Source organism: Gossypium hirsutum, chromosome A02 (assembly GCF_007990345.1).
Source record: "Gossypium hirsutum isolate 1008001.06 chromosome A02, Gossypium_hirsutum_v2.1, whole genome shotgun sequence".
In the NCBI taxonomy this organism is placed as follows: Eukaryota; Viridiplantae; Streptophyta; class Magnoliopsida; order Malvales; family Malvaceae; genus Gossypium; species Gossypium hirsutum.
This window is the reverse complement of record NC_053425.1, coordinates 25,961,698-26,033,114: the sequence shown is the minus strand read 5'-3', so window position 1 is coordinate 26,033,114 and position 71,417 is coordinate 25,961,698. Positions and strand designations below refer to the sequence as shown.

General features: G+C 33.0%; 6 protein-coding genes and 1 long non-coding RNA gene across 16 annotated transcripts; 4 read left to right on the top strand and 3 right to left on the bottom strand.

Moving 5' to 3' along the window:
* Nucleotides 1-11,421: 11,421 nt before the first annotated feature.
* On the top strand, nt 11,422-12,386 carry LOC121210885 (uncharacterized protein At2g29880-like). The gene is made up of 2 exons (XM_041082763.1): nt 11,422-11,659; nt 11,736-12,386. The coding sequence occupies exons 1-2, from the start codon at nt 11,468-11,470 to the stop codon at nt 12,345-12,347; spliced, it is 804 nt and encodes a 267-aa protein (XP_040938697.1). The 5' UTR covers nt 11,422-11,467; the 3' UTR covers nt 12,348-12,386.
* A 1,287-nt stretch (nt 12,387-13,673) lies between these two features.
* LOC121210879 (lysine--tRNA ligase, cytoplasmic) lies at nt 13,674-19,485 on the top strand. 3 transcript variants are annotated; one of them, XM_041082755.1, is made up of 6 exons: nt 13,674-13,924; nt 14,049-14,127; nt 14,998-15,066; nt 15,182-15,347; nt 15,449-15,542; nt 19,051-19,485. In XM_041082755.1, exons 1-6 carry the CDS (start codon nt 13,839-13,841, stop codon nt 19,118-19,120), a joined length of 564 nt encoding a protein of 187 aa, XP_040938689.1. In that variant the 5' UTR covers nt 13,674-13,838; the 3' UTR covers nt 19,121-19,485. The 3 variants fall into 3 exon arrangements, with proteins under 3 accessions (XP_040938689.1, XP_040938687.1, XP_040938694.1); XM_041082753.1 differs by having other exon boundaries at nt 17,783-19,485; XM_041082760.1 differs by lacking the exon at nt 19,051-19,485 and adding an exon at nt 16,386-16,763.
* Nucleotides 18,950-20,725, bottom strand: LOC107951332 (uncharacterized). Its single transcript, XR_001698399.2, has 4 exons — nt 20,611-20,725; nt 19,682-19,726; nt 19,505-19,579; nt 18,950-19,250 (listed from the first exon to the last, which is right to left on the bottom strand). It is a non-coding gene; the product is annotated as an uncharacterized lncRNA (long non-coding RNA).
* Nucleotides 20,726-21,327: 602 nt separating this feature from the next.
* Nucleotides 21,328-24,261, top strand: LOC121210878 (uncharacterized protein At2g29880-like). Its single transcript, XM_041082740.1, has 2 exons — nt 21,328-23,533; nt 23,611-24,261. Exons 1-2 carry the CDS (start codon nt 23,441-23,443, stop codon nt 24,220-24,222), a joined length of 705 nt encoding a protein of 234 aa, XP_040938674.1. The 5' UTR covers nt 21,328-23,440; the 3' UTR covers nt 24,223-24,261.
* A 1,177-nt stretch (nt 24,262-25,438) lies between these two features.
* Nucleotides 25,439-37,396, top strand: LOC107951328 (lysine--tRNA ligase, cytoplasmic). 2 transcript variants are annotated; one of them, XM_016886336.2, is made up of 17 exons: nt 25,439-25,802; nt 25,927-26,005; nt 26,876-26,944; nt 27,060-27,225; nt 27,327-27,420; nt 33,220-33,305; nt 33,795-33,904; nt 33,981-34,043; nt 34,408-34,533; nt 34,624-34,906; nt 34,995-35,091; nt 35,190-35,346; nt 35,969-36,112; nt 36,214-36,282; nt 36,374-36,517; nt 36,809-36,860; nt 37,118-37,396. In XM_016886336.2, the coding sequence occupies exons 1-17, from the start codon at nt 25,717-25,719 to the stop codon at nt 37,129-37,131; spliced, it is 1,839 nt and encodes a 612-aa protein (XP_016741825.1). In that variant the 5' UTR covers nt 25,439-25,716; the 3' UTR covers nt 37,132-37,396. The 2 variants fall into 2 exon arrangements, with proteins under 2 accessions (XP_016741825.1, XP_040938660.1); XM_041082726.1 differs by having other exon boundaries at nt 37,115-37,396.
* Nucleotides 37,397-39,761: 2,365 nt separating this feature from the next.
* Nucleotides 39,762-40,253, bottom strand: LOC121210875 (ribulose bisphosphate carboxylase large chain-like). Its single transcript, XM_041082736.1, has one exon. It carries the CDS (start codon nt 40,236-40,238, stop codon nt 39,816-39,818), a length of 423 nt encoding a protein of 140 aa, XP_040938670.1. The 5' UTR covers nt 40,239-40,253; the 3' UTR covers nt 39,762-39,815.
* Nucleotides 40,254-42,679: 2,426 nt separating this feature from the next.
* On the bottom strand, nt 42,680-66,481 carry LOC107950998 (DNA polymerase I). Of its 7 annotated transcripts, none has more exons than XR_005906146.1 (17): nt 66,260-66,481; nt 65,535-65,787; nt 64,814-65,045; nt 64,339-64,418; nt 63,803-63,841; nt 62,594-62,612; nt 60,323-60,376; nt 58,663-58,790; nt 58,507-58,575; nt 53,558-53,643; nt 52,469-52,578; nt 50,732-50,782; nt 44,341-44,399; nt 43,931-44,080; nt 43,615-43,754; nt 43,412-43,456; nt 43,235-43,309 (listed from the first exon to the last, which is right to left on the bottom strand). XR_005906146.1 is itself a non-coding variant. In XM_016885865.2 (16 exons), exons 2-16 carry the CDS (start codon nt 65,691-65,693, stop codon nt 42,861-42,863), a joined length of 1,326 nt encoding a protein of 441 aa, XP_016741354.2. In that variant the 5' UTR covers nt 65,694-65,787; nt 66,260-66,481; the 3' UTR covers nt 42,680-42,860. The 7 variants fall into 7 exon arrangements, 4 of the variants coding, with proteins under 4 accessions (XP_016741354.2, XP_040938667.1, XP_016741355.2 ...); XR_005906150.1 differs by having other exon boundaries at nt 50,741-50,782; XM_016885865.2 differs by lacking the exons at nt 43,615-43,754; nt 43,931-44,080 and adding an exon at nt 42,680-42,980.
* Nucleotides 66,482-71,417: the final 4,936 nt, after the last annotated feature.

Sequence of the window (71,417 nt, the reverse complement as noted above, 5' to 3'; positions counted from 1 at the left end):
ATACATCGTTGGATATGCACTCAGTAATTATATATGACAAATCATAACATTTATATAATTCAATTAAAACATATAAATACAATTTAATTACACGAACTTACCTCGATGAAAATACGTAGATACGAAGGTGATTAATCCTAGACTTTCTCTTTACCTTGATCTTAACTCCTTATGAGGTCTACTTGGATCTATACATATAAATTTAACTCAATTAAACATGTAATTTATTCAATTTAATCCAAAACATATTTTCAAAAAATTACTATTTTGCCCATATACTTTTAATTCTTTGCAATTTAGCCCCTAGGCTCAAAAAATAAAATTCATGCAATTTTATCCTTAACCAAGCCTAGCTAATTATTCTTCATACTTATAAAAGCCCATATATTTCATAAATTCAAAAATTATACCATGTAAAATTTCCATTTTTTAATTTAATCCTTATTTGGCATTTTTACCAAAAATCACTTAACAAAAGTTGTTTATCTATCAACAACTATCCATTTTCTACCATCAAAAAACAAAATCAACCTATATTCATTCAAGGTAAAACTCAAATCCCTAAACATTTTTACAAATTAGTCCCCAAGCTAGCTAGATTAAGCTACAACGACTCCAAAAATATAAAAATCATTAAAAACGGGACAAAAATGCAATTACATGCACAAAGAGAGAGATGGCCGAATGTTTGAGCTTGGTATGGCTTCCTTAAGCCCTATTTTTGGTTGGTGAAGAAGAAGAAAGATGATATCTTTCTTTTACTTTATTTAATTTAAGTTGTTTTAATTATTTACCTTTTTAACCTTATTAATTAACATCCAAATCACTTAATTTAAAGTCCATATTTGCCTATTTAAATAATAAATTGTCTAATTACCACATAAGGACTCGTACTTTAAGGTTCTCTAGCTATCTAATACCTTTAGCTACTAGAACACTACTGTTGCACTTTATGCGATTTAGTCCTTTTTATCAAATTGAGCATGTTAACGATGAAATTTCTTAACAAAATTTTTATACAGTATTTATATCATGCTATAAGAAATAAAATAATAATAAAATAAATTTTTTGACTTTGAATTTGTGGTCCCGAAACCACTATTCCTATTTCACTAAAAACGGGCTTTTACACTAAGCATACAAAATGCTTACTCCGTTTCATTTTTTGTTTCTGTTGTTGGAATTTTGTCAAACATGTTTATTGGATCACCCTAGAGCTCACACTATCCAGCTTTAGTCTTGGTAAACTTTTAAATCGTTCTAGACTCGGTTATGTGGCATGGGTATAGGTTTTGATATGAGTAAGTACTTATTTTGGATCATGAATGTGGCTTGGATTTTGGAATAACTATGTGTCATATAAATATATGTGTTTATATGCAAACTATGTCAATGTGTGAACCATGTAAATATGTGAAATGTGACAATGTGCATGTTGTATTTATAAGCAAACTGTGCCAATATGTAGACCGTGTAAATATGCGGCCTATGACAATGTGTGGGCTGTGTCAATGTGTGAACTATCACTGTATTTGACATGTAAGATAATTATATGCGAACTCTATATAGGTAGTTATGAGGCAAACTATGACAATGTGCGAGTTGTGTTTATATGCTAGCTATTTTTATATCCGAGTTGTGTTTACATGCAAGCTATGTTTATATATAGTTGTGTTTATATGTGAGCTAGCTTTGTCAAGTGTGTGCGAATTGATCCATTAAAGTTTTTATATGTGAACTGATTTTGTATGGTATGTATATTCAAGCTACTTATAAAGTATATAAGTGTGAGTTGGTCTGTAAAGTAATAATATGTGTGATAGGTAAATCTATAAGTTGTGTTGATATGTGAGCTATGTCAATATGTGAGTTGCACCAACATGTGTGTTGTAGTAAAAGTGCAAGTTATACTATTGTAGTATCCTATAGCTCGGGTCCGGTGACTAAATCGAGCAAGGGTGGTTCGAGGTAATAAGTTTTTAAATCAGGGCTATGAGGCATATTTGGCCTATGTTATTAACTTGAATTTGAGTGAAAGCAAGATAGATAATATTCGGACAGTATGCAAGTTTCCAAACGTGTTTCCAGAAGAATTTCCAAGATTACCTCTTGATCGTGAGGTTGAATAAGCAATTGAATTTTACATGGGTATAACTCCAGTGTCTATTGCTCCTTATTGTATGGCGTCAACAGAGCTAAAAGAGCTGAAAGTTAAGTTGCAAGATCTTCTGGACCGAGGCTTTATACATCCCAGTGTATCGCCTTGAGGAGATCGAATATCATTTGTCAAAAGAAAGATGGATCGATGCGGCTCTGTATTGATTATCAACAGTTGAATAAGTTGATAATCAATAACAAATATTTAAATCTGTTTGACCAGTTGAAAGGTGCATCGATATTCTCCAATATTGATTTGAGATTTGGATATTATTAGTTGAAAGTGAAAGATAGTGATGTGCTGAAAACAACATTTTGTGCGCGATATGCCACTATAAATTTCTAGTTATGCCACTTGGGCTTTTTTCAATTGTATTTGAATTAGTTCGTGGTAGTCTTCATTGATGATATCCTGATATATTCAAAGCTAGAGAAGGATGATAAGCATATGAGAATTGTGTTACAAGTATTACGAGAAAAGAAACTATATCGGAAACTCAATAAATGCAAATTTTGGTTATCAAAAGTGGTATTTCTGGGGCATGTTATATCGACCGAGGGAGATTGAAGCCATCTTGCAATGGAAATTGCTAAAAAATACTTCAGAAATTCGAAGCTTCTTGGCTCTAGCAAGTTATTACAGAAGATTTGTAAATGGATTTTCCAAAGTAGCTTTGACCATGACAAAATTTTTGCAAAACAATGTGTCAATCATGTGGAATGACCAGTGCTAGGAAAGTTTCAAGAAATTGAAAGCAATGTTGACAGAAGTGTCGATTTTGACCTTGCCCGAATCTTGGAAAGAATATATAATATTCAGTGGTGCTTCACTGAGTGGATTGGGTTACGTCTTAATGCAAGATGGTAAGGTGATTGTTTATGTGTCTCGACAGTTAAAGCCGCATGAACGTAATTATCCAACACATGATTTAAAGCTTACCACTGTGGTGTTTGCTATAAAGATCTAGAGGCACTATTTGTATGGTGAAAAGTGCTATATTTATACAGATCATAAAAGTCTCAAATATCTTCTCACCCAAAAGGAGAAAAATTTTGGGTAACGACATTGGATTGAATTGTTGAAAGATTATGATTGTATAATTGATTATCATCTTGAAAAAGCGAATGCAGTGGCTAATACTTTGAACCGAAAGTCAATAGTTGAGCTGAGATCAATGTTTACTCAACTAAGTGTATGTGATGACGACAGTCTGCTACCTAAATTGAAAGTAAAGCCTGTGTTGATTGATCAAATTAAAAAAGAGACAATTTGCATATGCTAAGCTAGTAGAGAAATGAAAGTTTGCTCAACAAGATAATAATGAGAACCTCAAAATTGATAAGAATATTTGCCTTCAATTTCATAATCGAATTTTTGTACCTAACAATGTTGAATTGAAGTAATTAATTCTAAGTGAAGCTTATGATGGTCATCTTGCTTTGCATCTTGGTGGTGCAAAAATGCATATTGATTTGCGAGAATCATATTGATGGTCAGGTATGAAAAGAGAAATTGTTGAATATGTCGCAAAGTGTTTGACTTGCCAACGAGTGAAAGTTGAACATCAAGGACCCTCTAGGTTGCTGCAATCTATTTCAATTCCTGAATGGAAATGAGAATGAATTGTAATGGATTTCGTTGTTAGTCTACCAACTTCGCCAAATAAAAGAAATGTCATATGGGTAATATTTGACCGATTAATGAAATTAACTTTTTTATGGGTTATGAGAATAGATTAGTCACTTTAGAAGCTTGTTGAAGTGTATATTCTTGAGATAATTAGACTTCATGGTGTACCTATGCCTATTATCTTGGATTAAAATTCCCGTTTCACTTTGAGATTCTAGAAGCAATTGCATGATTCTTTGGGTACGAGGTTGAATTTCAACATTGTTTTCCATCCCTGATCAGATGGCCAACTAGAGCTTGTTATCTAGATATTGGAAGACATGTTGCAAGCCTATATCATTGAGTTTGAAGCTAGTTGGGAATGTTATCTGCCTCTAGCAGAATTTTTTTATCATAACAATTTCTAATCGAGCATTCGAATAGCTCCATATTAACCCTTGTATAGCCGACATGTAGAACACCTTTATGTTGGTCAGAATTGAGTGAGAGGAAGAAGGTTGGGCTGGAATTGATGCAAAAAACAAAAGATAAAGTGAATTTGATAAAGTGGATTAAAAGCAATCTCAGATAAGAAAAAGTCGTATGTTGATTTGAAGCGGAAGGAAATTGAATATGTCATAGGCAAGAAAGTATTTCTAAAGGTCTTTCTATGGAATAAAATTTTGCACTTTAGCCACAAAGTGAAGCTAAGTCCCAGGTATACCGAGTTGTATGAAATGACTGAAAGAGTTGGACTAGTTACCCATCGTATATACTCCATTGATATAATTTATTTTTTTGTTTAGCTACGTAATATGTTTTAGGACTTAAGGAATTTAAATATATCAGTGGAGTACATATAAATTTTTTACATTTCATTTTGATATATATTTGGGTAAACTACAAAAATAGTTATCCAACTATACCTTTAGTTCTATTTTAGTCACCCAACTATTAATTTTTTCAATTTAATCACTTAACTTTTCGAAATAAAATATTTTAATCACTCTCCCATTAGTTGCCATTAGATAAGTGATAGAAAGCTGGCATAAACCTTTTTTATTGGTCTAATAACAAATTTAGCTCTCCAATGTTTTACACATTCTATCAATTTGATCTTAAATCTAAAAAAAACAAGTTTAGCCCTCAATGTTTACAAAATTTGTTGTTTTAGTTTGAATTTTAAAAATTAAATAAATTTTAACCCTCAACAATTACAAAATTTGTCAATTTAGTTTTAATATTCCTTATACCTCTAGAACTCATTGAATAAGAAGAGTATTTAACACCATTTGAATTATGCTCATTTTAAACTAATGTCATCTTCGTGAATATGGTAAAAAAAATAAAGTTGGCTTGAATCCAACTAAGTGTGATATTTTAAATTAATATCATATTATTTACTTAAATTCCTCCTAAAGAATTAATAATTTTTTAAACTATTATAAAACAATTATTCTTAATTTCTTTTCTTATTTTAAAAATATACATAGACTTAATCTTCAAGTAGAGAAAATAATGCAATGAAAAACATTGGAAATATTTTTTCACCTTTTTTTTTCCCAATTTGGACATGTTATCAATAACTTCCAAACTTGGATAGCCCAAATACATTAATCAAAAGACCAAAGTCTTAGAACATCTAGCCCAGAGATTGAAGGTAAGGGAGATAACTTTGTCGATTTCATGTCTATGGGTATGTCCAACTTCATCTTTCTCTAGTACTCATCAATCTATTCCATGTTCATTTCTTTTTGAATCAATTGTTATATATTTATATTTTTGTATTTTTTATTTTTAATATATATGTTTTGATTTTTTTATTTATAATTTATGTACACTTTTTAGATTTTTAAATTATTTCTATATTTTTTATCCAAAAATGATTTTCTTAAATATCGTTTTTTAACTTTTAGAATTAGAACTAAAGTGACAAATTTTGTAAATGTTGAGGGGTAATTTTATTGAGTTTTTTAGAATTGGAATAAAATGTTAAACTTTGTAAACATTTAAGGCTAAATCTATTATTAAACCACTAAAAAAGACCCACGATAACTTTCCATCACTCATCTAATGGCAACTAATGGGAGAGTGATTAAAATATTTGAGTTCAAAAAGTCGAATGGCTAAATCAAAAAAATTAAGGGCATGTTTGGTTGGATGTAATGGCTATGCCATTACATGCCTATTACCACCTTATTCTGCAGCCCCACATAAACCAACGTTTGGTTCAATAGAATACCCTATTACGGGGGTATTCCATTCCGGGCTTAAACAGAGATTTTTAGGGATTTCTATTCCCTTCCCCCATCACCGTTTATCTAATCATTACTTAAGGAACCCTATTTTGCCTTACCAAAACTTCACCTCAAAAACACTCTCAATCAACAGCCATTTCACGTTTCAACTCTGGCATTCCTCCCCCTCATCCAAGGTCAGGTAAACAGTTTTGCTTCTGCTTCCTTCATATCATCTTCATTTTTGCCTTTTCATTTTTGTTTTATGGTTAAACGAATTTCTTCCTTACTGATTCATCGAAAGAAACAATGGCAGAGCCTTGTAGAGTATCTCAACGATCTCACTCAAATCAGTAAAAAAATCAGCGTTTCGAAGCCTAGGCACGTCCCTTCATTCTTTTCCATTTGTGGATTATCTGTTGTGTGAACATGATGATTCTGATCTGTTGGCTTCCTTTTTTTTCCTGTATCATAATCTCTATATGGCTTGGCATACATAAATCGATTTTGATTCTGCCATGAGATTAAGTTATTTCAATTATAGATGCATATTTCTGCCGATTTTTGTGCCTTTTTCCCTCTTTCTATACTGCATGTGAAGTCTACATTTTGATTCTGCCATGAGTCGATTACCAAGTTTTGATAAGAAAGCATATTATTGGTAGAAGATATGCAATTATGCATTACGATTAACCTGCTAAGAAGTTGAGAACCTAAAAAAAAAGATTTTTTTGTTAGTGTTTATAATAATTAATATTATTGGAAGATTCTTAAGCCTCCATAATCCATATAATCTTCTTGTACCACATGAAACATTGATATAGCTTAGCGCTGCATAATCTTCTTTGTTTTCCAGCGATTACAACCCTCACGCGTTTCCAAGGGCAGATTTGCATCTGATTGGAGATGCAAGTAGAGGGGTGTGGTCCTGTTATATTTAATGATGACAGCTAAAGCCCTTCTAGCTTCGTTTTTTTGTATGATTTAGTTAGTTGGGAACAAGGGAACTGAGAGCAGCTCTAGCATATGCCTAGGGATGGCTTAGCCCTCATGCCCTGTCCGTACCTTTTTATCCTTTATTTTATTTTTTCATCAGCTAGAAATTCAGTTGTAATTTCATCTAGTAGTGATGTAATTACTGGTCTACTTTAATTAAATTTCCAAGTAACTATGATAAAATTCAAGACTTAAGGTCATTTTAATGATGGCTCCTTTTCTTTTCACTTAAGATATGTTCCATAACCAATCTGGTTAAAAAATTTTGGTAAGTGTTGCTACAAAAACTTAAAATTTGAACTTATTATTTTATATTTGGAGTGGTTGAATGATCCATATTCAGTTATTATTAAAAAAAAATTCTTGTCCTTTTCTGGATTGCCTGATTGGTTCCTCTTTCTCTTAACTGGTTGATCGCATTGGCTTTATGCTTACGGTATAAACTCATCCTAATAACATTCACTCTTTGCATCACTTAATCGCTTCATCATAATAGAATATATTAACATTTTTTTTCCTTTTTTGTTAATTCATCATTTTCATAACGATATCAAAGTTAAAGGTTACTCCATCTCATACAAGTTTATTACTTTTGATTTACTAGCTTTTAGTTACCGACATGTGATATATAGGATCTTATTATGGACTCGGAAAGTTGTCCATCGTCTGTTTTTTTAAGATGTTGTCTACACATTGTCCCATTTAGACACAAATCGCTATCGTGGTAGGCTTGCATGTTAAACAAAATGCTTGATGTAGACAGCCTGCTCAAAATTCTAGTATTTGTGCTTTCGTATGTATCCCAACTCTTAGAAGAGGAGCGCAAGTCCGGATCATGCATTTCAAGCCTGTTCAGTTCACTTTTCTCTTTAGCAGCGTTAGTAACTGTTCAGTTCACAACATAGTAAGTTTACAGCTTGGTTGACAGAAGCGTGATGTAGAAGTTAACCATTGGTATCTGCAATGCAGCCACATGGTTTCTTTAACTGCTCCCCGGCTGTCGATGCTCCTCCTAGCATGACTATTTATACTTATATGGTGTTAGCATGTTCTCTTTTTTGGGGGGATTGTCTTTAAGTTGATGGAATTGACTATTTTTGCCTTGAATTTTCTAGGGAAAATCATTAGGGGAAAGTTTGTTCTTTTTAGAGTACATCATTATACGAATTCATATTCATCTTATACGAATTTTCTTGGGAAAATCATTATACGAATTAATTAACAACTTAACCTGTTATATTTTTAGGGTCATTAAAAGTGGAAGAAACAACCTTCAAACAAGTGGTGGGCTGAGAGTGAAGTGTGTACAAACTTTGACTGTCTTGATTGTTACACTTACAAAGTTACTTTGAGATTGGTCAATTGTTTTTATTCTTTTTAAAACAAGTAAAAATGAGAGGGAAATGAATGGTAAAAATATTATAAAAGATCTTATATTAATAATCGGATTGTATTTTATTTTTTATTTAAAAAAATAAATAAATTAATTTTTGCATGTTAGATTAAATTGTAAATTAATCATTTTATTAAAAATTTTATTATTTTTACAGTTAAAACTGATACATGTATGTCAACATAAGTTTATTTTCTACTAAATCTCATTAAAAAAATTAAACTATTATTTGTTATCATATTAAAAAATTAAATATAATATATTTATATAATTTCTATAATTAAACCTATGAGAAAGGGTAATATATTTGTCTTATGGTATTTGAATGGTCCCATGGCTGAAATTATAAGTGAGGAGATAAAGGCTTTTTTTTTAAAGAATAATAAATATTTACAATGCTTGTCAGCTCAATATGAACTATGAAATAAAACACTTTATAGGAATTGAGGATCTTGAACTGCGAAATAAAACACTCTATATGATTGATGGTATGATGAGAATTTTGTATTCGAACTTTTACTAATATACTTGGTAAAAGCTTCATATTATACTTTCTTGTTAAGATAATCTTTGACTTTGACCTTTCTTACCAATATGTATGGACTATATTTACTTTTCTTACAATTGTACATTTTCAAGGATTACATCCTTTCATGTCTCAATTTTAGGTAAAGAAAATAAAGTTATATATTTGGTATAATCTCAATTTTAGTCTTCAGCGGTTACATCTTATTAAAAATAAAAATAACCCCCGAAGTTCTTATAGCAAATCAATTATCACAATGTTGAGACTAATACTACTTTGTTAAACCACATTAAATTAAATTGTACAGTTAAGTTGGAATCTAGTTTATGGATGAATACGAATTAATCAACCCTTCAAATAATAGTAATGATTTTAAAAATCAAAGTTTGAAATTATGTAATTTGGATGTGGATGTATTTCAAGATTAGATGTTCATTATTAATTTCTCTTTTAATGTTTAAAATATTATTATTTGCTAAACAAAGAGTTGATTTTGTTGAATGAAATTTGATAAATATATTGTCCATTTTTCTTTGACAGTGCGTTATTACTTCCTTTTCTCATTTGGCTTGCTTGATTGCTTCCTCCACTCATAGTTGAGCTTCTTGTACTCACTAAACTACTGTAAGTTCTTTAATCAATTAAATTCTTTGATTTTGTTTTACTTTTATTGAAATTAGTATTGAAGAAATGTGACATTTTTACTATGATTTGAAGATATGTAACACTTTAATATCTTGCAGTAATAGCTCATCTGCCTTTAATAGTACAAAATGTGAGGCGTAAAAGAATTGGTCTTGCAGTGACAATATGGTTGCAACTGTGTACAGTTGCGAGTTGGTTCTTACTTACATTGGGTGCCATCCATAGCTACATACTAGTAGACCAAGGATTAAATCCTATATTTTAGATTTTTATGCAAAATAAGATTATGTGAAAAGACTTGTATATGCTAGTGACGAGACCTGTATTGAACAAGTTAGGATGAATAGAACTACATTTTTTACACTATGTGAGATGTTACAAACTTTAGGGGGATTGAAGTCGTCAAGGAACATGCTTATTGATGAGCAAGTGGCAATGTTTTTACATATCATATATCATCATCTTAAAAATCGAGTTATCAAGCATCACTTTAATAGGTTTGGAGAAACCGTTAGCAGATCATTTCACAATGTTTTAAATGCTCTCATACGCTTACAAGATGTGCTATTTAAAAAGGCAGAGCCAATTACAGCTAATTCTACAGACCCAAGGTGGAAATGGTTCAAGGTATTGGAGTGAGTTCTATATATAGCTCGTACATAATTAAGTTGAGTTAGATTTAAATATAGTATCCTAACTCGAGGTTTTATACATGTGATGTAGAATTGTTTAGGTGCTTTAGATGGAACCCACATCAAGATTAGGGTTCCAATAGTTGATAAACCTAGATATCGAACGCGAAAAGGTAACATAGCAACAAATATGTTAGGTGTTTGTACACCTGATATGCATTTTGTTTATGCTCTTCCTGGTTGGGAAGGTTCTGTTGCTGATGGTAGGGTTCTTCGAGATGCTATTAGTAGGAGACATGGATTAAAAGTTCCTCATGGTAAAGTGCAAAATTAGAGGACTTTGAATATATCTTTAAGATCATACTTTTTTGGGAAATTAATCATGACAAATAGTTTTTTTTATAGGTTGTTATTATCTAGTTGATGCTGGATACTTTTTTGGGAAATTAATCATGACAAATAGTTTTCTTGCACCTTTTAGAGGACAAAGATATCATTTGAATGAGTGGCGTCAGCGATACCAGCCAAGTACTCCGGAAGAATTTTTCAATATGAAACATGCTTCAGCGCGTAATGTTATTGAAAGATGCTTTGGGTTATTAAAACTTAGATGGGGAATACTTAGGAGTCCATCGTTTTATCCTGTGAGGGTGCACAATAGAATCATTATTGCCTATTGTTTGCTCTATAATTTTATTCGAACTTATATGAGTCTTGATCCTATTGAAGCAGAGTTGGGAGAAGGATTACCTAGTAATGTGATAGATGACGATGATTCGAATATCGTAAATATTCATCCATCAGATGCATGGGTTACTTGGAGGATGGAACTAGCCAACCAAATGTTCGATGAATGGCAAGCATCTAGAAATTAGTTAGGTTTAGGGTAAAAGTAGTAAACGTTAATTTGTTTATGTTATTTCATGAATCTAGTTTATGAAACTTCGGTGGTGTTTGAATTATTTTTTTGTATTGTACTAGACTTGTTGAATTATAAATTATTTTGTATTAATTCATCATGTGTTATAATTTTATAAAGTGTTCACTTTTTGATTCATAATATTGAACTTATGTTTAATTTTTTTCCCTAAGATAATTATGTCAGGTTTTTCACAAGCAAATGTTTCTTCCCAAAATTCTCGAGGAACCAAAAGGAAATGGCTTCCAGAAGAAGATGCTGCGTTGGTTGCCTGTATGGTTGACTTGCACAATGTTGGAACCTTTAATGCTGATACGGGATTTAAAGCCGGTTATTTAAATGAGTTGGAAAAAATGTTAGAAAAAGTTTTACCCGATGCCAAGTTGAAGGCTAAACCTAATCTTGAATCGAGGATTAGGACATTGAAAAGGGATTGGTCAATCGTTTATGACATGCTCAGCGGAAAAAACAATAGCGGTTTTGGTTGGGATGAGCATAGGCAGCTTGTTGTTGCTGAAGATGCGGTGTGGAACTCATATATAAATGTAAGAATTATTTCAAGTCTTTATTATCTTAATTTGACCAAACTTATATCTATTATGAATTCTTCTTTTTTTTTAGAGTCATAAAGAAGCCGCTCAATTCAAACATCGTAGTTTCCCTTATTATGACCAACTTACAGCCATCTACGCAAAAGATCGAGCCATTAGGAAAGATGCTCAAATAGCCACTGATATTATTGAAGAAATAGATGCTGAGGATGTAGCTACTACAAATACTCATGAAGAAAGAAATGATTTCCATGGATGCAAAGCTGATGTTTCTTTGGCTGACATGGATCTTTTAGGCACACAACAGCAACCAGCTATAAACCAATGTGATTCCACATTTTCAAAGAAGAAGAAAAAGACTTCTGATGCAAGTGATCATATTTCATCTACTTCATTTAATTATGCTGCCACTTTATTAGCGGAAAAGATCGAGACTGTTGGCGTTGAAATCAGTAGGAGTATTGCCTCCGAGGTGCTAATTCAACAAAGGTCAAAAATGACACTTCAAGAAAGTGCTCTAAAATTATATCCAACATTATGTGAAGTAGAAGGTTTAACTGAGGATGAGCACTATCGCGCATTGAGCAAAATTCCAAATAATCCAACGCAAATGCTCATTTTCTTTAGTTTACCTTCTTCTGTGCGATTGGGATGGGTCAGAAGATTTCTTGCTGACCATTAAAAAATCATAGTTGTGTTGATGATATTTTAGTAACTTTTTGTGTTTGTAATAGTTGGATGGTATAATGACATGATAAAATGTCATTACAATGTTGTAACTTTTTGAGGTTGTAAATTTTATAACATATGGATTATGATATATAAACTAATGAAATCATGTCACTTTTTGTTAATATATGAATATTATGTTTGGATGTGAAATATGATTCTCAAGTTATTTATTACTTCTTATATTTTACTAATAATCAAATTATTTGTTTCACTTATGATATTTTAGCACATTATGTAGTGCAGTTTAAAATAATAAAGTAGATTATATATTATTTTTATACTATTATATATTATGATTTTTTAATTCATTTAATAATAATTATATTAAGAATTTTATTAAATTATATATTATTTTATTAAATTATATTTAGTAATAATCATGTTAAAATATGATTAAATTATTTATTATTTTTATTAAAATATTTTTAATAATAATCTTATTAAAATTTAATAATAATAACAATAATCATATGATATGCTAAACTCATTTTTTTATATTGGCAATTGTGACCTAAGACAACAGGTGAAAGGCTAGATTAAAACAAATATATTAGGCATTGAAATGTTCTTAATAATAATTTATATTAAAATTATTATTAAATATTATTAATAATTATATTAATAATGTTATTAAAATATATATTATTTTATTAAATTATATTTAATAATAATTATGTTAAAATTTGATTAAATTATTTATTTTCATTTTTATTAAAATATATGTATCAATAATCTTATTAAAATTTAATAACAATAATCATCTACCAACAAAAATTCTGTTAAGGGTACTTTGGTCATTTTAGCCTTTTTTCTTATGTTATTACAACATCATTCCATTCAACCAAACACAAGAATTCTATTACAGCTCTATTCCATTTCATTCAACCTAACAGTTTAATTACTGATTACAGCTCTATTCCATTACAGCTCTATTCAATTACAGCCCTATTACATTACAGTGAACCAAACGTACCGTAATAGTTAGGTGACTATTTGTATAGTTTACCCTATATATTTTTATGATTTTCAGCTATTTATGGAATGCTTGATTTATTTTGTTTGTGGGTTAAATTTGTTGGATTATTTAGAATTAAGATTAAATTGATAGAATGCTTAAGTATTGAGAATTAAAAGTGAAAATATACCAATTAAAAATGGAGGGTGACACAGAAACAAATGATAATGTTAATGGTGAGAATGAAATTATTGTATAATTCGATGACCTGTGATTAAATGTTAATAAATAAGAAAATGGAAACGAATTCATTTTCCAGTAAATAAAATAAAGATTAATCGATTCTAGTTGAAAATCTGACCCAGGGTTTTTGTTTGTTTTAAAACCCTAAAAGCTCAATAGTTAATCCGTCTCACTGTTTCTTTCTTAATCTTTGGGCTTTGGCTTTGTTCGGAAGCCACATTCTCTCTATCTCGCTATCTCAAAATGGAAGGCTCCGTCGAAGAAACGGCCAAGGGAGTTTCCGATTTAGCAGTGGATTCGGCTTCCCCCGCAGAAATTCAGAGCAAAAAGTATATCTCCTTTCCTCTCTCTCTCTTTCTCTTTATTGCTACGTTTGATTCTTTAGAAGCAAGCTGAAAGATAAACAGTTGGATTTTTTTATTATCAATCTGATTATGTAAAATGTGTTGCCAGTGCTCGTAAGAAGGAACTTAAAAATAAGCAGCGGGAAGAGGAGCGTCGCCGCAAGGAGGAGGAAAAAGCAGCCAAACAGGTACTTAATGTGATATTTACTTCCTTATTTTCGTTTGGAATTAAAATTTGCGAGCTTAGTTTTTTTTTTTTTTTTGGAATGATTATGTATTGGATCCATTTTGCTTTTAACTATTTGCTACCTTAAACAGTAATATACGTTCAAATTTGGCTAAATAATGATATCTAAATTATAATTTCTCAAGAAAACTAACATGGTATATTATTTCTATTGGATGCGTGATATTATTATTGTAGCTGTTTGATTAAAATTTTGATTTCGTAAAACAGGAAATAAATTGTAAAATAGAACTTACAAAGTTATATCTTTCAGTAGTTTCTTTTTGGTTTTATCCATTTTTTCTAGAAATTAAAACATAAACAATTCAATGCTTGTAGTAAAAGTAACAAAGTAATGAAGTTGAAGCCTTTGTTTTGATCAGTTCATTCCTTTATGTCTATAAAGCATAGCAGAAGGAATGCAAGGATAGTGCTAGATGCGTGTGTGACATATTGGAAGATTCTTGTCTGGTTCTTCAAGGAAGGTTTGAAGAATAATATTTACTTGATCGATTTGTATAAAAGTAAACATGTCTCAGCTTTTTATTCTCTCTTTTGGTGGTAACAGGCAGTTAACTGTACTCGTGCATAAATGTTAGATATGTATACTAATATAAGAATGGGTTCAATGGCACAAAGCCAAACATCTATGGCTGTACTGATCATTGTTGGTAGCTGAAGAAAGGACTCAATAATTGTTGGTCTTTTAGTTAATTTTAAGTACTGGATAAGAAGACTAAGACTATTTTCCTCATTTTGTCATTTGTCATTGCTGGAATTTTACTATTTCATTATGACCTCTTTGGCGACCTAATTGTATTTTTTTATTCAGGCTGCAGCCAAGGCAAGCTCACATTGTCAGAAATCTGCTGGAGCTGATGATGAAGATATGGATCCCACGGTATAGTTCAATGATTGCTGTAAAAGTACTTTTCACAATGAATGAATGAATGAAAATTTCATAAAGATTGCAGTGAACTTCTTGGACCTAACATTAATTAACCTTCTCTTGTCAGCAATTCCATGAGAATAGGCTGAAATTTCTTGCAGCCCAGAAAGCAGAAGGAAAAAATCCATATCCTCATAAGTTCTTTGCATCGATGTCTATTATTGAATATATAAATAAATATGGAAGCTTAGCCAATGGGGAGCATATTGAGGATGTCGTAGTATCTTTGGCTGGTATTTATATGAGCTGCTCTTACTCCAGTCGTATCATCATTGAGTCCTGGATACATTCATTTATTTATTTTTGCAAGTGACTCATTTTTCTTTTATGCTAGGTCGAATTATGAGCAAAAGATCATCAAGTTCAAAGCTTTTCTTTTATGACTTGCACGGTGATGGTGCCAAAGTCCAAGTTATGGCTGATGCAAGGTATATATTGTTAAAAACAGGCTATTTCAATTGTATTTTTCACAAGAAATTACATAAATATTTATAGACATAATGAGCCTAACTTAGGAAACTTTACACTAGGAAACATACTAATTCTAGGGATGCTGTACCTAAAAACAGCCTTAAAGTTAGGGATAAAATATTTACAAAATCCTATTTGATACACTCAAATATTGCTTAATTAGGAAACTGAAATCTGACACTCCCCCTCAAGCTGGGAAGTGGATATCATCCATTCTCAGCTTGCTTACTAATTTCTGAAACAACTTCCCAGACAATCCTTTGGTAAGTATGTCTGCTAGTTGACCATTAGTGGACACAAATGGAGTGCAAATTAAGCCACTGTCCAGTTTTTCCTTTATAAAATGTCTGTCAACCTCAACGTGCTTCGTTCGATCATGTTGAACTGGATTATGTGCAATATTGATAGCAGACTTATTATCGCAATACAACTTCATTGGACCTTCCCACTCGATCTTCAAATCTTCCAAAATAATTTTTAGCCATAACAACTCACAAACTCCAAGAGCCATCGCCCTAAATTCAGCTTCTGCACTAGATCTAGCCACAACATTTTTTTTTAACTCCTCCAAGTCACAAGGTTGCCTCCTAGGAAAGTACAATAGCCCGAGGTTGATATTCTATCAACCATAGATCCTGCATAATCTGCATCAGTATAGGCTTCAAGGGTTAAATTTTGCCCCTTTTTAACTAGGATTCCTTTGCCTGGTGTGCCCTTTAAGTACTGTAGAATCTGATACGGCTCTAAGATGTGATTCTTTGGGATTGTGCATAAACTGACTTACAACACCTACTGCATAGGCAATATCTGGCCTGGTATGAGACAAGTAAATGAGCTTCTCCACAAGTCTTTGATATGACCTTTTATCAACTGCTGCATCTTCTAATGCATTTCCAAGTCCGTGGTTCACCTCTATGGGTGTCTCTGCTGGTTTACAGCCCAACTTGCCCGTTTCTGTCAACAAATCAACTATGCATTTCCGGGACCCGTTCGTCAAAGATTTCTATTCTTAGTTTCGATTTTTCCAGATTTTTCAGAACCCTTTATTTTTTCGATTTACTTATAATAGAATAAGTAATAAGGATAATATAATAAGTATAAAATATATTAAGTATATAATTAGTTATATAACGCATATTTTCTTTCATATTTTCTTTCTATGTTATTATATTATTATATTATTAATATTATTTATATATTATTAAATATTATTAATATATTTAAATTTATATATTTAAATTATATATTGAAATGATAAATAATAATAAAATAAACAAATCAAATCCTATTTATTATATTAATTCTATAATTTAAATTTTCAAAATAGGATTTTAGAAATAGAAATAGGGATAGGATTCTTTTTAAAAATATTAGAAATAAGGAATAAAGAAATCATGGATAAATCCAAGCGACTATTTCTTAAATCCAAGCGATCTTTTCGTAGGCGTTTGCCCCTGATCCAATCGGGGGATAGAATTGATTATAGAAACATGAGTTTAATTAGTCGATTTATTAGTGAACAAGGAAAAATATTATCTAGGCGAGTAAATAGATTGACCTTAAAACAACAATGATTAATTACTATTGCTATAAAACAAGCTCGTATTTTATCTTCGTTACCCGCCGTCAAATCCCAGGGCTCAACCCTGGACAGGCGGTGGAAACTACCAAGCTGGAGTACGGTAGGGGCAGAGGGAATTTTCGGTGGAGCGGTGAAATGCGTAGAGATCAGAAAGAACACCAACGGCGAAAGCACTCTGCTGGGCCATTGATAAACAATTTGTTGGACAATACTCAACGCAGTTACCACAAAATATACAAATTCCGAAATCAATACTGTAATTATTAAAAATTAAATTTTATTATTATTCGAATTAATATTCGAATTATATAATAATAATTTTTTAATATTCTAAAAATAAATAAAAAATGAAAATCTATAAATTTAATATTAATATATAAATTGCATAAAATTAAAATAAAATAAAGTAGGAAATCACTAAAAAAATGAATACATAAACTAAATACAATAATAGATACTGATGCAAGTTAATTCTGGCCTCAAAGGATACGTCTCTTTTGATCAATAAGTGGAAATATTACTTTGTCGATTTATGGCAATATTATTTTTACCTGTGGTCTTAATAAGGAAGAGTCCGTATAAATCAATTATCTAAATATTCTCTCGACTTTCTAGGCTATCTTTCAAGTGTGCGATTAAATCCTTCAGTGGTACGGAGTCAAATGCTAGAAAATTCATTTTCTAATAGATAATGCTGTGAAGACGTTGGATACAAGAATTCCAATTATTTCGCTCATTGGATCATTGTCTAAGGCGAAATTTTGTAACACATTAGGGCATCCCATTAGTAAGCAGACGTGGGCCGATTCCCCCGATTTTGATATTATTGACTGATTTGTGCGGATATCCAGAAATCTTTCTCATTATCACAGTGGATCTTCAAAAAAAAAAGTTTGTATCGAATAAAATATATACTTCGGTTTTCTTGTGTTAAAACTTTGGCTCGTAAACACAAAAGTACTGTCCGTGCTTTTTTAAAAAAATTAGGTTCGGAATTTTTGGAAGAATTCTTTACGGAAACGGAAGAACATGTTTTTTCTTTGATCTTCCCAAGAGGTTTTTTTGCTATGCGAAAGGTCTACAGGGGACGAATTTGGTATTTGGATATTATTTGTATCAATGCTCTGGTCAATCATTCATGATTGGTTATGAAATTATGTAAATTCAATTATCAATTACAATAAAAATGATAATTTTACGAAACGATGGAACCCACTATGTATTTATCCATTTCTATTTACTCCTTTATTTTAGTTAATATACTTTTTTTGATACCTAGTATCAATACAATTTCTTATTTCAAGGCGAAATGAAATGCCTAGAAAAATAAACATAAAAGAAATTGAAGTGTGAAAATGGTTTCAAATTCCTTTGATGGATAAGGTAAAGGTGTGTATGGTCAAACTCAAATAATGATAAAAGTTGTACTTTATTTAATTGGAAAAAAAATATAGCCAAGTCACAAAACCTGTGTTAAATACTTTACTTTTTATGTAAGTTGATAAATGTAGACATTATTTTTTTACTTTCACAAAATATAGCCAAGTCACAAAAAATATAGACATTATTTAGCTTTTAACATTTTTACTTTCAATAGTTATTAAATTATTTTTTTGAAGTGGTTAAACCATCTAGATGATCCAATTGAACTATAACTCCAATCGATTCAACCTTAGCCTTACATTGCAAAACACCACAGATTCTGCTATATCTGAGTTCATTTTTCTTTTTAACAAAGACGATTATAGCTAAGATAAAAGGAAAAAAAAGTGTAGAAATATAGAAATTAAAATTCTAAATTTATTCAATTAATATCTTATGAATAATTACATTAATAGCTGAATTAAATTCTAAGCTCACTTTAATTCTTCCTGTTTTTGCAGTTCTATACACTCAGAACCAAACAAAAGAAAAAGTGCCATTTTCTTGGCCCTCTTTCCCTTGATAACTTGAATCTCAAAAATCACGGTGCTTCGAGCTTCTTCCACAAATAGAACGCTCTTCTGATAATTGGATCAGCTGAGAATCCTTCTGCATATGCACTTATGGCATTCAAAAGGCTTGTGAATTTCTCCCCATTGTCCTGTTTTCAACCATCATAATTTACAGTTTTTAAGGTTTCTCCATTTTATGATATAATATGAATATATCATGCAATGGAAATGACCCTCAACTATAAGGACATTCCTTTCACTTTAGGTTACCAAACATGCAACATTCAGGTGTCTACAACATCATATGCCAGTCATAGCCAATCTTTTCACCAAACCAAGAGTGAACTTCAGGAAATCGTATATATAAAGTGTAAATCTTTTGAAACTAAATCAGTCCACAAACCTCGGGTTTATTAAATGTGAGATCTCTGGTGGAAAATGGTACCATATAGAATGGAAGATCACATCTCAGCATTGCCTACAATAACATCAAACTTCAAGTGTCAGGATAGATGCATAAGATAAAGAAACCTGTAACCACTTCAATGCTAGTTGTCCACAAGCGGGATGAAAAGATCACCAAGTTTTTGCTTAAGACGGCTTGATCAGCATTTGCTATCAAGGCCTGCAAAACATTACATAGAACTTTAGTTCGTCAGTTGACTTATAATATATAACAGAAAAGAAAAAATAAATAAAGAGAGAGAGGAGGCTAAGGAACCTTATTTCACATTAAAATTAAAACTTTTAAAACATCAAAGCAAGCATGCAGAAGATTCTCACAGAGCAATAAATGGAAACCACGCCTCATTTTCTTCCATCAAATCCCAAAATTTCCCTTTGCGGGTAAGAATAACTACTATTCATCATAACACAGTAGGGACCATGGAGTTGTTTGTGAATTCAGGATATTTAGTCCCTCCCTATAGAAACTCACGAAAAGTCTTTTGATTAACCTCAAGGAAAAAAGCACGTAGTTCAGAATATCCATGTTAGGTCATAATGCTTTCATATTTACAAATCTTCAAGAAGTTTAAAACAAACTATTTGAACCTGTTCTTCCAAAAAGGAGAAGTTTTATATCAACAAACTAACTCACCTATCAAACGTGACCCTAAATTAATGAATCATTTCTAGCAGCTTCAGCTTTAGGGCAGTAATTGCTGTTAATATGTGGCTAGAACTTAACCCATAAGATCAAAATTTCTCACATGCTAGAGCCGATTTAGGTTCAAAACTAGAATGAATCCTGAAAATGAATGATTGAATAAACAGAAACAACAATTAGTCCAAGTAAACCTCATTTATAGGCGAGTTTATGTAATTATTAGGAATCAGGACTTCCTTGAATATATTTATTCAAATCACACCCCAACCAAGTCTACAACTTGTGCTTATGCAATTGACCCAACTTATATATAATGCATCTGACAGCAAAAGATTGTACATAAAACAATCTTTTAGTAGCATGCACATATTCATTTTATTTTCATCCTGAGCTTATTCTACCTTCCTGATGTGGTCCACTTCAACTTCATCAACACACTTCAGTAAATTCTCCAATGTGCCTACACACAAAGATCATAAACAAATACAACAAAACAAAAACAGATTAGGAAAAAAGTTAACAGTGGCGTAGAATAGAAGAGAATACACAATGCATGAAAATCAGTAGCTTTAAAGCAAATATAAAAGTGCAACCCCAGCTAATTTAATGTCCTTAAAATAAAATATTAGAAAATTAGAGCATAATGAAGTCCACAAGACAGTTGTGAAAAAACATATCTACAATCTTTAGAGCATGAAATGGTCCATATCACATTAAGTTGAAACCAGTATTTCAAGGATGATTAATTGGACAGATTGATGTGTCAGATTTCAGTTTCCTAATTAAGGAATATTTGAGAGTATCAAATAGGATTCTATAAATATTTTATCCCTAACTTTAAGGCTGTTTTTAGGTACAGCATCCCTAGAATTAGTCTGTTTCCTAGTGCAAAGTTTCCTAAGCTAGGCTCACTATGTGTATAAATATTTATGTAATTTCTTGTGAAAATTATAATCGAAATAGCCTGTTTTTAACATGGTATCAAAGCTTTTTTAGCCCGATTTCTAGGATTTTTTTCTTTGTCGGCGATCTTTTTCCTGACTCCAACCAACCCTCAAGCCTGTAGAATTTGTTCAAACGAAACATGACTGAAACTGTCAAAATCAGTAACACTGGGATGTCTCAGAAGTTTCTGTGAACAACTCAAACCCAACAAGTGAGTTTCAGAACATCCAAGTAGCCTACAGGCTAAATGGGAAAAATTACCTGAAGTGGTCTCAACTGGTTCGTACGTTCTTGAAGGGAAGAGGAAAACTGAGTCACTTACTCGAAACTGGACCTAAAGAAGGAGATCCTAAGTTTGATGCTTGGGATGAACAAGACTCTATGGTAATGTCTTGGTTATGGAACTCTATGATGCCAGAAATTAGTGATACATGCATGTTTCTTAACACATCCAAAGAAATATGCGAAGCTGTGAAACAAACTTATTCTAAAGTTCGAGATGCTGCTCAAATCTATGAAATCAAGACTAAGATTTCATCTACCAAGCAAGGAAGTCGATCAATCACGGAGTATTCCAATCTGTTGCAAGGTTTATGGAAAGAGATGGATCATTACCAGTGCATTCAGATGAAATGCAGTGAAGATGCAGCACTCCTGAAAAGGTTCGTTGAAAAGGATCGAATTTATGATTTTCTTGCTAGACTAAATGTTGAGTTTGATGCAGTAAGAGTTCAAATACTTGGAAAAGAGGAACTACCATCACTAAATGAGACAATTACAATTGTTCGTGCTGAGGAAGGAAGAAGAGGAGTTATGGTTGAGCAGCCAACTAGTGAAGATAATAGACAGATAGAATGTACAAAGCCTATTAACAGGGATTCCGTATGCTGCACCTACTGTAAAAAGGCCCGTAATACTAAAGAAAGATGCTAGAAACTCCATGGGAAGCCACAAACAACAAATAAAAATTTTTCAGAAAAAAGTGGACAACCAAAGGGACAAGGGTGAGCATATACAGCAAGACAGCTGGAAGGAAAAAATAATTCTCACGAATCACCTGTTGAATTCAATAAAGAAGAAATTGAGAAGTTAAAAAATTTGCTGGGATCATTGGAAAAATCTTCTTCAACAGGTACTTGTAGTTTGGCTTTTTCAGGTATATCCTCTTCTCAAGATTCTAAAGTCTCAGATACAGTCACCAAAAGTTCTTGGGTCATTGACTCAGGAGTTACAGACCACATGACCCACTCCTCACAAAAATTTATTTCATATACACCTTACCCTAGTAGTAGAAAAATAACAGTAGCCAATGGTTCTGTGATCACAGTGGCTAGTCAGGGTGATATTGTTATAAACAAAACCCTTACTCTTAAAAATGTCCTTCATGCTCCAAAACTATTTGCCAATCTTTTATCCATTCAAAGAATTACCAAAGACTAACTGTAAAGTGGTTTTCTATCATAATCGATGTCTTTTTCAGAAACAGAATACGATGAGGATGATTGGACATGCTAAGGACGTAAATGGCCTATACTATCTTGAAGAATCCAGTGGAGAAGTTAGTACTCTGAATTCCTCACCTTCATCTTTCATATCCGAATCTATTAAAACCAATAAAGACCAAATTTGGCTCTCTTACCTTCGCCTTGGTCATCCATCGTTTAGAGTCCTTAAAATTATGTTTCCTTCATTGTTCAAAGGATTACCTGTTGAAAAAGTTCATTGTGATATCTGTGAACTTGCAAAACATAAACGTACCTCTTTTCCAATAAGCAATAAAAGATCATCCACTCCTTTTACTCTTATTCATAGTGATGTTTGGGGGCCATCCACTATTTCAAATATTTCTGGGGCTCAGTGGTTTGTATCCTTCATTGATGATTGTACTCGTGTGTCTTGGATATTTCTTTTAAAACAAAAATCTGATGTAAGGTCTGTCTTTCCAACCTTTTACAACATGATCAAAACACAATTTGGAGCTGAAATAAAAAGGTTTAGGTCAGACAATGCCAAGGATTATTTCAATCAATTTCTCTCAACGTATTTCCAAGAAAAAGGCATTATACATGAGTCATCTTGTGTTAGTACACCACAACAAAATGGTGTTGCTGAAAGTAAGAATGGTCACATTTTAGCTATTACAAGAGCCCTTTTATTCCAAAAAAATGTCCCTAAACAATATTGGGACAATATTAAAAAGTTTTACCCGATGCCAAGTTGAAGGCTAAACCTAATCTTGAATCGAGGATTAGGACATTGAAAAGGGATTGGTCAATCGTTTATGACATGCTCAGCGGAAAAAACAATAGCGGTTTTGGTTGGGATGAGCATAGGCAGCTTGTTGTTGCTGAAGATGCGGTGTGGAACTCATATATAAATGTAAGAATTATTTCAAGTCTTTATTATCTTAATTTGACCAAACTTATATCTATTATGAATTCTTCTTTTTTTTTTAGAGTCATAAAGAAGCCGCTCAATTCAAACATCGTAGTTTCCCTTATTATGACCAACTTACAGCCATCTACGCAAAAGATCGAGCCATTAGGAAAGATGCTCAAATAGCCACTGATATTATTGAAGAAATAGATGCTGAGGATGTAGCTACTACAAATACTCATGAAGAAAGAAATGATTTCCATGGATGCAAAGCTGATGTTTCTTTGGCTGACATGGATCTTTTAGGCACACAACAGCAACCAGCTATAAACCAATGTGATTCCACATTTTCAAAGAAGAAGAAAAAGACTTCTGATGCAAGTGATCATATTTCATCTACTTCATTTAATTATGCTGCCACTTTATTAGCGGAAAAGATCGAGACTGTTGGCGTTGAAATCAGTAGGAGTATTGCCTCCGAGGTGCTAATTCAACAAAGGTCAAAAATGACACTTCAAGAAAGTGCTCTAAAATTATATCCAACATTATGTGAAGTAGAAGGTTTAACTGAGGATGAGCACTATCGCGCATTGAGCAAAATTCCAAATAATCCAACGCAAATGCTCATTTTCTTTAGTTTACCTTCTTCTGTGCGATTGGGATGGGTCAGAAGATTTCTTGCTGACCATTAAAAAATCATAGTTGTGTTGATGATATTTTAGTAACTTTTTGTGTTTGTAATAGTTGGATGGTATAATGACATGATAAAATGTCATTACAATGTTGTAACTTTTTGAGGTTGTAAATTTTATAACATATGGATTATGATATATAAACTAATGAAATCATGTCACTTTTTGTTAATATATGAATATTATGTTTGGATGTGAAATATGATTCTCAAGTTATTTATTACTTCTTATATTTTACTAATAATCAAATTATTTGTTTCACTTATGATATTTTAGCACATTATGTAGTGCAGTTTAAAAATAATAAAGTAGATTATATATTATTTTTATACTATTATATATTATGATTTTTTAATTCATTTAATAATAATTATATTAAGAATTTTATTAAATTATATATTATTTTATTAAATTATATTTAGTAATAATCATGTTAAAATATGATTAAATTATTTATTATTTTTATTAAAATATTTTTAATAATAATCTTATTAAAATTTAATAATAATAACAATAATCATATGATATGCTAAACTCATTTTTTTATATTGGCAATTGTGACCTAAGACAACAGGTGAAAGGCTAGATTAAAACAAATATATTAGGCATTGAAATGTTCTTAATAATAATTTTATATTAAAATTATTATTAAATATTATTAATAATTATATTAATAATGTTATTAAAATATATATTATTTTATTAAATTATATTTAATAATAATTATGTTAAAATTTGATTAAATTATTTATTTTCATTTTTATTAAAATATATGTATCAATAATCTTATTAAAATTTAATAACAATAATCATCTACCAACAAAAATTCTGTTAAGGGTACTTTGGTCATTTTAGCCTTTTTTCTTATGTTATTACAACATCATTCCATTCAACCAAACACAAGAATTCTATTACAGCTCTATTCCATTTCATTCAACCTAACAGTTTAATTACTGATTACAGCTCTATTCCATTACAGCTCTATTCAATTACAGCCCTATTACATTACAGTGAACCAAACGTACCGTAATAGTTAGGTGACTATTTGTATAGTTTACCCTATATATTTTTATGATTTTCAGCTATTTATGGAATGCTTGATTTATTTTGTTTGTGGGTTAAATTTGTTGGATTATTTAGAATTAAGATTAAATTGATAGAATGCTTAAGTATTGAGAATTAAAAGTGAAAATATACCAATTAAAAATGGAGGGTGACACAGAAACAAATGATAATGTTAATGGTGAGAATGAAATTATTGTATAATTCGATGACCTGTGATTAAATGTTAATAAATAAGAAAATGGAAACGAATTCATTTTCCAGTAAATAAAATAAAGATTAATCGATTCTAGTTGAAAATCTGACCCAGGGTTTTTGTTTGTTTTAAAACCCTAAAAAGCTCAATAGTTAATCCGTCTCACTGTTTCTTTCTTAATCTTTGGGCTTTGGCTTTGTTCGGAAGCCACATTCTCTCTATCTCGCTATCTCAAAATGGAAGGCTCCGTCGAAGAAACGGCCAAGGGAGTTTCCGATTTAGCAGTGGATTCGGCTTCCCCCGCAGAAATTCAGAGCAAAAAGTATATCTCCTTTCCTCTCTCTCTCTTTCTCTTTATTGCTACGTTTGATTCTTTAGAAGCAAGCTGAAAGATAAACAGTTGGATTTTTTTATTATCAATCTGATTATGTAAAATGTGTTGCCAGTGCTCGTAAGAAGGAACTTAAAAATAAGCAGCGGGAAGAGGAGCGTCGCCGCAAGGAGGAGGAAAAAGCAGCCAAACAGGTACTTAATGTGATATTTACTTCCTTATTTTCGTTTGGAATTAAAATTTGCGAGCTTAGTTTTTTTTTTTTTTTTTGGAATGATTATGTATTGGATCCATTTTGCTTTTAACTATTTGCTACCTTAAACAGTAATATACGTTCAAATTTGGCTAAATAATGATATCTAAATTATAATTTCTCAAGAAAACTAACATGGTATATTATTTCTATTGGATGCGTGATATTATTATTGTAGCTGTTTGATTAAAATTTTGATTTCGTAAAACAGGAAATAAATTGTAAAATAGAACTTACAAAGTTATATCTTTCAGTAGTTTCTTTTTGGTTTTATCCATTTTTTCTAGAAATTAAAACATAAACAATTCAATGCTTGTAGTAAAAGTAACAAAGTAATGAAGTTGAAGCCTTTGTTTTGATCAGTTCATTCCTTTATGTCTATAAAGCATAGCAGAAGGAATGCAAGGATAGTGCTAGATGCGTGTGTGACATATTGGAAGATTCTTGTCTGGTTCTTCAAGGAAGGTTTGAAGAATAATATTTACTTGATCGATTTGTATAAAAGTAAACATGTCTCAGCTTTTTATTCTCTCTTTTGGTGGTAACAGGCAGTTAACTGTACTCGTGCATAAATGTTAGATATGTATACTAATATAAGAATGGGTTCAATGGCACAAAGCCAAACATCTATGGCTGTACTGATCATTGTTGGTAGCTGAAGAAAGGACTCAATAATTGTTGGTCTTTTAGTTAATTTTAAGTACTGGATAAGAAGACTAAGACTATTTTCCTCATTTTGTCATTTGTCATTGCTGGAATTTTACTATTTCATTATGACCTCTTTGGCGACCTAATTGTATTTTTTATTCAGGCTGCAGCCAAGGCAAGCTCACATTGTCAGAAATCTGCTGGAGCTGATGATGAAGATATGGATCCCACGGTATAGTTCAATGATTGCTGTAAAAGTACTTTTCACAATGAATGAATGAATGAAAATTTCATAAAGATTGCAGTGAACTTCTTGGACCTAACATTAATTAACCTTCTCTTGTTAGCAATTCCATGAGAATAGGCTGAAATTTCTTGCAGCCCAGAAAGCAGAAGGAAAAAATCCATATCCTCATAAGTTCTTTGCATCGATGTCTATTATTGAATATATAAATAAATATGGAAGCTTAGCCAATGGGGAGCATATTGAGGATGTCGTAGTATCTTTGGCTGGTATTTATATGAGCTGCTCTTACTCCAGTCGTATCATCATTGAGTCCTGGATACATTCATTTATTTATTTTTGCAAGTGACTCATTTTTCTTTTATGCTAGGTCGAATTATGAGCAAAAGATCATCAAGTTCAAAGCTTTTCTTTTATGACTTGCACGGTGATGGTGCCAAAGTCCAAGTTATGGCTGATGCAAGGTATATATTGTTAAAAACAGGCTATTTCAATTGTATTTTTCACAAGAAATTACATAAATATTTATAGACATAATGAGCCTAACTTAGGAAACTTTACACTAGGAAACATACTAATTCTAGGGATGCTGTACCTAAAAACAGCCTTAAAGTTAGGGATAAAATATTTACAAAATCCTATTTGATACACTCAAATATTGCTTAATTAGGAAACTGAAATCTGACACTCCCCCTCAAGCTGGGAAGTGGATATCATCCATTCTCAGCTTGCTTACTAATTTCTGAAACAACTTCCCAGACAATCCTTTGGTAAGTATGTCTGCTAGTTGGCCATTAGTGGACACAAATGGAGTGCAAATTAAGCCACTGTCCAGTTTTTCCTTTATAAAATGTCTGTCAACCTCAACGTGCTTCGTTCGATCATGTTGAACTGGATTATGTGCAATATTGATAGCAGACTTATTATCGCAATACAACTTCATTGGACCTTCCCACTCGATCTTCAAATCTTCCAAAATAATTTTTAGCCATAACAACTCACAAACTCCAAGAGCCATCGCCCTAAATTCAGCTTCTGCACTAGATCTAGCCACAACATTTTTTTTTTACTCCTCCAAGTCACAAGGTTGCCTCCTAGGAAAGTACAATAGCCCGAGGTTGATCTTCTATCAACCATAGATCCTGCATAATCTGCATCAGTATAGGCTTCAAGGGTTAAATTTTGCCCCTTTTTAACTAGGATTCCTTTGCCTGGTGTGCCCTTTAAGTACTGTAGAATCTGATACGGCTCTAAGATGTGATTCTTTGGGATTGTGCATAAACTGACTTACAACACCTACTGCATAGGCAATATCTGGTCTGGTATGAGACAAGTAAATGAGCTTCTCCACAAGTCTTTGATATGACCTTTTATCAACTGCTGCATCTTCTAATGCATTTCCAAGTCCGTGGTTCACCTCTATGGGTGTCTCTGCTGGTTTACAGCCCAACTTGCCCGTTTCTGTCAACAAATCAACTATGTATTTTTGTTGAGATATGATTATTCCTTCCTGAGAGTGTGCCACTTCAATACCAAGGAAATATTTTAACTTACCGAGCTCTTTGACTTCAAATTCTTTTACTAGACATTTCTTTAAATTCTCCATTCCTTCTAGATCATCACCAGTCATTATAATGTCATCAACATAGACTAATAAAGCAGTCACTCCCCCTGAAGATGAGTGTTTTACAAATAGTGTGATCTCCTTGACTCTGTTTATACCCCAACTTGAGCATTACTTTGGTAAATCTTCCAAACCAAGCCCTTGGGGACTGTTTCAGTCCGTACAAAGCCTTTTTTAGTTTGCAAACTACCTGTCTTGTATTTGGACCGAATCTTGGAGGAACATCTATATAGACTTCCTCCTCAAGATCACCATGTAAAAAGGCAATTTTGATGTCAAATTGCTGTAATTTCCAGCCTCGGTTGGCAGCTAGTGACAACAACACTCTTACAGTGTTCATCTTTGCTACAAGGGCAAATGTCCCAAGGTAGTCTATTCCATACATTTGAGTGTACCCTTTAGCAACCAATCTTGCTTTGTACCTCTCCAAAGATCCATCTGACTTATATTTCACTATGTACACCCAGCGACATCCCACTGGTTTCTTTCCTCTCGGTAATTGCACCAAGTCCCATGTCTTATTTTTTTCGAGAGCTTCCATTTCAACTTTCATGGCATTTTTCCAATTCTCATCTTCTAATGCCTCGGATACAGTTTTGGGACTGGAGATAGAATTTAGACTGGTAAGAAAGGTTTTGTGGTTATGGGACAAGTTTTTGTAAGACATGATTAGGTACAAGGGATGTTTTGTACATGTTCTAGTCCACTTTCTAATAGCAATGGGAAAATCATCTAAATTTGCAGTATTAGAATTCAAAGTAGGTTCAGCAATTACCTCAGGTCGTATAGGAGAAGAAGATGATTGAACTTGCACCGGTGCCTTCTTCCTTGAGTAAACCAGTAAAGGACGAGTAGTGTCCTGAATTCCTCTTGGTGATTTGGGTGTATTAGGCTCTGTTTCAGGTTGTATAGGGGCCATTGTTTCAAGTCGGGCAGGTTGGTTAGTAGGCAAGGACTAAGTGGGAGTGTTTGGTTGTTGGACAGGAGTTGGAATGTGAGTGTTTTGTTGCTGGACAAGAGCTGGAATGTGGGTGTTTTGTTGCTGGACAGGAGCTGGAATGTCAAGAAGAAAGAATTCTTTGTCCTTATCTTCTGTGAATAAGATCTCCCCCTGAAGATAAGGACGAGTAAAGAAATTCTCTTGTTCTGCAAAAGTAACATCTGCTGTTACAAAAAAATTTTTTGTGGCTGAATGATAGCATTTGTACCCCTTTTGAGTGGAAGAATAACCAAGAAAGACACACTTGATAGCTCGTGGATCAAATTTTCCTCTATTTTGAGAATGAACATGTACAAAAGCAACACAGCCAAATATTTTGGGAGTAAGATTACTTGAAGTATTGAAATCAGGAAAGAATTTTGCTAGAACTTGCATAGGACTTTGAGATTCAAGGACTTTTGTAGGCAATCTATTTATCAAATGAGTAGCAGTTAAAACAGCCTCTCCCCAATATTGTTTAGGGACATTTTTTTGGAACAAAAGGGCTCTTGTAATAGCTAAAATGTGACCGTTCTTTCTTTCGGCAACACCATTTTGTTGGGGTGTACTAACACAAGATGACTCATGTATAATGCCTCTTTCCTGGAAATATGTTGAGAGAAATTGATTGAAATAATCCTTGGCATTGTCTGACCTAAACCTTTTTATTTTAGCTCCAAATTGTGTTTTGATCATGTTGTAAAAGGTTGGAAAGACAGACCTTACATCAGATTTTTGTTTTAAAAGAAATATCCAAGACACACGAGTACAATCATCAATAAAGGATACAAACCACCAAGCCCCAGAAATATTTGAAATAGTGGATGGCCCCCAAACATCACTATGAATAAGAGTAAAAGGAGTGAAAGTTCTTTTATTGCTTATTGGAAAAGAGGTACATTTATGTTTTGCAAGTTCACAGATATCACAATGAAATTTTTCAACAGCCAATCCTTTGAACAATGAAGGAAACATAATTTTAAGGACTCTAAACGATGGATGACCAAGGCGAAGGTGATAGAGCCAAATTTGGTCTTTATTGGTTTTAATAGATTCGGATATGAAAGATGAAGGTGAGGAATTCAGAGCACTAACTTCTCCACTGGATTCTTCAAGATAGTATGGGCCATTTACTTCCTTAGCATGTCCAATCATCCTCCTCGTATTCTGTTCCTGAAAAAGACATCGATTGTGATAGAAATCCACTTTACAGTTAGAGTCTTTGGTAATTCTTTGAATGGATAAAAGATTGGTAAATAGTTTTGGAACATGAAGGACATTTTTAAGAGTAAGGGTTTTGTTTATAACAATATCACCCTGACCAGCCACTGTGATCACAGAACCATCAGCTACTGTTATTTTTCTACTACTAGGGCAAGGTGTATATGAAACAAATTTTTGTGAGGAGTGGGTCATGTGGTCTGTAGCTACTGAGTCAATGACCCAAGAACTTTTGGTGACTGTATCTGAGACTTTAGAATCTTGAGAAGAGGATATACCTGAAAAAGCCAAACTACAAGTACCTGTTGAAGAAGTTTTTTCCAATGATCCCAGCAAATTTTTTAACTTCTCAATTTCTTCTTTATTGAATTCAACAGGTGATTCGTGAGAATTATTTTTTCCATCCAGCTGTCTTGCTGTATATGCTCGTCCTTGTCCCTTTGGTTGTCCACCTTTTTCTGAAAAATTTTTATTTGTTGTTTGTGGCTTCCCATGGAGTTTCCAGCATCTTTCTTTAGTGTGACGGGCCTTTTTACAGTAGGTGCACCATACGGAATCCTTGTTAGTAGGCTTTGTACGTTCTGTCTGTCTATTGTCTTCACTATTTGGCTGCACCAGGCCAAATCTCCTCTCACTTAGCTTTTGTAACCAAGGCTGAACTATCCACTTGACTGTTCTCAACCATAACTCCTCTTCATCCTTCCTCAGCACGAACAATTGCAATTGTCTCATTTAGTGATGGTAGTTCCTCTTTTCCAAGTATTTGAACTTTTACTGCATCAAACTCAACATTTAGTCCAGCAAGAAAATCATAAATTCGATCCTTTTCAACGAACCTTTTCAGGAGTGCTGCATCTTCACTGCACTTCATCTGAATGCACTGGTAATGATCCATCTCTTGCCATAAACTTTGCAACAGATTGGAATACTCCGTGATTGATCGACTTCCTTGCTTGGTAGATGAAATCTTAGTCTTGATTTCATAGATTTGAGTAGCATCTCGAACTTTAGAATAAAGTTTGTTTCACAGCTTCCCATATTTCTTTGGATGTGTTAAGAAACATGCATGTATCACTGATTTCTGGCATCATAGAGTTCCATAACCAAGACATTACCATAGAGTCTTGTTCATCCCAAGCATCAAACTTAGGATCTCCTTCTTTAGGTCCAGTTCTGAGTAAGTGACTCAGTTTTCCTCTTCCCTTCAAGAACGTACGAACCAGTTGAGACCACTTCAGGTAATTTTTCCCATTTAGCCTGTAGGCTACTTGGATGTTCTGAAACTCACTTGTTGGGTTTGAGTTGTTCACAGAAACTTCTGAAACAATCTCTCGTGTTACTGATCTTGACAGTTTCAGTCATGTTTCGTTTGAAAAAATTTTATAGGCTTGAGGGCTGGTTGGAATCAGGAAAAAAATCGCCAGACAAAGGAAAAAAAAATCCCAGAAATCGGGCTAAAAAAGCTCTGATACCATGTTAAAAATAGGCTATATCAATTATATTTTTCACAAGAAATTACATAAATATTTATAGACATAGTGAGCCTAACTTAGGAAACTTTATACTAGGAAACATACTAATTCTAGGGATGCTGTACCTAAAAACAGCCTTAAAGGTAGGGATAAAATATTTACAGAATCCTATTTGATACACTCAAATATTCCTTAATTAGGAAACTGAAATCTGACATATATGTCCATTTTATCATAAATTTGTATGCCCTCCCCCTTTTTGTTTTCCAAGTTTTCTCTTATTGGAAGGTTTATGAGAAATTCGAGGCAAAAACAATGTACTCTATACTAAATGTTAAATTTTCTGAGATTTTATATTCATTAGAAAAGAACTACATTTTAGGTGCATCATCCAACTAAACTGTTGAGCACGTCGTGAACATTTTTTGCATTTTATTGTTATCACAACAAAAAAACTACATTTATAGGTGCATTTTCCAGTTAAATAATTGAGCATGTGGTGTATATTTTATTTATTTATTTTTAACATTACGTTATCTGTTTTTTTATTAGATATATGGTTCACATTCAAGTTAGGGACGGCTTATAGGGAAATGCTATGGTTGATATTTCAGTGTCTCTCTCTCCAGTTATAGCAGTGTTTGAAAATTTATTATGATACAGTGTTTTATTTGCTCTGGAAATACACTAAAAATTTTCAAGTTCATAATTCATATATCTGTCTCAATTTTAAGAATTCAGATATTGTAATCTACTGTAAATCTGTATGCATATGAATAGAGTAACTGAATATCATTATTTTAAACACATACAAGCTAAATATTTCGGAGGCATTACCTTGGCCCCTGTGAATATGTTCTAGTTGAGATTAGTGATTGATTATGTGCCTCTTGTCTCTTTTCCTTTCCACTTCCCAGCTCCGATTCTCTTATCTTTTTATATAAATTTTTTTCTACTGTTACTGCAGCAAGTCAGGCTTGGATGAAGCAGAATTTGCAAAATTCCATTCCGGTGTGAAGCGTGGTGATATAGTTGGTGTCACTGGGTTTCCAGGTTGGGGAAGTTATACATCACTCTTTCTGTTCCTAAATGTTCTTCATTTTTTTGGGTATTTTCTCATAAAACTCTTATTTTTCTGTTTTTTTTATTGAAATTTATTATTAATTAGACCATAAAAGGTTTAAAATATGTATTAAATGCCTTCTCTTAAAGTTATGCTGGCATGGGAGGCAGAAAGTAAATTTCTCTTAAACTGGGAGCGAAAATTTTTTAATTTCAGCTGTCCTTCATGATATTCTAGCCATTCTTGTAGTCTTCATTTCTTTGGTGGATGAATTCTTAGTATGTATCCATATTTTAAATTTCATTATAGTGAGCTTTATTAGTTAACATTTCTTACAGCATTTTGTAAAAGATGGTGTGGAATCTCCTCTTACTATTGACAATCATCATTTTTTGGGGGGTTTAAAATTAACAAATTTCTAGAAGCTTTCTTCTCATAGCTGTCTTTCACTTTTTAATTTTGTTCGTTGCTTCTTCTAGGAAAAACAAAGAGAGGGGAGTTGAGCATCTTTCCCAAGTCATTTACTGTTTTATCCCATTGTCTCCATATGATGCCAAGGCAAAAAGCAGGTCCTGATGCCAGTGTGAAGGTAAACCAGTGTTCAGTGTGACTGTCTGATGTTTGTTAAGATCCTGATAATGACAATGTTTTTCATTTCTTCACAGAAAACTGATTTATGGGTCCCAGGAAGTACCAGGAACCCTGAAGCATATATTTTGAAGGATCAGGTAATATTTCGTATTTACTCATAGAAGCTTTACTGGATAATTGGTTTCCTGCCATCTACCATGTTAAATGCTAATGCATGTTAATGTAGCTTGCTTTAAGTTGCAATAGCAATTCAAACTCACACCAAGAATTTTTCATAATTTTTATTAAATGAAGAATGGGATGCTTATTAGGAACTGATCTTTTCAGATATATTAGTTATTACATTTTTACTCTTGCCTTTCTATTTGTGATTGCATCCCGTTGGCTAATATTACTGAAAAACTGTATGATGCAAGTCTGGAAGCTATTATATCTGTCTTTTATGACAGTCCCTGATCCTTGGAATTCATTTGGTTTATATTTGAATTTTTTAAATGTTAGGAAACACGATATCGCCAACGGTATCTTGATTTGATGTTAAACCTGGAGGTTCGTCAAATATTCAAGACCAGATCTAAGATCATTTCTTATGTAAGGAGTTTTCTTGACAATCTTGATTTCTTGGAGGTTAGTCATCTATTCATTATATCAAAATATCAGTTTCTTTATAAGTCTTTCCTTTTTAACGTTCCATTAATGTGAATATTTCATCATTAGGTTGAGACTCCCATGATGAACATGATTGCTGGAGGTGCAGCTGCCCGTCCATTTGTAACCCATCACAATGAATTAAACATGAAGCTCTACATGCGTATTGCACCGGAGTTATATCTTAAGGAGCTTGTAGTTGGTGGACTGGATCGTGTTTATGAAATTGGAAAACAGTTTAGAAATGAGGGTATTGATTTGACTCACAATCCTGAATTCACTACTTGCGAGTTCTATATGGCTTTTGCAGACTATAATGACCTGATGGAGCTCACTGAAAAAATGTTGAGTGGTAAGCACAACTAAAATAACCTATCATTGGAATATATCTTTCTGTTCATTTCTAAATTTGTTGGGTTTTCTTGATTTATCTACAACAGGAATGGTCAAGGAACTTACAGGTGGCTATAAGATTAAATATCACTCAAATGGCCTTGAAAATGATCCAATAGAGATTGATTTCACTCCGCCTTTCAGGTTTATGGATCGCTTTTACCATGATAAGAATCGTGAACAAAACTGAAAATGTCCTTTGTAGTCACTGTTGCTAATAAATTTGCTACTAATTTTCACAGGAGGCTTGACATGGTCGAGGAGTTGGAGAAGATGGCTAACCTCAATATACCCAAGGACTTTTCCAGTGATGAAGCTAACAAATATTTGGTGGATGCATGTGCAAAGTTTGAGATCAAATGCCCTCCTCCTCAAACAACAGCACGTTTATTAGATAAAGTATGTCTCCTGTCTTTGCTCTTTCTCTTTGAATATTTTTTATGTGAATCAAGGTACTTGGTGCTCATTGAGCTTAAGCTTTATGTAATATGGAGGGTGCTGAGCATCTAATGTTCCTCACTGAGGAAGTTCCAGGGTCCAAGTGTTGAACTTTTGCTAGTTTACTAGATGGCTAGCTGCTTAGGCAATCTAGAATCCATACCGAGTAAATATCTAAGTTTATTGAGTTACTATTATAATAATATCTTTTATTTAATGCAGTAGTTAAATTGCTGCATTCAAAGGCTTTGAAAATAGTAACTTAATATGGTAAACTTTAAGAGTGCAGCCGTGGCTTTGGCAGAACCCATTGTTTAATGATAATCTCAGTCCCTGCTCCCCTTAATTTGTTTACATTGTGATTGTATCTACTACTAATTTGATTCTTGTAAATGTGAACACGTTTTTGGTTTATTTGTGTGTATTTTAATGGGATTTTTCAGTGATATTATTGGGGCTTTTAACCATCAAAACCGGATAGAACACATCTATTATCACCTTTCACTGGGATCACAGTTTAGACATGGGGCCACACCTGCCCATCTTCTAATAGAAGTTTCATTTTTATTTTCCTTGTTTGCAGCTTGTTGGGCATTTTCTAGAAGAGACGTGTGTGAATCCTACTTTCATAATCAACCATCCTGAAATAATGAGTCCTTTGGCTAAGTGGCATAGGTCAAAACCAGGACTGACTGAACGTTTTGAACTTTTTATCAACAAACATGAAGTAAGTTTATTCGACATCATAAATCTAGTTTAGTTTCTCTGTAATTTAATTTGGCCTATGAGGTTTATTTTAAAAAAAAATATTATTTTCCAACTGTTCAGCTCTGCAATGCATACACTGAGTTGAATGATCCTGTTGTACAACGTCAACGATTCGCTGAACAACTGAAGGTATCAAACATTGTCACAAGTCTTGTGCATGGTGGTAACTTTAATTAAGATTATATAGGGACTTTTTCTCATAGAGATGTTGGAATATTAGGATCGGCAATCGGGTGATGATGAAGCAATGGCTTTGGATGAAACATTCTGTACTGCACTTGAGTACGGATTGCCACCAACAGGTGGTTGGGGACTGGGCATTGATCGGCTAGCTATGTTATTAACAGATTCACAGAATATCAAGGTTCTCCCTTTCTCATCTCTGTGGGTGTGCTCTCAAGTTACTTTTTTTTCTTTAAGTATTTGAGAATATTACCCTCCGAGAACCCTCTAAATACATTAAAACACAGAAAAATTTACATTTCCATGTCAGATACTTATCTGTATCAGATAGCCACACCAGAGTCTGAGTAATATATATATATCAACTCTGCCATGCTTGCACCATGAGATTTTCTTTGGCAAAATACTTAATTAGATTCTGTAATTGATTTGTTAATGGTCATTCATAATTTCTTGCATGCTATTCAAACAGGAGGTTCTTCTCTTCCCAGCCATGAAACCTCAGGATGAACCATCAGCCAAAGGTAATCAATTCGATATCACTCTGCTTATTTTGCCACATCAGTTGATCCTTTTTTGCCGTCCCTGTTTAAATATGGAATGTTGTTTGATTTTTATATTTGGCTTTATGAACAGCATATAGTATTGTAGCAGGTAATGCACATGGTTTATTGTGTTCAGTTGTTGATTAGAAAATCATGTCAATTTATCTGACCAATTTTCGTTTATCGTGTTGTATTTAATTTGTTGTGTCACACTGATGGTTTGATGGTTTTAGCAGCTCCAGGAACATAAGGGAGTTCAACTCTTGGCTTTGATGTGCTGTGTTTACCATAAGAGCTGGCAAGTTTTTTTTGTTAATTTTCTCGAGTTGCCTATTATGGAATAGGTATTCATGGTATATGATAGAAGTCCATTGTTTACGGATGTGAATTTACTTTGATTAGTCTTTATATGGAATTGGTATAAAAATATTCTGCATATTATTACAAACCCTCAGAGAAAAGATAGACTTTTGTTTGTTTGTGTGTGGTATTTTAAATGGATTCTTCTTCACTGATATGTTCATTTTTAATGTTGTCTCCAATTGCCTGTTTTCATTTTAGCATTTAAATTAACTTCGGTCTTGCTATAGTAAAAAAAGTGCTTCTTGGCATTTAGTTTACAACCGTGCAAACAATATGTCAAATTTACAGTGTTTTTCCCTATTTTTGGCATATTGCTACGAGTCAACAAATACTGATATGGAAGGAAATCTTGAATCGTGTAGCAGACAAATGAAAGTTTATTTTAATTATTTCTGTTTATATTCAAAGGAAAAAATAATCTAATATAAATAATTAGTTCTACCATTTCCGATCTTTGGCGCAAGAAGAAGGGGCTGATCCGTATCATCTTGACTTGGTTCTGATTTCTCTATTTTTTTAAGAATACCGCTTCTCCTACTCGTATCGAATAGAACATGTTGAGGCAAACCTTCTTCATGTAAAACCTGCTTGATTTAGATCGGGAGAATCATACGGTTTTATGATCCATGCATAATATCATGAAAAATGGATACAAATTTTTACTGCTACTTAGTATCGGCAATAGGTCTGAAAAAGTATTTAAAAATATCAAATTTAGATATTTGTACCCTGCCGAAGTAAGGAACCATGGCATATATGTTTGGAATAGATTCTGTTTGAGAGAGTTGAAAAAGAACTATCTCGTTGAAAGGTTCTATACATCCATTCTTTCTCAACGCATTTCTTTAGACAAAGACTTCGTTTTTTCCGCTTTTCGCATGGTAAATATTTCTCAGAACATGGAGTGTGAATCAAACCCATGTTTGAATTGAAATTGAGATACTGATGCAAGTTCTTCTCTTCTGAATCAGATGGATTCATATCTGAAAGAGGTTGACAATAAGTTCTTTCAAAATTGACTATTTGTCTCTCTGTTAGAGGTGTTCTAGAAATGTCTGCAATAGAGCAAATAGCTCTACGAACTAATGGATCGGATCGAATTGCAAACTGGAAAGATTGATACAAGTTATACCTTTCGTCACCACTTTGTGGAAAATCATTAGATATGAATATGTTAGATACGTGCGACTCGATTGGTGAAGGTGAAATAGTATCTCTCCCCCAAAAAAGCATGTTTTTTTTTACCACCGCACAGAAAATATTTTGTTGCGAATTTCCAGGAGCATTTGGAACATTTCGTTTCTGAGCAGAAGAGCCGTTTTCAAGTAGTGTTCGATCGATTACGTATTAATCAATATTCGATTGATTGGTTTGAGGTTATCGACAAAAAAGATTTGTCTAAGTCACTTTGTTTCTTTTTGTCCAAGTTACTTCTCTTTTTGTCCAAGTTGCTTCTCTTTTTGTCTAACTCACTTCCTTTTTTCTTTGTGAGTTTCGAGAATATCCCTATTCATAGGTCTGAGATCCACATCTATGAATTGAAAGGTCCGAATGATCAACTTTGCAATCAGTTGTTAGAATCAATAGGTCTTCAAATCGTTCATTTGAAAAAATTGAAACCTTTCTTATTGGATGATCATAATACTATATAACAAAGTAAAAAGGGCTTTTTTCAAGCCTTTCTTTTTGCGTGCTGTAACATAGTAATTATCTTTTCTCAATTAGGAGAGATGGCTGAGTGGACTAAAGCGTCGGATTGCTAATCCGTTGTGCGAGTTATTCGTACCGAGGGTTCGAATATCTCTCTTTCCGTTTCGGTTTTTGGTAGTGGAATAGATCAAATCCTAATACCATTTCTAAAAATGAAGCAAGGAACTCTCCCTTTTTTATTCTTCGCGTCCAGGATTACATCCCGGATCATTAGATAGGAATCCGAAGATGAAGAGAGAAACAAAGAATATTACTACGGTGTAAACAAAGAGTTTAAGAGTAAGCATTACACAATCTCCAAGAGCATTTTTTTGGAAAAAGAAGAGAATAGATTCTTCGTTTTTATACCACATATCCTTTTTTTTTTTATTTTGACACCAAGAAATAAAGTGATTTCTAGAATTTCTAGAAATCCAAAAGAATTTTCAGAAATTCACTTGTACTAAAAGTTGAGTTTTTCATTACAAAAAAAATTCTTTCATACCAACAATTATATATTGTGGCGGACTCTAATCTAAATAGGGTTCTTCGGCCAAGAGGGTCTCTTAATGCCCTCTTTTTTTTTCTTCCCATCGGAGTTATTTCTTATTTCACAAATACTTGCCATTCGTTGGTTATTAGGGGCATCCCGAAAACGTCCGGGTCGAAATATGGCTTTCAAATTAAGTTCCGAATTAGTGGATGCTGCTAAAGGGAGTGGCGATGCCATACGCAAAAAAGAAGAGACTCATAGAATGGCAGAGGCAAATAGAGCTTTTGCACATTTTTGTTAATCCATGAACAGGATCGATATAGACACAATCTTTATTGACTTAAGTTAAGGCTCTTGATTTTTTCTTCAATGAACAGATATTCATCTAATTATTGATGAATCTCTATTGATGCTCTATTACATTGCTCTTTATGAGATGTTTTAATATAAGCAGTAGGGACTCGCAGATCCTCCAGACGTAGAGCGCGCAGGGCTTTGAACCCAAATACATTACCCACAATGGAAGTAAACATGTTAGTAACAGAACCTTCTTCAAAAAGGTCTAAAGGGTAAGATACATAACATATATATTGATCTTCTTCTCCAGGAACGGGCTCAATGTCGTAGCATCGCCCTTTGTAACGATCAAGGCTGGTAAGCCCATCGGTCCACACGGTTGTCCATGTACCAGTAGAAGATTCAGCAGCTACCGCGGCCCCTGCTTCCTCAGGCGGAACTTCGGGTTGAGGAGTCACTCGGATTTGTTCGATCCAAAACTTGAGACAATGGGTGTAATCCGAAAAAGGATTCATAAGTGGTTGTGTAAAATTCCTTTTCTTGTGTCGAAATAATAACAATTCCGGGACCCGTTCGTCAAAGATTTCTATTCTTAGTTTCGATTTTTCCAGATTTTTCAGAACCCTTTATTTTTTCGATTTACTTATAATAGAATAAGTAATAAGGATAATATAATAAGTATAAAATATATTAAGTATATAATTAGTTATATAACGCATATTTTCTTTCATATTTTCTTTCTATATTATTATATTATTAATATTATTTATATATTATTAAATATTATTAATATATTTAAATTTATATATTTAAATTATATATTGAAATGATAAATAATAATAAAATAAACAATACAATAATAAAATAAACAAATCAAATCCTATTTATTATATTAATTCTATAATTTAAATTTTCAAAATAGGATTTTAGAAATAGAAATAGGGATAGGATTCTTTTTAAAAATATTAGAAATAAGGAATAAAGAAATCATGGATAAATCCAAGCGACTCTTTCTTAAATCCAAGCGATCTTTTCGTAGGCGTTTGCCCCTGATCCAATCGGGGGATAGAATTGATTATAGAAACATGAGTTTAATTAGTCGATTTATTAGTGAACAAGGAAAAATATTATCTAGGCGAGTAAATAGATTGACCTTAAAACAACAACGATTAATTACTATTGCTATAAAACAAGCTCGTATTTTATCTTCGTTACCCGCCGTCAAATCCCAGGGCTCAACCCTGGACAGGCGGTGGAAACTACCAAGCTGGAGTACGATAGGGGCAGAGGGAATTTTCGGTGGAGCGGTGAAATGCGTAGAGATCAGAAAGAACACCAACGGCGAAAGCACTCTGCTGGGCCATTGATAAACAATTTGTTGGACAATACTCAACGCAGTTACCACAAAATATACAAATTCCGAAATCAATACTGTAATTATTAAAAATTAAATTTTATTATTATTCGAATTAATATTCGAATTATATAATAATAATTTTTAATATTCTAAAAAATAAATAAAAAATGAAAATCTATAAATTTAATATTAATATATAAATTGCATAAAATTAAAATAAAATAAAGTAGGAAATCACTAAAAAATGAATACATAAACTAAATACAATAATAGATACTGATGCAAGTTAATTCTGGCCTCAAAGGATACGTCTCTTCTGATCGATAAGTGGAAATATTACTTTGTCGATTTATGGCAATATTATTTTTACCTGTGGTCTTAATAAGGAAGAGTCCGTATAAATCAATTATCTAAATATTCTCTCGACTTTCTAGGCTATCTTTCAAGTGTGCGATTAAATCCTTCAGTGGTACGGAGTCAAATGCTAGAAAATTCATTTTCTAATAGATAATGCTGTGAAGACGTTGGATACAAGAATTCCAATTATTTCGCTCATTGGATCATTGTCTAAGGCGAAATTTTGTAACACATTAGGGCATCCCATTAGTAAGCAGACGTGGGCCGATTCCCCCGATTCTGATATTATTGACTGATTTGTGCGGATATCCAGAAATCTTTCTCATTATCACAGTGGATCTTCAAAAAAAAAAGTTTGTATCGAATAAAATATATACTTCGGTTTTCTTGTGTTAAAACTTTGGCTCGTAAACACAAAAGTACTGTCCGTGCTTTTTTAAAAAATTAGGTTCGGAATTTTTGGAAGAATTCTTTACGGAAACGGAAGAACATGTTTTTTCTTTGATCTTCCCAAGAGGTTTTTTTGCTATGCGAAAGGTCTACAGGGGACGAATTTGGTATTTGGATATTATTTGTATCAATGCTCTGGTCAATCATTCATGATTGGTTATGAAATTATGTAAATTCAATTATCAATTACAATAAAAATGATAATTTTACGAAACGATGGAACCCACTATGTATTTATCCATTTCTATTTACTCCTTTATTTTAGTTAATATACTTTTTTTGATACCTAGTATCAATACAATTTCTTATTTCAAGGCGAAATGAAATGCCTAGAAAAATAAACATAAAAGAAATTGAAGTGTGAAAATGGTTTCAAATTCCTTTGATGGATAAGGTAAAGGTGTGTATGGTCAAACTCAAATAATGATAAAAGTTGTACTTTATTTAATTGGAAAAAAATATAGCCAAGTCACAAAACCTGTGTTAAATACTTTACTTTTTATGTAAGTTGATAAATGTAGACATTATTTTTTTACTTTCACAAAATATAGCCAAGTCACAAAAAATATAGACATTATTTAGCTTTTAACATTTTTACTTTCAATAGTTATTAAATTATTTTTTTGAAGTGGTTAAACCATCTAGATGATCCAATTGAACTATAACTCCAATCGATTCAACCTTAGCCTTACATTGCAAAACACCACAGATTCTGCTATATCTGAGTTCATTTTTCTTTTTAACAAAGACGATTATAGCTAAGATAAAAGGAAAAAAAAGTGTAGAAATATAGAAATTAAAATTCTAAATTTATTCAATTAATATCTTATGAATAATTACATTAATAGCTGAATTAAATTCTAAGCTCACTTTAATTCTTCCTGTTTTTGCAGTTCTATACACTCAGAACCAAACAAAAGAAAAAGTGCCATTTTCTTGGCCCTCTTTCCCTTGATAACTTGAATCTCAAAAATCACGGTGCTTCGAGCTTCTTCCACAAATAGAACGCTCTTCTGATAATTGGATCAGCTGAGAATCCTTCTGCATATGCACTTATGGCATTCAAAAGGCTTGTGAATTTCTCCCCATTGTCCTGTTTTCAACCATCATAATTTACAGTTTTTAAGGTTTCTCCATTTTATGATATAATATGAATATATCATGCAATGGAAATGACCCTCAACTATAAGGACATTCCTTTCACTTTAGGTTACCAAACATGCAACATTCAGGTGTCTACAACATCATATGCCAGTCATAGCCAATCTTTTCACCAAACCAAGAGTGAACTTCAGGAAATCGTATATATAAAGTGTAAATCTTTTGAAACTAAATCAGTCCACAAACCTCGGGTTTATTAAATGTGAGATCTCTGGTGGAAAATGGTACCATATAGAATGGAAGATCACATCTCAGCATTGCCTACAATAACATCAAACTTCAAGTGTCAGGATAGATGCATAAGATAAAGAAACCTGTAACCACTTCAATGCTAGTTGTCCACAAGCGGGATGAAAAGATCACCAAGTTTTTGCTTAAGACGGCTTGATCAGCATTTGCTATCAAGGCCTGCAAAACATTACATAGAACTTTAGTTCGTCAGTTGACTTATAATATATAACAGAAAAGAAAAAATAAATAAAGAGAGAGAGGAGGCTAAGGAACCTTATTTCACATTAAAATTAAAACTTTTAAAACATCAAAGCAAGCATGCAGAAGATTCTCACAGAGCAATAAATGGAAACCACGCCTCATTTTCTTCCATCAAATCCCAAAATTTCCCTTTGCGGGTAAGAATAACTACTATTCATCATAACACAGTAGGGACCATGGAGTTGTTTGTGAATTCAGGATATTTAGTCCCTCCCTATAGAAACTCACGAAAAGTCTTTTGATTAACCTCAAGGAAAAAAGCACGTAGTTCAGAATATCCATGTTAGGTCATAATGCTTTCATATTTACAAATCTTCAAGAAGTTTAAAACAAACTATTTGAACCTGTTCTTCCAAAAAGGAGAAGTTTTATATCAACAAACTAACTCACCTATCAAACGTGACCCTAAATTAATGAATCATTTCTAGCAGCTTCAGCTTTAGGGCAGTAATTGCTGTTAATATGTGGCTAGAACTTAACCCATAAGATCAAAATTTCTCACATGCTAGAGCCGATTTAGGTTCAAAACTAGAATGAATCCTGAAAATGAATGATTGAATAAACAGAAACAACAATTAGTCCAAGTAAACCTCATTTATAGGCGAGTTTATGTAATTATTAGGAATCAGGACTTCCTTGAATATATTTATTCAAATCACACCCCAACCAAGTCTACAACTTGTGCTTATGCAATTGACCCAACTTATATATAATGCATCTGACAGCAAAAGATTGTACATAAAACAATCTTTTAGTAGCATGCACATATTCATTTTATTTTCATCCTGAGCTTATTCTACCTTCCTGATGTGGTCCACTTCAACTTCATCAACACACTTCAGTAAATTCTCCAATGTGCCTACACACAAAGATCATAAACAAATACAACAAAACAAAAACAGATGAGGAAAAAAGTTAACAGTGGCGTAGAATAGAAGAGAATACACAATGCATGAAAATCAGTAGCTTTAAAGCAAATATAAAAGTGCAACCCCAGCTAATTTAATGTCCTTAAAATAAAATATTAGAAAATTAGAGCATAATGAAGTCCACAAGACAGTTGTGAAAAAACATATCTACAATCTTTAGAGCATGAAATGGTCCATATCACATTAAGTTGAAACCAGTATTTCAAGGATGATTAATTGGACAGATTGATGTGTCAGATTTCAGTTTCCTAATTAAGGAATATTTGAGAGTATCAAATAGGATTCTATAAATATTTTATCCCTAACTTTAAGGCTGTTTTTAGGTACAGCATCCCTAGAATTAGTCTGTTTCCTAGTGCAAAGTTTCCTAAGCTAGGCTCACTATGTGTATAAATATTTATGTAATTTCTTGTGAAAATTATAATCGAAATAGCCTGTTTTAACATGGTATCAAAGCTTTTTTAGCCCGATTTCTAGGATTTTTTTCTTTGTCGGCGATCTTTTTCCTGACTCCAACCAACCCTCAAGCCTGTAGAATTTGTTCAAACGAAACATGACTGAAACTGTCAAAATCAGTAACACTGGGGATGTCTCAGAAGTTTCTGTGAACAACTCAAACCCAACAAGTGAGTTTCAGAACATCCAAGTAGCCTACAGGCTAAATGGGAAAAATTACCTAAAGTGGTCTCAACTGGTTCGTACGTTCTTGAAGGGAAGAGGAAAACTGAGTCACTTACTCGAAACTGGACCTAAAGAAGGAGATCCTAAGTTTGATGCTTGGGATGAACAAGACTCTATGGTAATGTCTTGGTTATGGAACTCTATGATGCCAGAAATCAGTGATACATGCATGTTTCTTAACACATCCAAAGAAATATGCGAAGCTGTGAAACAAACTTATTCTAAAGTTCGAGATGCTGCTCAAATCTATGAAATCAAGACTAAGATTTCATCTACCAAGCAAGGAAGTCGATCAATCACGGAGTATTCCAATCTGTTGCAAAGTTTATGGAAAGAGATGGATCATTACCAGTGCATTCAGATGAAATGCAGTGAAGATGCAGCACTCCTGAAAAGGTTCGTTGAAAAGGATCGAATTTATGATTTTCTTGCTAGACTAAATGTTGAGTTTGATGCAGTAAGAGTTCAAATACTTGGAAAAGAGGAACTACCATCACTAAATGAGACAATTACAATTGTTCGTGCTGAGGAAGGAAGAAGAGGAGTTATGGTTGAGCAGCCAACTAGTGAAGATAATAGACAGATAGAATGTACAAAGCCTATTAACAGGGATTCCGTATGCAGCACCTACTGTAAAAAGGCCCGTCATACTAAAGAAAGATGCTAGAAACTCCATGGGAAGCCACAAACAACAAATAAAAATTTTTCAGAAAAAAGTGGACAACCAAAGGGACAAGGGCGAGCATATACAGCAAGACAGCTGGATGGAAAAAATAATTCTCACGAATCACCTGTTGAATTCAATAAAGCAGAAATTGAGAAGTTAAAAAATTTGCTGGGATCATTGGAAAAATCTTCTTCAACAGGTACTTGTAGTTTGGCTTTTTCAGGTATATCCTCTTCTCAAGATTCTAAAGTCTCAGATACAGTCACCAAAAGTTCTTGGGTCATTGACTCAGGAGTTACAGACCACATGACCCACTCCTCACAAAAATTTATTTCATATACACCTTACCCTAGTAGTAGAAAAATAACAGTAGCCAATGGTTCTGTGATCACAGTGGCTAGTCAGGGTGATATTGTTATAAACAAAACCCTTACTCTTAAAAATGTCCTTCATGTTCCAAAACTATTTGCCAATCTTTTATCCATTCAAAGAATTACCAAAGACTAACTGTAAAGTGGTTTTCTATCATAATCGATGTCTTTTTCAGAAACAGAATACGATGAGGATGATTGGACATGCTAAGGACGTAAATGGCCTATACTATCTTGAAGAATCCAGTGGAGAAGTTAGTACTCTGAATTCCTCACCTTCATCTTTCATATCCGAATCTATTAAAACCAATAAAGACCAAATTTGGCTCTATTACCTTCGCCTTGGTCATCCATCGTTTAGAGTCCTTAAAATTATGTTTCCTTCATTGTTCAAAGGATTACCTGTTGAAAAAGTTCATTGTGATATCTGTGAACTTGCAAAACATAAACGTACCTCTTTTCCAATAAGCAATAAAAGAACATCCACTCCTTTTACTCTTATTCATAGTGATGTTTGGGGGCCATCCACTATTTCAAATATTTCTGGGGCTCAGTGGTTTGTATCCTTCATTGATGATTGTACTCGTGTGTCTTGGATATTTCTTTTAAAACAAAAATCTGATGTAAGGTCTGTCTTTCCAACCTTTTACAACATGATCAAAACACAATTTGGAGCTGAAATAAAAAGGTTTAGGTCAGACAATGCCAAGGATTATTTCAATCAATTTCTCTCAACGTATTTCCAAGAAAAAGGCATTATACATGAGTCATCTTGTGTTAGTACACCACAACAAAATGGTGTTGCTGAAAATAAGAATGGTCACATTTTAGCTATTACAAGAGCCCTTTTATTCCAAAAAAATGTCCCTAAACAATATTGGGACAATATTGGAGGAGGCTGTTTTAACTGCTACTCATTTGATAAATAGATTGCCTACAAAAGTCCTTGAATCTCAAAGTCCTATGCAAGTTCTAGCAAAATTCTTTCCTGATTTCAATACTTCAAGTAACCTTACTCTTAAAATATTTGGTTGTGTTGCCTTTGTACATGTTCATTCTCAAAATAGAGGAAAATTTTTTCCACGAGCTGCCAAGTGTCTCTTTCTTGGTTATTCTTCCACTCAAAAGGGGTACAAATGCTATCATCCAGCCACAAATAAAATTTGTAACAGCGGATGTTATTTTTGTAGAACAAGAGAATTTCTTTACTCGTCCTTATCCTCAGGGGGAGATCTTATTCACAGAAGATAAGGACAAAGAATTCTTTCTTCTTGACATTCCAGCTCCTGTCCAGCAACCAAACACTCACATTCTAGCTCCTATCCAGCAACCAAACACTCCCACTCAATCCTTGCCTACTAACCAACCTGCCCGACTTGAAACAATGGCCCATATACAACCTGAAACAGAGCCTAATACACCCAAATCACCAAGAGTAATTCAAGACACTACTCGTCCTTTACTGGTTTACTCAAGGAAAAAGGCACCGGTGCAAGTTCAATCATCTTCTTCTCCTATACGACCTGAGGTAATTGTTGAACCTATTTTGAATTCTAATACTACAAATTTAGATGATTTTCCCATTGCTATTAGAAAGGGGACTAGAACCTGTACAAAACATCCCTTGTACCTATTCATGTCTTACAAAAACTTGACCCATAACGACAAAACCTTTCTTACTAGCCTAAATTCTATCTCCATTCCCAAAACTGTATCCGAGGCATTAGAAGATGAGAATTGGAAAAATGCCATGAAAGTTGAAATGGAAGCTCTTGAAAAAAATAAGACATGGGACTTAGTGAAATCACCGAGAGGAAAGAAACCAGTGGGATGTCGCTGGGTGTACACAGTGAAATATAAGTCAAATGGTTCTTTGGAGAGATACAAAGCAAGATTGATTGCTAAAGGGTACACTCAAATGTATGGAATAGACTACCTTGAGACATTTGCCCCTGTTGCAAAGATGAACACTATAAGAGTGTGGTTGTCACTAGCTGCCAACCGAGGCTGGAAATTACAGCAATTTGACATCAAAAATGCCTTTTTACACGGTGATCTTGAGGAGGAAGTCTATATGGATGTTCCTCTAAGATTCGGTCCAAATACAAGACAGGTAGTTTGCAGACTAAAAAAGGCTTTGTACGGACTAAAACAGTCCCCAAGGGCTTGGTTTGGAAGATTTACCAAAGTAATGCTCAAGTTGGGGTATAAACAGAGTCAAGGAGATCACACTCTGTTTGCAAAACACTCCTCTTCAGGGGGAGTGACTGCTTTATTAGTCTATGTTGATGATATTATAGTGACTGGTGATGATCTAGAAGGAATGGAGAACTTAAAAAAATGCCTAGTAAAAGAATTTGAAGTCAAAGAGCTCGGTAAGTTAAAATATTTCCTTGGTATTGAAGTGGCACACTCTCGGAAAGGAATATTCATATCTCGAAAAAATACATAGTTGATCTGTTGACAGAGACGGGCAAGTTGGGCTATAAACCAATATAGACACCCATAGAGGTGAACCACAGACTTGGATATGCACTAGAAGATGCAGCAGTTGATAAAAGGTCATATCAAAGACTTGTGGGGAAGCTCATTTACTTGTCTCATACCAGACCAGATATTGCCTATACAGTAAGTGTTGTAAGTCAGTTTATGCACAATCCCAAAGAATCACATCTTAGAGCCATATATCAGATTCTACAGTACTTAAAGGGCACGCCAGGCAAAGGAATCCTATTTAAAAAAGGGGAGAATTTAACCCTTGAAGCCTATACTGATGCAGATTATGCAGGATCTATAGTTGATAGAAGATCAACCTCGGGCTATTGTACTTTCCTAGGAGGCAACCTTGTGACTTGGAAGAGTAAAAAACAAAATGTTGTGGCTAGATCTAGTGCAGAAGCTGAATTTAGGGCGATGGCTCTTGGAGTTTGTGAGTTGTTATGGCTAAAAATTATTTTGGAAGATTTGAATATCAACTGGGAAGGTCCAATGAAGTTGTATTACAATAATATGGCTGCTATCAATATTGCACATAATCCAGTTCAACATGATCGAACGAAGCACGTTGAGGTTGACAGACATTTTATAAAGGAAAAACTGGACAGTGGCTTAATTTGCACTCCATTTGTATCCACTGATGGTCAACTAGCAGACATACTTACCAAAGGATTGTTTGGGAAGTTGTTTCAGAAATTAGTAAGCAAGCTGAGAATGGATGATATCCACTTCCCAGCTTGAGAGGGAGTGTTAGATTTCAGTTTCCTAATTAAGGAATATTTGAGTGTATCAAATAGGATTCTGTAAATATTTTATCCCTAACTTTAAGGCTGCTTTTAGGTACAGCATCCCTAAAATTAGTCTGTTTCCTAGTGTAAAGTTTCCTAAGTTAGGCTCACTATGTGTATAAATATTTATGTAATTTCTTGTGAAAAATATAATCGAAATAGCCTGTTTTTAACAATATGATAGTCATATGGGCTCCAATATCCACAAATATGCTACAATCAGTATATGCACAAGTTGGAATCTTCAATAACAATATTAAAATCAGTATTAACAATATTTCTTAACTTTTCCAAGGGGAAGAAGCATAAATCTATTAGCATTGAAATAGAAGCTTCTCTAAATCTCTACAATCCAAGCACGTGCTGGAATCAACAATTGACTCAAGTATGCTATAATTTGACAAATGATTACTCATAAAAGGAAAGCATATACTAATAGCTACCATAATAGATTATTCCATAACCCATTCCATTCCAAATATCTTTTATTCATACAAACATTGACAAATATCTAATTTGATACGTCATATATATTTGCCATGTGTATGCTCAGCCAGATATATGATGATGATGTTGTACATTTTTTTCTAATACTAAAAGATTTTATTCACAAGTGTACTTCACTCCATTTAGGTGACAAGACATGAAGAGCATTTATGAAGTTTTCACTTGCTACTCAGGCAACTGTACTTTTTTCCCCCCTATCTTTTCAAAGGAACCAGGTAGAAGAAGATTAAATTATTTTGGCAAGGGATTATCAATTGCCACTGATAGCTATGTCTAGGTCTAGTAGTGGCTCAAGGCTTGCCACAAATCATGGTGATATTGCATCTTTGAAGATAGGAATGTAACTCACAAAAGAGAGAAGGTACAAATGATTCTCATATTCTTACAGAGTATATAAATACAAATAGAATGAGGCATTCAATTGGTTTTGCATATGACAGCCATTTTGCTAAACCCATCAAAAGGATATAGAAACATAAAGCTAACAGAGGACCAACATTTATCAAATAAAGGTCACCCAAAGGCATCATATACCCAACAGAACCTCCAGAAACGACAATTTAAAACATTGCTCAAATCCTATGGAACAACACCAATTTCCTTGCTTATATAAAGGGTGAAATAAAACTATTAATTTGTTCATTATCATTCCAGGACGACTAGCATACTCATTACTAACATGAAAAGGGGTGGATAGTTTCATCTAATAGAAAAATAACTGCAGATTTGCAGTTCTTAACAAAATAACATACCAAACTTACTGATAAGTTGAACAGCATGGACATTCCCAATTCCATCAACTCCTGCACTTAAAATGCATTGACATCAATAATCTGAGGCGCAATCTGATTGAAAAGTAAATTAGGATGGAAAACTCTGTATTGAGATTCAAGGTAATGAATCGATAAGCATGCTTATGTTAACCTTGGAAAGAACTCAATTTTCAAACACAAGTAGTGTAGAAAAAACATCAGGTAAAATTTAAGCCACTCCAACTCACCCAAACTCTATCTAAACAACATAGTTGCATTCTATCGCTGCAGCTATGCATGTTGCATCCAAAATTTCAGAAACAAAGCATTCAAGCCTCATAAATACGAACAAAAGAAAAGGTAAAACGTAGTCTCTATTAAATGCAGCCACTAATCTTTTAATTCACGTAAATTTTCCACTATAATCAGATATGTCAGACTTATGCTATGGTTTGTGTCTTTCTGGAAACCAACTTTTATATATGTACACGGCCAAAGCAGTGAAAAAATATAAGAACTTCATTTCTCCATTTTATACTTCCTGCAAACTCTAATACTAACAAGCTATGCTTTCACTCCAGGCATGACCATCACATAGGACCCTGCTGAACCAAAATGAATAGGACATCCACTTCCAAATAAAGAGAAAAGCCCAATCCAGAGTCTCAACACCAATGAACATGCACCAACTATTTTCTCTATTGAAAAATCATGAAGAAGGATTCAAGTGTATACAATGTCCTTGATCCAAACATCCTTAGTCCCATTTCCACTGTACCGTATTTCTAAAATAATAAGGTAATGTCCTAACCTGTCATATAGGAGATGTGAATATGCTTATTTCTTGTCAATTACATTTTCCAATTTACCTTTATTTCCCAGGGTCTCCAGCAAATACCTTCCCCTGGTATGATTAATAATATAACAGGTTTAACCCCACAACAAGTGGCATGGTCATTCCTAAATTAATTTTAGGTTCCTGAAGTGACAAATAAATAAACAAATAAATAAAAGAGACTTGGAAGGTTCCATAGGTCATTCCATACATGATATCATCTCTTCCACTAGTTACATAATTATACACCAGCCATCACCCTAAATACAGTTTTCTTTAGTATATAAAGCTAGCTGATACCTCATGGTTAATAAAACCAAACATCATTTTGGAAGGAAAAGACTTCTCATACACCTCATCTCTCTCGTGTTTCAAGCTCTGATTCCAGATCCTAGTTCTCACTTCTAACTAGTTATTTCATAATTATAACATCCTATTCTGTATTCCCTACTCCATACTTCCGAGATCCCATTCCTCACATCCAAATCCTACTTCTTCATCACTTAGCCCTAGGTCTTTGCCAATCCTCCTTTCCATCCTCTCCGCCTCTATCATGTATTCACATTTCCACACCCAAAAACCAGATGAATCATTTACATGAAACATAGCTCATCCAAGAGATGGTGAATGCAAACTTGACAAGAAACTTAAACAGGAAATGCTTTATATCACAAATAACTTTAAACTTCTATATGATGTATAAATAGAAAATGTATAGCTTCTACAAATGGCTAGATAAAAGGAGCCAGGTTCAAGTATAAAAATATTGCTCAAATCAATTTGTTGGTGCTTCTCCATGCCATTAAGTAACTGAAGGGAATAATAAAAATCGCTGACCAAAAAATGGTGAATATTTTCTTTCTTATTTTACTGAGCGTATTTGAAACTAATATTATGACAACCTGGGATATTATCACATCTATCACCCACAAGAGAGACTACATCAACAAACTGAGAAGGTTTCAGATCTCCGTATCTTTTTGAGAAATCCTCCATTCCGAATGAAACCATCCTGGTAAAGCAAAGCAATAAAAATGAAATATCAGATACTTAAGAACCAAGGCAGAAAATCTAAAACTGAAAAGTAAAACAAACTTCGTTATCTTCGGCAGAAGAAACCACCATAACTAGTATCTTAAAGTTCCGAATTTTCAACATATTAGTAAATTTTATCAGTTCAACTTCTCAATATAATTAGTAGTAACCATCAAATTATAATCTGAACAACTGACAGAAACAGCCAGTGTGTGATGTCAAGGTATCTACTCTATAATGAATAATCTCCAGGTAAAACAAGATTTGCTGGGAAAATAAGATAGTGGTGCACATCTAGTTTTACTTTTATAACCCCAAATAGCTCTGGCCTAAAATTAAATATCTTGATATGGGTACCAAATTTCCTAAACTACTTTCAGCATATAATTAATGAACCTAAACTAGCCAAAAATAGTCAAAAAAAAATAGTCAAACTTTTAATTACTAGTTTATTACTAATAACATCATCATAACTTACAATGAAAATGAAAAAAATAACAAGAGGATTCTTCGGATATAACATTTTAAAACTTATATTTTAACTGTCCCAAATTGGCAGCTTCCACTAAATTTAGTAGGAAAATAGTCAAACGACAAGAGATAAGCCTAATCTATCAATATCCATGAATTCAGATATAGCATTGAGAGTTACATTAGCAGGGGCACGCACACATCAAAAATGATAGCCAAATTAGAAAGTCTCCTGTAGAAATATTTAGAACCCATATACTAGACCAAAAGTCCTTTAGGATACCGACACATATGTACAGCACAAATTTGTACAAAAGAAGCATACATACACAAAGAGAGATGTATATTTATACATATATATATGGAAAATGTGCGTTATGTATACAAAGAAATTAGCAAGCTGCCCACTATATGAAAAACAAGGTCTTCATTACCCTTTTCAATTGAGGTTAAGAACGATAATGTATCAAAGAATGTATACTAACTCATAGCCACGTGGTGCAATTCGTAGTAGGCGTAATGAAGGACATAGGATCTGAAAGAAATCCTTGTCTGGGGAGACAACTCGAACCTGTCAGGAAAAAAGTTAAATCCAAAGCACCTAATCAGAAAGGCAAAGTACTAAAATACTGAGTATTTATATGATACTAAAATTGTGTCCTTAGGAATAATAAATCATAGATACTTCTAATAAAATGATTTCTTGGTTGCATAATACTTAGTCAAATCCTATGAGCAAACTTATTTACAAAAATCAAAGCCTGTTGACTTCAGCCCTGATTTTTATAAGACAACTACTTTCTTCCTATTCCATTATGATATACATGCTCTACCTCTTTACTCACATATAGATGGACAAGGATTAAAAGAAAGGAAATATTTCCATTGATATCATTAATCATTCAGCCATTTTAAGAAGGTATCGCTTAATCGTCATTAACTGATTATATAACGTCAAGAATTATTTTGAAATGCTTAACTTTTTGAAAATTTAAATCATTAATGTGATTCTATTTTTATTTTTTTTACAGAAACAGATTTTAATACCATAAGAACTGAAACTGGCCAAAAACATCTCCAATTATTTCAATCAACATGCCTCCACCATACGTCATCAGTGGAGTAACAGTAGCTACCAAGTAACCAGAGATTCAACAAGAGAAACTTCAGACCACTTCAAACTTTTGAAAAAGTAAACTCTTAATACAGCTCCAGCATCAGGTAAATATGTCTTTCCTTAATTCGTGCTGGAATTCCTTAAATTAAGCAGATTTTCTACCTTAGTTCTAGGAATTTCCTTGTACTAGTAGCCATAATCAAATTACTAATTTTTAGGGATAGGCTAATTTCTAGAGATTATTTCCTTTTTATTTTTCCTGCTATTCTTTAAAAGGCTATAGCCAGATTAGAAAAAATAAGAATAATTCTTCTTCCTAAACTTGTTCATGGTATCTAGAGCATCAGGAATTCAGTTGATCCTACTCTTTCTTCTCTTTTCTTGTTCTGTTTTCTCTGTTAGAAACCCTACTCCCATGGGTGACACCGAAAATTCCTCTGAGACTCTTCATAAACTTCGGCTAACCAAAACTCAACTTGAGGCTCTTCATAAACTACTCAGGACTCCTACAGTCAGTGGGTCACTAGCTATTCAAGGTACTGCTTTAAATACTACACACGAACCTTTCACAACTTCCTGGATACTAGACTCGGGTGCATCCGACCACATGACAGGTAATCTAAGTTTGTTTCACACCTATTTACCTTGTCATGATCACTCTTGGATTCGCATAGTTGATGGATCTTACTCGCTGGTGGCTGAAATTGGGACAGTTAGACTTACTGAAAATTTTTCCCTTGATAAAGTTTTACATGTTCCAAATCTTTCCTATAATTTACTCTCAATTAGCAAGCTTACCAAGGATCAAAAAGTACTTGTTGAATTTTCTGCTTTAGGTTGTGTGGTTCAGGAACAGGAATCGGGGAAGATGATTGGCACTGCTAAAGTTGATGATGGCTTATATGTTTGGAACAAAAACAGTTCACAAGAAGGGATGGCCTTATCTACATCAAAAGAAGATTCTATCATGCTATGGCACCGTAGACTAGGACACCCAAATTTCATGTACTTGAAGAAATTGTTTCATCTACTATTTCTAAATAAGAAAATAAGTTCATTGAACTGTGAAGTTTGCCAACTGTCTAAACACACTCGTGTCCCTTATCCTTTGAAACCTTATGTTCAATCTCAACCTTTCTCTTTAATCCACAGTGATCTATGGGGAGCCAGTCGAGTAAAAAACATCACATGGGCTAGGTGGTTCATAACTTTCATTGATGACCACACTAGAGTTTGTTGGATCTATCTCCTTAAAGAAAAGTCCGAAGTCTCTAGAGTCTTCAAAAATTTTCATTCAATGATTCGAACCCAGTTCAATTCAAATATTCACACCCTTAGAACTGATAATGGGAGAGAGTACTTTAATTCTATCCTAAGTCCTTATCTGAGCAAGGAATCATACATCAAAGTTCTTGTCCTGACACCCCTCAACAAAATGGGGTTTCCGAGAGGAAAAATAGACACCTTGTAGCTGTGGCTCGTGCTCTTATGTTTACTATGGGTGTACCAAAGTATTTATGGGGAGAAGCTGTCCTCACTGCTTGTTATCTTATAAACCGACTCCCATCTAAGGTATTAAACTTTCAAACACCTTTACATACTCTTCAAAAAAAATTTCCCTTGTTTCGTGTTCCTAATCTCCCAACCAAAACATTTGGTTGCAAAGCATTTGTCCACAACCATCAACCTAACCGATCTAAACTTGATCCTAGAGCCCACACTTGTGTCTTTATTGGTTACTCACCTACACAAAAAGGGTACAAGTGCTACTCTCCAACCTTACACCGGATGTTTGTGTCCCTTGATGTTACTTTCTTCGAAAACGAGCCATATTTTTCAGCCTCTCATCTTCAGGGGGAGATACTTAGTGAAGATGAGACCTTGAGCAATCTTCTCATTATACCTTCAGACTCTATCAGCCCTACCACCACTACAAAACCTGCTGAAAATCCTACAGCCACTGTTTTTCCTGTTTTGGAACCTGTTTTTCCTGTTTTGGAACCTGTTTTTCCTATCTCCACTGCTCAGCAACAAGAAACAAGGGTGATTAACCATACCAATGAAGAAAAACAGCCCACTCATTCTGAAAAACAACAAGAAAAAACTTAGGGGCTTCGTGTATACTCTCGGAGACATCAGCTGCCTGAAATAGAAACAGCAGTGCCAATGCCATCTTTACCCGAGGACTGTCTTGAGGAAGAAGTTTCACCTCCTTCATCTTCCATCTATCTTCCAATTGCAGTAAGAAAGGGCACTAGGAGCTGCACTCAACATCCTATTTCTCGGTTTGTATCCTATGGAAACTTGTCTAAATCCTACAATGCCTTTGTTTCTAATGTTGACTCTATAGAAACTCCAAAAAACATAGAAGAGGCTCTTAAGTCAACCAAATAGAGGCAAGCTGTGTTGGAAGAAATAAAGGCTCTTGAAGACAATGGAACTTGGGAAATATCTAAACTACCTACTGGGAAGAAGACAGTGGGTTGTAAGTGGATTTTCACCACAAAATTTAAACCAGATGGGAGCATTGATCGATACAAGGCTAGACTTGTGGCCAGGGGTTTCACTCAAACATATGGGTTGGACTATGAGGAAACATTTGCACCGATGGCCAAATTGAATACTATTCGAGTGCTTCTCTCAATTGCTGTCAACTTAGAATGGCCTTTGATCCAATTGGATGTAAAGAACGCTTTTCCCAATGGAGAATTAAACGAAGAAGTCCACATGGATTTTCCGCCTGGATTCGAAGGAAGCAAGGGCCAAGTATGCAAGTTGAAGAAGTCCTTGTATGGACTCAAGCAATCCCCTAGGGCTTGGTTTAATCGTTTTGCCAAAGCCATGACTAGTAGACATTATACTCAAGGTCATGCTGATCACACCTTATTCTACAAACACTCGTATAATGGGAAGTGTTGTATTCTCATTGTCTATGTAGATGACATAATATTGACAGGGGATGATTCTATTGAAATTGAAAGACTAAAAGAGTTCTTAAGTCTTGAGTTTCAACTTAAAGATTTGGGGAATCTTCGATATTTTCTAGGAATGGAGATAGCAAGGTCAAAGGCAGGCATTTCAATCTCTCAAAGAAAGTATGTTCTTGATCTACTTTCTGAAGTTGGACTGTTGGGTTGCAAACCAGCCGAGACTCCTATGGAACCCAACCTTAAATTAGGAACTGATAAGGATGGGGAAGAGAGATAGGGGGAGATATCAACGGTTAGTGGGAAAACTTATCTTTCTCACACTCGTCCGGACATAGCTTTTGGAGTAAGTGTTATAAGTCAATTTATGCATGCTCCTAGGGAGAAACATTTGGACGCTGCCTACAGGATATTGAGATACTTAAAAGGGACTCCTGGTAAGGGGTTGCATTTCAAGAAAGATGTAAATCGAAGCATAGAAGTCTACACTGATGCAGACTGGGCAGGGGCAGTTAATGACAGGCGCTCCACAAGCGGTTACTGCAGCTATGTTTGGGGTAATCTCGTGACATGGAGGAGTAAAAAGCAATTTGTTGTGGCATGCAGCAGTGCTGAATCTGAATATCGAGCTTTGTCCCACGGTATATGTGAAGGAATGTGGTTACAACGGCTAATGGGTGAACTAAAATTACCCTATACAAAACCTATAACATTATACTGTGACAACCAAGCAGCAGTTAGCATAGCTCATAACCCTGTACACCATGACCGTACCAAGCATGTGGAAATTGATCGCCACTTTATTACGGAGAAAATTAACAAAGGGGAAGTTTGTGTTTCATATCTACCTACAAGACAACAAGTAGCAGACGTGTTAACCAAAAGCTTGAGCAGAAAAATGTTCGAAGAAATTATGGGCAAGCTGGGTTTGATTAACATCTACATTCCAGCTTGAGGGGGAGTGCTGGAATTCCTTAAATTAAGCAGATTTTCTACCTTAGTTCTAGGAATTTCCTTGTACTATTAGCCATAATCAAATTACTAATTTTTAGGGATAGGCTAATTTCTAGAGATTATTTCCTTTTTATTTTTCCTACTATTCTTTAAAAGGCTATAGTCAGATTAGAAAAAATAAGAATAATTCTTCTTCCTAAACTTGTTCAATTCGTGTAAAAGAAGCATGTTGAATGCCAATTTTGAAATTGTACACCCTTTTTTCTTATAATTGTTATTAATAAATGTGATATCACACAATAAATTGAACAACTGATTGTCACATGCAAAAGGAAGTACCTTTGAACTGGTGAAACTTCTTGTACTCCAAACAAAACTAAAAGTCCATATCAAAGGGCATGCTCATGTTTTCCCAAGTAAGTCTTAAGAAAATTACCTTAAACCCTGCATCAACACTCCTTGCAGCCAGTGTCCCAATCACATCATCAGCTTCTACACCAGGTACCTGCCTTAGACTAAATTCTTAATTACTTGCTACACACAAAAAGGATGAACAAATTCATAAGCATATCTGGCGTCAAATCAGTTATACCTCTATCACCTTAATGGACATAGCTTTGATGGATGCCTTCAAATATTGAAGTCCCTGCACTATGGTATCCGGTGTAGGAGGGCGGTTGCTCTTGTATGAAGGAAATAGAGTATGACGAAAATTTAAACCTTCAAAATTTGATAATATGTTTTCAGACATTTATTCAGATGAAAACATGTATATTTCCAGTCAAAAAGTGATATAACACAATGCATGTTTCTTTACTTGCAAATACTACAATTAATACCTAAAGTCAAAAGAAAGTTTAACAAGAGTCAAATACACCGATGCAAATAGGAAAAAGGACCACATCACAGGCCTCTTAAAAAGATACAATAAAGATAAAGCATTGAAACCTACATTAGAATATGACAATATTTTATATCAGTTAATGCTTCTTACAAGAAATAAGTCCATGTATAAAGCTAGTGATACAATTAGAAAAGGCTCTCCCAGAAGTACTTTAGGTCTAAAAGTCATTGACCAGGAAGAAAGTAGCTTCGAAAGGCAGATCTAATGGTTTAGCTTCGCCTCTTTACAGAAGCTCATACATCGTCCATGTTAGCAGAGATTTCCTGTTTATCATACGAACAGAGACTGGGAAAAGGACTTATGCACCACTATAGAAAATGTGATAGCACACAATCAAGATAACTATGGTTATGCCTAAACTTCACAATGACCCCAATCCATCAATTACATATTATAACAGTCAAGCAATTGGTTAAAATGGCCATTGCTTTTTCCTCACTTTCTCGAAAATTTGTCAATTAGCAAACACATTTCTTAAATACATGCATTCATTTAGTTTTTAAATCTTAGTAAATGAGAATTAATACTAAGCAAGAATTGCTCTGTCTATTCATCTCATTCAAGAAATTCTTATTTCTTAAAGTCTTTCTCTAAGTCAGTCATAGCAAGTTCAACTAAACCTAAATTCCAATGTGATGAAACCTCCTAAAGATCGAAGTTAAAGCCGTCATAGCATTGCCCATAACATGTTGCTTTCTAAATAACCACAGTTAAACGGACTACTGGTTCTTTGATGGAGAACTAGGGATAGAAGCAAGAAACCTGTCAAAGATTGTCAAACAAATTGGAAATAAGCTTTCCCATGTGAAACCTGCTCGTGAAGCAGAAGCAGAAATGACAGTAAAAGTAAACTGACAGGACTTTTAATTTACAAGATATCAAGAGACTGAGGAAGTCATTAGAGTGGCATTATTGGTATTTATATTTGAAAAGAAGAAAAAAAGTGCGATTATTAGGCAATCATAGTCAACCAGAAAGTGGTGTTATATGATTATATTTCATTCATTTAAGTTTTTGTTTCTAGTTGATGGATGGGGTATAATACACATATTGGACTTCAAAATTCTCACTTTAAACAACTAAGGACATGCAAAACCCCCTCAATCTGAAAGAACCAAGGACTTAAAGATCTGGCCTTCACTTTTACTTGGAAGATCAGGCCTTCAGTATGATATATATACACATATGTAATGTGTCTTTGCTTGTGTTACACCCACAAGGCTTCATCATTACTTATCCAGTTTCGCAGACTCATACTATCCCAAATTTCACGATTGATTTCTATGAGATTAGTCTATGTCAGCAATTTGACCACACAATTGAAAAAAAATTGCATCAAAAAGCATACCTTTTCCCATGACATTTTCTTTTGAAGAAATAGACGTATGACCAAATGGAATTCCTGAAAAGAAGAGGTCCTTTTTATTAAAAATTACTTGAAGGAAGAGCTTCAGAAGCCATGGAACTCCATGCCACTGACTAGAAAAGGGATCACCATACTAGATCATATCCAGCACATAAAGAGCATAAAGCGCCCAAAAATAAAATCAATTCAGGTGCATAGCAATCCACATTAGCTTCAAATAACATTAAAAGGTTTTGTTTTGATCGTATTGGGCATCTTAGAGATGCTAAAGTGGTTCGTAAAACTTCAATGACCAAAACGATTCAGATTTCATCAGTCTTTAAGCAATATTTTGAGCAAAAATAGGAAACTCGTCTTAGACAAAATTTCTACCTCTTTTATTAAATGAAACATCCAATTGAATTCAAAATCTGCATATATTTTTCAGGAAACAAAATTAAGATTGGAAAGAGTTTCAGATCTTCATACATAAATTTAAGCTAAAAGACTTTTACACTACAAATGACATAAGTATACAAAGTTTTTTTTTAGCATATAATAGTGCTTATACGCACAAAAACGAGCTCAAAAAAATGTATTGTCTATGCTCAATAGTGAAAGGTAGTGAAGAACTAATGGGGGCTTTCAACCGAAGTGTGGGTGAATGACTTCCAAATCCCTTGATATCAACATGCTAAAAGGTGAGAGAGAGTGTGAGAGAGACGGGGAACATTTCGAACTGGTACTACACTTACATAACACCTAGCACTAACTTTTGGATCAAACATGAGAACTTCTATATGAACTAGCCCAGGAATCGCTAAGAAAGATATTTGAAACCAAAAAATTTTCTCAAAAGCATCAAATATTAGTCGTAGTTTCTAAACAGATCTCATCCCCAAGTCGCCAACAATCTGAAAGTTGAGGATAAACTTGGTATTTCCCAGTAGTATAGTTGAACAACAGAATTCATACAAATACGCTTATGAGAACAAGCTTCATACCTATGCAGATGTGTATATGAAAGCAAAATAGATACATATAAAGAAAAATATAACTCAATAAAATTAGCATCCAACAACATGTTTCTAATTTGTAATGCCATACTTAATTTTATTTAAAATTAGGACTGCTTTGAAGTTAAATTTTGATTATTTATCTGAATATTTCAGAAGTAATGGATAAAAAAAAAAGCACAACCCTATTGCACAACAAAAGGAAAAATAACTTGTTAAATCTTTCAAAAGTGGCACTGCACTAGAAAACATATTTCTGTTAAGCCAAGAAAAATTACAAATTTCGGAATCCCAGTAGGAAATATTGATTTGCACAGGCAACATTAAAGGAATAAATGTTCCTTGGAGAAATAAATGGTAATGAAGAAAGTATAATTGATACCCTATATGTTTAAACGGATTTTGATATAAAGCTAGCCCTTCTTTGGTAGTCAGCATCAACTCATGCCTTAAAGACTAAATAAAGGGAAAGGCCTCAAGTTTTGAACAGAATTTGAAAAACTAAACAAGCATGTGATAGCACAAAAGAAGAGAGCAAGTAAGGTTAACAGCAGGCATGAGTGCATATCAGGATGTTCGCATAAAAGTGCACTAGCTCAATGGAACCTATGCTTTAGATTGTTTAAATTTGGGATCCTGAAAGAAGGAAAGAAAAGGACCAGGAGAAACAGAAACAAAATATATAAGTTAGATAGGTCAGATCAAATGTATTTGATTTTTTTTTCTAGCCTCCAGTTAGATAGGTAGTATTATTAAAACATGATCAACCTAATGAAACCCACAGCACAAAATTGTCACACATGTTTTTTTATATAATTTATGAAATAGAACAAGAAAGTGTACTGTTTTATCATAATCTTGGAAATTTCAAGAAATAGTGGTAAGTGGCAACTGAACCAATTTTCACTCTTTTAGTTAGGCTTTCAAGGAATATGTTTAATTCAGGCCAATTTGATTAGTCCAGTTTAGGTTTCTCCCCAAGACTTAACATGATCACTCCTACCAGTAACAGAAATGTATATGAAACAAAAGTAGATTAAGTATGGAAAATGTTCACCAGGGCAACAAGAGCAAAACTAGTTAATATCAGTTCCATTTAAAATCCATTTCCAAAAGCTCAAAGATCTATTTAAATAGTAATAAACCATGCTTATAAGGACAAAAGGTAAAATTATCTGTTGGAATGAGAGCCACACATATAGTGATTTATAAATTAAGTAATATAAGGAAACAATAATACTGAATTTTTAAAACTAACCATCATGGTCAAATACCACCTGCATCAGAAAGGGGGGAAATGCATAAGAAACACTGTATTTGGAAAATTATACAGCTATATAAACAGTAAAGTGAAAATGCAAGACAACTGCAATGACAAGCTATAAAATCACAGCAAGGAATACCTATGGACAGCCTAGCACAAAGCCATAAGAAAGAAATTTCTGTGGTACAGCTTAAAAGACTATGCAGGTTATGCAATTAACAACTTTCCAAGAGAAAAAATAACTGAATAGTCAACATATACTCCATATATTTGTGTTAACTTAGTGGGAAAAAAATCATAAAGTTCATTACTTTAAGTTCCTTGTTTTTCTGTTGCCATATGGATGATAATAAGTTTAACACGTTTGTACTTAAAATTAAGAAGCTTCAGGTGAAGAAATTCATATAAGTTTTCCATTTAGCCTTTTCCTTTTCAAGAGAAAAGAATACTACACATTGTTATGTTATACAAGCTCTAAAGGCAATCTTAACAGCAGTATACAGTAAAAAACTGTAACTCAATTAACTCATCAAACTAGTTAATTCTATGTATGAATATCAGACCAAAATATCTGTATTTCTACCTAACCAAATGCTATAGGTATACTAACATGGTAGATCAGCAAGTACTTAAAATTAATTTTTGACAGGATACTAACATACAAAAAAAACATGCTTTATTAGAATAATAATCAAGTTTACAGCCAGTGAGACAAACCAAATTAGTATGTTAATAATGATTGATAAATCATAAACTTTTCAGTTTGCTACTCCCATTAAGGCAATGTAGGCAGATTTCAACTTTAAGATCAAACATAAGTTGGAGATTAAAAGTGCTTTCTTCTATAAAAATTCAGTGTCCCTACTTTTAGTGAAATAGTTTGCTAGTGGTTATAAATATAGCCCAAACAGACAATATTTGAAAATAATTTTTATCAGTTTTATGGATCTTTTCTTTTTCTTTTTTTTTTTATTAGCGAGAGAAAATTTAATATAGAAATGCCTCCTATTAATAAAAATGCCTTTATGCCTTTCCATCAATAACGTCAGACTCCGTTTGTTTACAGAACTTCCAAATTCTAATGTAAAATGTAATGCCTTCAAGCCAATCTGGGACAGTGGAGAAGTAAACAGACAAGCATCTCTAAAAATGTTGTTAAGAAAAAACAAGACAATTAAACAGAAAAATAAAAAGCATGCATACCGCTACATGCGAAGGAACAAATTCCAGAACATCAATTATCTGCAAGATAACAATAATTAGAAATGCCTTAACCAATACAAAAAAATTGAAAATTAAAATCTTAAAAAGATTCTGAACAAGTATATAAAATTTCAAGATTTTTGTTATTTTTCAAACAATATAAAATACTTTAAACAGAGTCGCCTAAAAAGGAGAGCAAAATAATCTATTAAGGAAAATGCCTTCTATGAAATACATTTTCCCATGGAAAAGTATTTTCCATGAAACAGAGCCTGTAAAAAGTGACATCCATATCTTCTGGAACCACAGATAAGAATCATGCCACCTCTGATAGCTTAACAAAGAATCAAGTACTTCCATCATGAAAATAATGCATATATCAGCAAATCCCATAACTCCACTGTGTATTCTATTACCAATGAATAAGTAAAACAGATAGCAGGCAACAATGAAACTACATCAAATGAATGCCTTCAGCATAAATACAATAGAAAGTAAAACAAAGGACTTCCCTTAATGACGCATGTATAACTTACAAGTGATAAAGCTGTAAATATAGTTAAAACCCAGTCACCGTTGCCATCAGCATGTGATAGGTACCCATGGTGCAGTTTTGCTACTCCCAACATTACATGAAAACATGGGGGGAAATAAAGTAAAAAGTAAAATCAGTGTAACATAAGAGACACATGATAGGGAGAAAATTTATTTGTAAAAGTAACTTATACCCAGTTATAGGCACAAAGAAGAATAATTATGTTGGAACTTGGAAGGTAGTTATTATGACGACTACATTTTTAGAAACAAATTATATACCTAAGCCTTTTGTTTTGTTCATGTTTAATTTAAGAAATAATTTACCCATTGACACCAAAAACGAAAACCAGGCAGCAACAAGGAAACACCTAAGACTAGCAGCAGAAAAGAAGGAAACAAAAGGAACAATACTTCCAATACGATGAAAACAAAAACCTTTTCAGAAAATCAGAAAACATGATCGGCATGAATTACCTAGAAGTTTGTAGTAGGCCCTATAAATGACTGATGTGCCATCAATAAGCATTACTCTACCATTTGAGGATTTAGCATTCACCACAGTTTCTTGAAGGTTGGCTCTCCCTAGAGCTGCCTCTTGATGAAATATTTGTTCCTTTTTCGAAGAAATCACTGCATTCCCATGGGGAATTGCATGAAGATCACCAGGTACAGTAGAACTTAAGTTACCAGATAAGCTACAGTACTTCTGTCAAAGAAAAAGTGCATGAATAACATCAAGAAAAAGTTACATAATCTCCCTGTAGGATATGCATACTATCTCCCAAAATAAAAATAAAAAGACTGCAAAAGCAAAAAAGCCATTTGCAATCCGTCAACCACCAACATGATGCATGCTATTTAACTATACTATTTTTAAGTTTGAAGGCAATCTATGTATCCTCATTTTCCCACATAAATGGTATATTTCAGTTTCAAAAGCTAAGTTCAAACGTTGTAATTATAGTAACAACAGCATTCGTACAAGAATGTATTGATTGGTCTGGAACCAAAATCTACTAAAGGGGCACTGAAGATACAATAATGGGCTATATGCATAAATGAGAATACTGTCCTAACTAAAATCCAAACAATTGACACTGTTTTCTAATCAAGAATATGCAGCCAATAAACAAGAGAAAAAAAACTCTTCTAAGGTTCTTATTCTCCTTGCCCTACAAACATTCTTGAGCAGTACCTTCAGGCATTGAAATGGTGAAGGGCGGATCACATATAATCTGTTAAAACTCAATAATTTATTTCCATCCTTCAGATTCCTTGAGAAATGTCTCCGAATGCAAGGTAGACTCGTCCATAAGCAAGGAGTGCGAAGATTCAAAGAATGAAAACACGCCATTAATTCATAGCATTCCTTTTCTCGTATTATGATATATGCATACAAGAGCCTTCAAAGATGAATTTAACCAGAAAGCCGATTGATGTCAATTCTCCTGCAATGGAAATGGCATGATTAAACGAAATAACAGGAATGAAAAAGAATTTTCAGCCTGCAATGAAATAAATTCTTTCCAAAATATTCTTTTTCAATCTTTCATTAAAATAATAAATTTTTTTAAAAAAATTACATTGAACCTCCGTCAATGGCATCAGAGAAAATAATAATTCAAACATAGAAGCTCTTAACTAAGACAATATTTGCATCCGTAATCACCATCCAAGGGTTTAACTAAAACATAGATGCTCTTAACCAAAAATAAAACATTCTTTTTAAGCTTTTTTCTTTGGAAAATTCTCACATTCCATTTGAAAAATACAACCCTAATAAATGAGACAGCAAAAACACATAAATAAGAAATAATATAGTGGGAAATTAATTTTTCTTTGAAAAAGAGAGAGAGAGAGAGAGAGTAAATAGTCATTAGAAGAGGGGGGAATTTAGAATGAAGTTTAGTTTCTGTGCACCTGGAAACTGGATTGGATGAAAGTGAAGAGTGGCGAGTGGAGACAATTGCCCGCCAAAGCCCCAAACATATGGATTCTTTTTCTTTGAAGCACTCTGTTTTAGGGCTCCCTTGAATTTTGTTATACCCTATACAACAAATTAAATTTGTTCAACTACGTACATCCGCCGTATAGTGATACTTTTTACGGATTTTATCTGTTGAGAAACCCCTTTACTTATGTAAGGGTTTTGGATTATTTTTCTTTATCTAATAAAAAATAAGTGAAATTTTACATTATTTATCATTTTTTGAATCAAAAGCTTGTCATATAAAAAGCGTTTAATGCTTTTACTTTCTACTACGGGTCCCCTCTGTTGTTTTTTTTTTAAGGATAAACCATTAAAATAATCACTTTGGTTTTTCTTATGTTACATTTTAGTTATTTATGTTTGAAATGTTACGTTTTAATCACTTATGTTATCATATTGTAACATTTTAGCCACTAAGCCGTTAATTATAGTTAATGGTTGATATGATCCGCCTCGAATAATGAGTCGAGTCGTATTTACGTTGCCCGATTGTCTACGAGAAAGTATGGTTCAATTAGATGGATATCTAACTAAATCAATAAAATAGGCTCAACTGGGATTAAAAGATCAAAAATAAAATGGCTAATTGGAAAGGGAAAATATTTGGTTATCAAATAAATGGTAAAAGTTGATTATGTTTTGGATATGGTAAAAGGATAGAAAGAAACGGTTCAAGAAGCAAATACGAACCAACACTAATTAGTGTCAACCCAATATTTATATGCTTTTGAAAAGATTTGTAAATTCGGTCAAAACCTCGACCCACTATCAAGAAAGATAGGAACATCAGTATAAGGTTCGAACGCCACACTTGCGAAAGTGATAAGTTCAAGAAAGGCAAAAAACAGGTTGACGCCACTAGCTTTGTAGTTAAACCAACAGGTCTTTGAACAAAATTGGAGAAAAGTATTTCTCACCAAATGAGTAGAGTTTCATTAAAATGTCCAGACGTCCTTCAAAAATGGCTAGTTACACATATTTATAGGTATAGAAAAACTAGCTGAATAATCACATCTTAATGTGCTAATTAAAACTGAAATTAAACTCAAGTCTCTTGGCATTCTTGTAACAATTAACTCCATCCTTGAATTCACTTTAATTCAGCAGAATAAATATCCTTGATTGCTTGAAAAATGTCTTTTGAGATTTTCCTTGGCCAGCCGAAAAGACACCAACTACTTAATGGTGTTTTGAATGCTTGTTTTAATATTTGAAAGAACAAAATTAGCTGGTAGGTGAAGAGGTTGTTGCCGAATTTAAAAGGGTGTTAAAATGCTCCTTAAAACTCCTTAATTGATGTATGAAACCTCCCTTGTAACAACTTCTTCCTTCGTAGCCGAAAAAAACACTTGAAAAGTCACTTCCATTAAGTTGTAACAGCCTTGAAATGTAACGGTTGTGAGATGAAGGGACACCTGCAATAAACACATTAAAATGAACTTTATTAAACACAATTAATCACTAATTAAACTCAATCATATTAAATACTTGACTTCAATAAATGAACTAAAAACAAAGGCATCAATTAATGCAGCAACTAGTTTAATTAAAAGAAGCAAAATTAAATAAACTTGAAATCATGCTTCAATAAATTATCCTAGTAACTAGATTAATTAAATAAGCATCTTATTAAATGAAGTTCAATAAAAACTCAAATAAATAAACTAAGCTGAGTTGAATTAAAACCAGCTACTCATTTATTAAACTTAAGTTTATTAAAATTTAAATTCTACTTGCAATAAATTGCAAGTAACGCCTATGAAATTCATCCATGCATGATTAATGAGTTCGACTTCTTGTTCTTCCCAAACTCATTCCACGTAGCTTGTCAATGTGTCTTTAAATTTCTTAGCTCGTGACCTAGTAATAGGCCCTTGTGGCAACTCAATGGATTCGATAGAGCTAAGGTCGTATCAATGGTGTTACGGTAAGCTGACATGGCACATTAAATCATCATTTCAAACGAAAATTTTAGGTTAAATTCTACAATTGGTCCCTATATTTTTTTCATTTTGGGCAATTTAATTTTTTTCTTGTTCTTTTAACTTTCTTTCTTTTTTTTTTCCATTCTCTTCTGTTTCTCCCTTTGTTTTTTAGTTTTTCTATATTTTCCATTTATGGACTATAATTTGTTAAAACTATATTTAACAAATGACAAACATAGAAAAACTACGTTTAAAAAATGGGGAAGGGAGAAAAATAGGGGGAGAAATATAAAAGAATGAAAAATAAAGAAAAAAAAGAAACAAAAAATTAAATTGTTTAAAATGAAAAAATATGGGGACCAATTGTATAAATAAGCCTAAAATTTTTGTTTGAAATGATAATTTAACGTACTACGTTAGCTTACCTTTACATGATTAACAACAATTAACGAATCAGTGACAAAATATTACAACGCAATAACATGAGTGACTGAAGCATAACATGTCAAACATAAGTACCTAAAATGTAACCTGAAGTAAATAAAAGCGACTATTTTAGTAGTTTACCCCTTTTTTAGTAAATGTTGTTTAAGTTTTTTTTAAAAATAATTAATAAACATATTTTTAAGTTTTTATTTTATTTTTGAATAACTTATTTTTATATAAACAAAATAATAAATATGTAATTATATAATGGAAATATTTTTTATATATATTATTATATTAAATATATTTTATCTTTTAAAAAAATAATTTTTATTTTTTTATATTTTTCTTTATATATAATTTTTTATGTAAAATATTTTTTCACTTACATTGCGGAAGTAATGAAAATATATTTTTATATGTCATTATGTTAAATACATTTTATTTTTAAAAACATCAAATAACTTTTTTATATTTTTTTTATATATAAATTTTATGTGTAAAATATTTATTTTTTCATATACATTATGGATATGATAAATTCTAATATGAAAAATCAATTAATCATTTCAAATATCATTTACTTTTAGTGTAACGTCCTGGAAGTCAGTAGTGTCAAAAAGTGCGGTTTTGAAATCCTGATTTTGTACCGAGTCTGTAAATATTTTTATTAAATATTTACGATGTTACATTATAGGTGAATTAAATTTTGGATAGGTAATTTTGTTGAATTAATGATTACTTAAGTTATATGGACTAAATTGTAAAAGTGGTAAAAGTTTAATTGCTATAAAATTTTAATTAAAACATGGACTAAGGCCTAAAGTGGAAATTATACCATTTCAGAAATAATAGTGGATAGTATGTAACTATATATATGTTATAAAAAAATTAACTCAATTAAATTATTAAGTAATAAAACTAGCATGGGGGAGAGAACGAGAAAACATTTTCTCTTCATCATCTTCATGCAGCCGATTCTCCATTGTAAGGGGGAAGAAACTTTCGGCCATAAGGGTTTTAAATTTGAAGCTTTAATTGCTAATGTTGACCTAGATTCCTCTAGAGGGAAAGGGAAAGCTAAAGTTGTTGACGAATAGCTCGAAGTTTAAGATTTGTATTTCTATAATTCGAATAACTTCGATTGTCACATTCTATTTGGTGCTGCATGGTAAGATTATGAGGTGAGCTAAAATTGATAATTTGAAGTGAAATTATATGTTTTGAAAGTGTATTAAGATAGAGGACTAAATTGAATAGAATTGAAAATATTGTAACTTTATGCAAATGTAAAATTGACTTTAAATCGGATTGAACCATGTTATGATACATGTGATTTGATGAATGAATGATGAAATTAAATTGATGAATTGTGAAATTGAACTATATGTGAAATTGGATAATTGAAAAATTGTTGCCCTATTAACTGTTCGGGTAGAGACGGATATAGTTGGCATGCCATAGGATAGATTGAGTATGGGTTACTTCAACTACGAGTCATTAAGTGTTGAGTACAACTTTTACTTCAATTATACCTATGAGGCACTGGGTGCCAATTTGGTATGATTGGTTGGATTCGTATATCCATTCGAGTCCGAATCAAGTTAATAGGAAATTAAAAAGTGAAATGGATATTGATATACGAAATTATTTCTACTATGAGAAATTATGTACACCGGGTTTATAATTTCGGAATATTGGAATGAAATTGAAATAAATGACAGAAATGATTCGGATTGTGAATGAAATGTATGTCGAATTAGTTAATAGAACATATTAAGATTTCTTTATATGTTATAAATGGTGAATTTATTATAATGTTTGTTATTATTTTAAATGTCATATATTAAATTGAGTTGCATTATAACTTTTGAATTATAGAAATATCATTGGATTTAGTATTAGAGTAGGGTTTTGTTTTTTTGTGTACGGGTTAGGTTTCAATTGTGATTCTCTTATCGGCATCAGAATCCAACTATAATCCATGACTCAGCAATGTTAGTGAAATTTCTTTTGTCAGTTAATGGCACGTACTTATTAGGGTCATCTTACTATAAATTATGTTTTTATGCTTGTATCTATGCTCTACTAATGGTGTATGTTTTGGTCAAATGAAAGTAATTTGGTAAATAGGTTTGTATGTGGTTGATATGGTATGAAAGGTTATTGCTTGTTGATAAGTCATGAAATTATGTTTTGCAAGATTTGCATTGGAAGTTGGTATGCTTTGAATATATGTTAGATGTTGACAAATGATAACTTGATACATAATGAAAGGAGTGGTTTGAATGCATTTAGTGTATATGTTTTGGTATTTGAAATGTGAATTAGTATGGAACTACTTATTAATTGGTTAAATGGCTTGATTGAGATTTTAGTAAGTGAAAAGCGTTGAGTTGGTTTGACTGAGATTTTAGTAAGTGAAAAGGGTTGAGTGTTGAAATATGTGAAACCCATATAATTTGAAGATATATTTTAAAGTTATTTAAGTAGATAAATCATTTGAGATATTCTAGAAATATTTTATTTTATCTTTTAGTAGTTTATTAGAATAAGGAAATTATTTCCCTTATCTTTTAGTAGTTTATTAAAATAAGGGAATTATTTTCCCAATTAGGTGATGACTCGTTTCTCTATTTAAATTCAGTTGTTTAGTTAATAAAAGATAGAACAGTTTTATTAAATTCTCTATTGAAAACTTTCATGACATCTAAGCTAGGTTAAATCTCTAGTAGCA

Coding starts and splice junctions, on each gene's coding strand:
- LOC107951328 (XM_041082726.1), top strand. CDS start 25,717: ATGGAAGGCTCCGTCGAAGAAACGGCCAAGGGAGTTTCCGATTTAGCA. Junction 34,534..34,623: donor ACAATCTTGATTTCTTGGAG/GTTAGTCATCTA, acceptor TTTCATCATTAG/GTTGAGACTCCCATGATGAA. Junction 36,283..36,373: donor GATTCGCTGAACAACTGAAG/GTATCAAACATT, acceptor TTGGAATATTAG/GATCGGCAATCGGGTGATGA.
- LOC121210879 (XM_041082755.1), top strand. CDS start 13,839: ATGGAAGGCTCCGTCGAAGAAACGGCCAAGGGAGTTTCCGATTTAGCA. Junction 13,925..14,048: donor GCAGAAATTCAGAGCAAAAA/GTATATCTCCTT, acceptor ATGTGTTGCCAG/TGCTCGTAAGAAGGAACTTA. Junction 15,067..15,181: donor ATGAAGATATGGATCCCACG/GTATAGTTCAAT, acceptor TTCTCTTGTCAG/CAATTCCATGAGAATAGGCT.
- LOC107950998 (XM_016885865.2), bottom strand. CDS start 65,693: ATGGCGTGTTTTCATTCTTTGAATCTTCGCACTCCTTGCTTATGGACG. Junction 58,576..58,662: donor TGTCCATTAAGGTGATAGAG/GTATAACTGATT, acceptor AGTCTAAGGCAG/GTACCTGGTGTAGAAGCTGA. Junction 43,310..43,411: donor CCGTCTTAAGCAAAAACTTG/GTGATCTTTTCA, acceptor ATGTTATTGTAG/GCAATGCTGAGATGTGATCT.
- LOC121210885 (XM_041082763.1), top strand. CDS start 11,468: ATGTTAGAAAAAGTTTTACCCGATGCCAAGTTGAAGGCTAAACCTAAT. Junction 11,660..11,735: donor TGTGGAACTCATATATAAAT/GTAAGAATTATT, acceptor CTTTTTTTTTAG/AGTCATAAAGAAGCCGCTCA.
- LOC121210878 (XM_041082740.1), top strand. CDS start 23,441: ATGCTCAGCGGAAAAAACAATAGCGGTTTTGGTTGGGATGAGCATAGG. Junction 23,534..23,610: donor TGTGGAACTCATATATAAAT/GTAAGAATTATT, acceptor TTTTTTTTTTAG/AGTCATAAAGAAGCCGCTCA.
- LOC121210875 (XM_041082736.1), bottom strand. CDS start 40,238: ATGAATCCTTTTTCGGATTACACCCATTGTCTCAAGTTTTGGATCGAA.